General features: G+C 38.0%; 2 protein-coding genes across 3 annotated transcripts; both read right to left on the bottom strand.

Moving 5' to 3' along the window:
- Window positions 1-9590: 9590 nt before the first annotated feature.
- On the bottom strand, window positions 9591-21582 carry TIC21 (translocon at inner membrane of chloroplasts 21). Its single transcript, XM_077373422.1, has 4 exons — window positions 21218-21582; window positions 13272-13529; window positions 11719-11922; window positions 9591-9900 (listed from the first exon to the last, which is right to left on the bottom strand). The coding sequence occupies exons 1-4, from the start codon at window positions 21503-21505 to the stop codon at window positions 9787-9789; spliced, it is 864 nt and encodes a 287-aa protein (XP_077229537.1). The 5' UTR covers window positions 21506-21582; the 3' UTR covers window positions 9591-9786.
- A 2521-nt stretch (window positions 21583-24103) lies between these two features.
- Window positions 24104-62165, bottom strand: LOC143860274 (sodium/proton antiporter 1-like). Of its 2 annotated transcripts, XM_077370842.1 has the most exons (10): window positions 61826-62165; window positions 60455-60631; window positions 60129-60257; window positions 58811-58987; window positions 41187-41293; window positions 34481-34601; window positions 26975-27036; window positions 26561-26863; window positions 24687-24981; window positions 24104-24595 (listed from the first exon to the last, which is right to left on the bottom strand). In XM_077370842.1, exons 1-10 carry the CDS (start codon window positions 62108-62110, stop codon window positions 24323-24325), a joined length of 1929 nt encoding a protein of 642 aa, XP_077226957.1. In that variant the 5' UTR covers window positions 62111-62165; the 3' UTR covers window positions 24104-24322. The 2 variants fall into 2 exon arrangements, with proteins under 2 accessions (XP_077226957.1, XP_077226958.1); XM_077370843.1 differs by lacking the exon at window positions 61826-62165 and having other exon boundaries at window positions 60129-60312; window positions 60455-60594.
- Between the last annotated feature and the right edge of the window lie 812 nt (window positions 62166-62977).

The raw sequence follows: 62977 nt of genomic DNA, 5'->3' as shown, positions 1-62977 counted from the left end.
TTTGAGTCGTGAAATCGCACTCCACTTTATTAATTAGAGGTTTTGACGAAAATACCCTTCAAAGATTATGTATTTGGAGGGTATTTTGGTAAAACAGTTCGGATTTTGACTATCCAATAGATATCTGTTGCAAGCCCATATACAATCCGAAAATTTTCGGATCCCACATTTGATGATTCAAAATAGGCCCATGGATCCTATTGATATGTTTAGATCCTGTTCATTAACGTTTGGATTTGGAGGATCCATTGACACCCCTACTTAAATGCATCAACTGGTTATTTGATTGTGCCACGCGGAGGTGACTAAGATTTGCTTCGGCCCCATTTTGACCTGCATTCACATTTTGAAACTTCACCATAGAAGAAGTAAGTGCAGAAGTGAATGAGCAAGAACTTTACTCATCAGTGGTTTTCCTTTTGTAGTTGCTCCTTCAATTGATGAAGGTCATTGTTTTCCTCTTTGAGTTGCTCCTTCGATTGATGCAGGTCCTGGTTTTCCTTTTTCCACGGCTCGTTCAATGGATGAAGCTTCTGGATTAGGTCATTCATAGACTTCATATTGTCCGACATATCCTTAAAGAGCTTCTCCAAATGTTTATTCTCTAGATATTCGGTCACCTTTCGGATTCTATCCAGGTCATCTTCTCCTTCCTTTGGAAGGCAAATCTCACAGACTGTATCAATGAAATCTTCTCCTGTCATTGGTAGCGCGCGCGCACAGAGAGAGAGAGAGAGAGAGAGAGAGAGAGAGAGAGAGTATGTAGGGTAAAATTGCTAAAAGATGTAAAATGGCATATAACAAATTTTATAATAAATTAGATTGAAAGCCACAAAAAAAAGAACTCTGAATAATGAAAATCCTACAAAAGATTAAGTAGAGAAAATAAACCAACTAATGCATGAATGGATAATTTTGTGTGGAAGACATTTAGATCGAAAATCCGTATAGGGGTATATAAGAGGGAAACCAGTCTCAAAAGATGAAATTAAAAAATCTATAGAGAGTGAGAGGGAGAACCAGTGGGAGATGCTCTTGTCCAAGGAGAAGCGGAAAACGAGAATGGTAGACGCTAGGAAATGGTAGACTGTAAGAAATATAACTGCCCAAGAAAATAGCATGCCCTTTATTCTCTCTCATGTTGTAATAAAGACACGTGTCGTTAGTTTATACGACAAGAAAAAGTAACTGATAATCTTAACCGTTGCTCTCTCTGTAGGGTTAAGATCATAATTTCGAAATGGTTTTTAGTCACTATAATTCACAAGTTGTAGTGCGATATCGCCCAATAAGGACAATTGGGATTATGGTTTTTTAGTCACTATCATCAAAATGGTTTTTTTGATGATAGTGACTTATTTGGTCTTTTTGGTCACTATCATCAAAATGGTTCTTTAGTCACTTACCCTGACATAGATAGGGTGTGCCCAAATAATCAAGCAGTTCTCTCAGGGGGATTTTATCTGTAGGAGGGGAGGGGGATTAGGGCTGCTTATTCGGTTATAACCGAACCGAATTACCCTTATTTTACTGACCGAAATAATTTCGGTTAGTCAAAATCACTAACCGAAACCAAAACCAAAATTTTCCCAGACCAAAACTAACCGAACCGAAATAAACTTTCAGTTAATAGGTTAGTTCGGTTATAACCGAATTACGCAGAAAAGAAGAAAAAAATTTCAGATAAAAAGGTATAGAAAAATTCAGAAGGGCAGAGAAGAAGAAAAAACAAATTCAGCCAAGAAACCCCAGACTACCAAGATTGAATAACGTCAGAGAAGAAGAAAAAAAACAATATAAACCAACATACCCTTCCCTAAGAGAAGGGCAGAGAAGAAGAAAAAAGACAATACAAACCAACATACACTTCCCTCTCCCAAAACACCCCCAATAATCCAGATTTTAGCTTAAAAAAAACCTACCGAACTGCAGAGAAAAAAGTAATATAGGAACAATTACAAAATCCTAATCTATCCGAAGAAAAAAATAGCACAAATAATGAAATAATCAAACCACGAACTACTCGAAATCATTCCCATAACCAAAATATCTATCGAAACCCTAAATGAAAAAAGGGTTTTCGAAACTTAATAACCGAGATAATCAAACCACGAACTACTCGAAAAAAAAAACAGCACTGAGATAATGAAACCATGAACTACTTGGAATCACGCAACATACCGATCTCACGGCCCCGGGAACAACACTCGGAATCTTCAGATCGAACGGATAGCGAGGCCGCCCGCCGGATCCCGATTCCCGAAGATGTTTATAGCCGCGATGTCTTGCTTGGAGAGGTGGAGGTCGAGATCTGCGGAGTCTTGCTTGGAGAGGAGGAGAGGCAGAGGCCGTGGAGTTTTGCTTATAGAGGCGCTAAGGCGGTAGTAGGTAGAGAAGAAGAGAGTAAAGAGATAAAAGTTGAAACCCTAGAAATTTTGGATATGTTTCTAAGTTTCTTTGATTCTTTCTGGCCTCGATTTTGGAGATTAAAAAAAAAAAAACCTCGATAGTCGATCTTAAGTTTGTACTCGGCACAACCTAGCGCCAGTTAAGCACTTATTGAGTGGGGGTTGTCCCAGGTAAAAAAAAAAAGGGGTACATCATTTCCCTATAAAAAACAAACATGATTAATAGCTTAAAATTTAAATCGGTTTGTTCGGTTAACCGTATTATTTCCACTTACTAACTGCAACCGCAACCGAAAACCGAAATAGGGGTGTTTCCAAAACCGAAAATGACAAAAACAGAACCGAACTAACCGAACCAATTCGGTTCGGTTCAGTTATTTGGTTACCACCGAATAATGAACAGCCTTAGGGGGAATATCATTTCCCTGACTCTAATCTAAAATTTTATTTTCCTAATAACATTCCATTAATGAGTTATAATTCATTTTTCTCTTGCCACTTGGAAGAAGTAACTCAAGTAAGACGTCTTTCTTCCTCTCTACAATAATTCATTGGACATACGTCTTTTTCTTGTCACTTTTGCTCTTCTTTGGTACATTTTCTAGTTTTTTTTCTGGTTTATCCTTTTCCATTGATCTCTACTCTTTCATTTCCTTCCTAGGAACCTAGAATGGAAGAGGACAAAATGTCTGGTTGTAGACACCCCATTTTAACCATGCCCTAAACCCTCCATGTTTGAGTAAAATCCCATCAAATCAGTGATCTAGGGTCCCAAATTTAACCCTATGGTAGCTTATGGTCCCAGCTAGCTCCCTGTAAAATTTTGTCAAATTCCGAGCAAAAATACCTAATAAGACGAGCCAAATTAGAATTGTAGTGCGAAAGGGGAGTGAAATATCCTATAAGGCAGCCAGTTTTTACACTAGAGCAGAAAGGGGGGTGCATAATCCCTGTAATGTCGCAAATGAAGAGTTTTATTTGAAAATACCCCTCATTTAGTTAAAATACAACATATACATGAATTGGAGGGTTGTCCAATGTAACTTAAGGGGCGAAAAATTTCTTTTAGTTAATTTTTCATTAAACTTTTTCCAAATTGCCACACTTTTGCAACCAAAACCAAAGCAAAAGTTTTAAAATGAGGTTGTTCTATAAACTAATGGGGGACAAAAAGTAAGGAAAAACTCTATAAATAGAGCATTTGGGCTCTCATTTGAAAAAAAAATTAGAGCTCTTAATCTAATTTTAGAGAGGAGAGAGGGAGCTTTCTAGAGAGAGAAGATTCTAGAGAGAGATAGCGCTTTCTAGAGAGAGAATTTTAGAGAAAGAATGAGATCTAGAGAGAGAAAAAAATGAGATCTAGAGAAAGAAAGGAGATCTAGAGAGAGAAACAAGCTTTCAAAGAGAGATCCAAGAGAAGAGCACAAGGTTAATCGATTATGAGTTTTATTTTGAGTTTTCTTTGAAAATCTAGCATAAAATGAGAAATCTAAATGGAAAATGCTTAAAAATGGTTAAATCTAGCAACCTAGGGCTAAACTTTACCAAAATATGTTTAAAAACATGTCTCATTTGAAGATCTAAAGTAATTCACCTCAAATTTTGAGTTCTAGTTAAATTTTGATGTAAAAATGACAAAACAAAGTGCTGTCCAGCATCGTTTTTTACCATTTTTCGTCAATTTTAGGTTGGAATTCGTGGAAATTTTCATTAGTAGGTATAGTACTCGTTGAGATCTTCGATTTGACGTATAAATGCCCAAAATTGGCCAAGAAACGAAGAAGTTATGGCTGTTTTAAGATTTCAGCTCAAAATTCGATGCAAAATGGTGAATCTATGTGTTTTTGTGAAAATTCCTTAAAGATCTTCAAAACTGAAACTAACATGGTTAGATCAAAGCCTAATCAGCATGTATTATCATACATTTGTGTCAAATTCCCATAGATCTTGTGTTTGAATGAAGTTTTGATGTGAAATGTCATGAAATTGTGTTGAATTACATGTTATCCAGATTTTATTTTTAAATTTTTACTAAAATATAGTTAGATCTAGCAAAAGTGATACACACAGAAGTTGTAGATTTTTCCGAGATCTTCGATTTGACATATTTTAGGCCTCATAATGATAAAAGATGAAAAGGTTATGCTACTTTTAAGATATCAGCTAAAAACACTACATTTTCATATTTGGACTTGATCGGAAATGGTAGTTTTCCTGCCACTTCCGGCAAGATCCAACCAAAATTGTCAACAGAGAAAAGTTTATTGGATCAATTTACTAAAACTTTGTAGTTGAACACTTTTCTTAAAAGATCATCGGTTTTGCAAAACTAAATCAGAACTTTTGAAAAGCAAAACTACATAAATGAAATCTGAAATCAGCCCAAAAATGATCATTTTCCGGACACTTCCGGCAAGATCCAGTCAAAATTGTCAACGGAGAAAAGTTTATTTGATCAATTTTCTAAAACTTTGTAGTTAAACACTTTTCTTGAAAATGTATTTTTGATCATCTGTTTTGCAAAATCAAATCAGAACTTTTGAAAAGCAAAACTGCATAATTGAAATATGAAATTTGCCCGGAGATGGTCATTTTCCGGCCCCTTCCAGCAAAAACCGGCCGAAGTGCATAACTAATCAAATGTCCCCTGATGTGTTCCCTACAACTGTGATGTATATCACGTTTGTTAGTTTTGCAATTTGGATAGTGTAATTTTAAATACAAACGTTTAGCTTCCATGTAGAATGCAAATGCGTGCTTTTGATGCTTGATTCATGCTTAGCTTAGTTGGCAATGAAGGCGTTAGCCCAAGCCAATCGTTAGAGGGATTCACCATGTCAGGATAGTACCCTCTTTATTCTTCCTCCCTCCTCTTTAGGTAGAGAGTTGCTTAGACCTTTAGACATTAGTACCCATTTCATTGCAAGGGCGCTGAAGGCGTAAGGGGATTTGCTTAGTCCGATTAGCACTCCCCTCTTGTGTATAGAAGACATTCTTAGTTTTGTATATTCTCTTAAATAGTTAGCTCCCTCATTGCAAGGGCAATGAAAGAGTTATCTAGAGCCCTTTTAGGGAGACAAGTTATGTCTCATCAGAAAACTTAAGTCAAACCCTTTGGAGATAGGCATTGTCTCATTAGTGAGTCACTTTTAGGAGACTATCTAAGTCTCACAAGCTATACCCTTACTAGTTAAAGACCCAATTGGTCTGTTAGTTGCCCTATCTCCTTTTTATCATTGCAAGGGCAATGATAAGAATACTTGGAGACATCCATAGGAGACACTCAATGTCTCATTAGATGGTCATTCTCATTTAGGGAGACTCACCCAGTCTCATCTTTTTCATTTAGGGAGACTCGCCTAATCTCATCATTTTCTTTCAGGAGACTCGCCCAGTCTCATTCTCTAGTCGATTCTTCTCTTTTATGAGACAGGCTATGTCTCATTGATCATAATGACCATTTTCATTTGAGAGACATGCCTTGTCTCATCTGCACACTGTGCAAGACTTCATTTCTAATTTAGTTTTTCTCCCTTTTTTTAGGGTCTAACTCAGTCTTCTTAGGTTTTCACACCTTCTCGGGATTCCATCCATTCTATCATCTATTTGAGACACCGATTTACTTGTTTAGGACAACCCTTTGGCTAAAAGGGTTCCGTCTTTTCATCTGACACTTCTCCAGGCTATGGATCACATGAGTGTTCTTCTCCTTCTGATTGTCTCATTGTTTCCCCTTTGGCTAGAAGGGAGAATCATTCAAAAACAACAGAAATCCAAAACTTCAAAACATCAAAAACATTTGAAATTACAAAGCATATGAAATTCTTGAGTCATTAGAGGAGTAGTTAGAAAAGTCTGTTCCGAGCTACGTTTGCTTGATCCCTTTCCACAGGATACGTAGGCAGCTTGGGATCCTTATCCTAAGTTCAGTCAAAATCTTTCAAAATAAACATGTTCAAATCATTCAAACAAATCTTTTACACTGGTTTTCGAAAAGATCTTCCCCTAGAGTTAGGAGTCTGTCCTAGATATTTGGGGTGTCTTAGAGTTAGGAGTTTGTCCTGGATATGTTGATGCTTTGTGTGTTTCGTGTGAGTGTCCCGAGAGTTAGGAGGCCTCGGGTCATGGTTGGTTAGACACTTAGTTGAGCCGATGGTTAGATTAGAATGCACTTAGTTAACCCATTGTTTTCCTTAGGACATACAACCTAATTACACATAGGATGTAGGGCCCACCTACATTAGTTAGGGCATATAGAGAGTCATAAAATCTACAATTCACTTGAACTTAAGCAATCGTACAAGAAGCTTTAAAAACTAGTCGAGTCTAGTTGATTGAGTCTATGATAGCGGTCCTAGATGGTTAAGCATTGTAGTTTAGAATAGGTCACCGAACTACGTCGACTCTGATTCTTCCCGAGGCCGGGATACGTAGAGCAGCCGAGATGGATGACCATCCTGGTCCGAGTCAAGTATCACATTAGAGTCTAGGTTTTGTCGTGTCGATTCGTGTGTGAAGTCGAGTAGTGCTGTTTGTTTTGTTGTGTTTTCTTACTTTCATGTACAAGCCTTATACCTTTAGCTGTAGCATGCATGTGTTTGTCCATCAGAACTTAGATACCAATTAGGTATGACACTCATAACCTGGTTATGTTTAGGTGACACTTCTTTCATTTATCTTTTGTGTGTGCTTATTATTTATCTCCGAGACATGCATGATTAGATAGACGTCTTCTTGGAGATATATGTTCCCATTTCACATGATTTTCGCCCAAAACTCTTCAAAATCAATAAATAAATGGTATAAGAGACCAGGTGCTTGCACTTGAACGGATGAGGTGCTCTTCGGACCTTCCAAATTCGTAACCAGGCATGAACATTTTGTATCTTTGGTTATCCATTGCAACAGAGCATAGTATGGGTTCCAGGGCCGACTTCCCTGGATGACGACTCTTCTTTGGTTAAGGTACGTCTCGAATCCGGGCTAGTCCCCAAATCGAAATGTATCTCACTTTACATCGCCACTCATGCTGTGAGAGGCACTTTTTTTAGAGTTCCTTGGTAGAGCTCTCCTTCACGTGGATGATCCAGAGACTTTCGAGGGCTAGTCCCTCACCCCTCTCTCGGATCGGGGTCCACACTAGCCACCCATTGCTGATTTAATGTCTAGCATCGATTCAGCCTTGAGGATGGTTGGTAATGGAAAAGACTACCAAATACTCTCTCAAAATCTCTACGAGGATGCTCGGATGAAGGACGAACTAATCCATAGGCTGAACGCAAAGATTGATGCAGGGAATTCCATAAGGGAGAAGTTGGATGAAGTTCGATTGACAGTAGAAGAGACGAACAAGCTTCTGAAAGTGGGAGGAATTACATTGGGAGGTATTACTATCCTAGATGCAGCACTGGCAGCCTATGTGAAATTCGCATAGGCTTTCCATGCCTCTCAATTAGGAATAGAAGAGGATTTTGCTATGTTTTATGTTGGATGGTAGGATTTTGCTATGATTTACATTTTTTTGGTTTTGGACGTGTTAAATGATTAGGAAGATATCTTGGATGATATTTGGGTTTTCACCCTTTTTTTGTTGTTGTTGCAAATGCCAAGTCCCGTGGTTTTAAAGGAAAGAGTATTTATTAGGGTTGCAACTTCTGTCGTGTTTAAAGGAAAAAAAACCAGGCCCTAGCATAGCCTTGCGTTAACCTTAAATAATGAATGACCTCTCCGTTGAACTGCATCTAGCATTGGGTGAATGATTGTGATTGTGGATGGTCAAGTTAATTTGATCAACATTGGCAAGCCAAACTTAGGATTAATCACTATATATTTGCTTAGCTGATATGTTTAATCATGATACATCATGTGATTAGTACAACCTCATGCAAGGCATACCTTCTCCAACAAGGATCAAATACGATTTGCAGAAAGCAACAAGATCCGAGAAACAAAATCACATAAAAGAGAAAACAAGATTGGCACAGTTCGGTAGTATGCCTTCGCCCACGGGAGAATTAGTTTCGTTATATCGGTTTAGGCTAAGAAACTCTCCTTCTCGGCCAAGAAAACAAGAAGTAAACTTAACTCTTTGTAATTCTAATATGTGGCTTATATATCAATGCCGCTAAATTAACTTAAAATCCTGAATTCATTAACATTATAGATCAAAGCTATGAGTGTGTGATAAGGGGTTTGACTGTAACAATTGTCCAATTGATAGTCTGATAATTAACTAGTGAGTTCTCCTTATAACCAGTATCGTAATCCTAACTGTATAATTAAGGTTACTGATATCAACAAAGAACGATTAGACCATAACATTAGCCTATATATGCCCCTACTAACCATTGATTTAAAAACATTAAACCAATGGTTATCCCTGTACTTCATAACTTAGATTGTTGATTGACATGATATTATGACTAAAATGTCAAGAATTTTTTACTCATAAGAGAGATTAATGGGATAGGAAGGTGCAAACCACTTCTATATATGACTTGGATGACTTTACCACTATATCAATACAAAGTGGTGTTAATCCTACAAAGAGTCCCACTATGGACTGAAATGGTAGCCACCTCTCATTATCACTCCTCAAAGTCCTCCTTGTTTGCGGAAAATAGGAATTGAGGAGACTCAGGTCACAAAGATGACAGTCAAAAGCTACTTATATGTGCTTCTTAGTTGTGCTTGAAACCATCATCTACGTGTGAACTGCTTCTTATCCCGTCCTTGTGTTAAACTGCAAACCAGGGTCTAGTCTAACAATTGTTTTCTCTAATTCATTTAGAAAATGTGGGGCCTATTAATTGGATGGTCCAGATCAATGTTTGTTTTTTATGATTGTGTATTTTTTAGGTAAGTATATATCTATAGGGTGTCCTATTAGTTGGGTGGTCCAGATCAAGCAAGAGTGCAAGTTTGCTATGTGAAAGATTTTTTTTTGTTTGAATGGCAAGCTATGTGAATGATTTATTAAGAGAGTCGTACCCAACCCCCTATATGGATGGCACATGCACAAAAATATAAAAAAAATAATACAACATAGTTTCATATCACACTTCAATGTTATGAATGAGATTTGTGTTCGGAAATGAATCAAATGAAACCACACCCTGCCACACCCTTGAGATCAGACCTTTCACCCCTTAAATAGATGAAACAACGACCACGCTCTACGAGGATACAAACAACTCTTGAATTTATAGAGAAAAACAGTGGTACATTAACTTTGCATGAAATGTGAACAAACCTTACTGATGGAATTCCCACTCTAAACAAAGGATGGATGGATGCCATGAACATTCTATTAGCACCCCAACATAAACCTTCCAAAGAAAAAAGAAAAGATTTTGTTAAACCTGTTGGAATGAGACTCCTATGCAGCTCTAGGAATCGGAACACCTTCTGATGGCGTTAATGTAACCGATCGCAGCAGTTCCAACGAGAAGAGAAGCCCTAGGAAATGGGAGAGGATGGTGTTGGCCGATGCCTGCAAAATAAGTAGAAAAATTGAGGCATGCAATCTTGCAGATGATAACAGATACACGAAAGATGATCCAAAGAATAGATGTGATAATAGGGATATAAAAAGAATACCCACAATCCACTTTCTTTCCCATTTTCATTTATTTTAACATTTTATAACTATCAATCAGGAGACAGATTACAACTAATCAGAAAAAAAAAGTAGACTAGAAGAAGCAGTCGCAGAAGAGAAAACACAGATCATGGATAAGAGCATCAATATAAAATTCTACTCTTGCAAACATAAGTCCTATTCCCTTTTACCGGGTCGTCTGTTGAATCCTACAATTCAATTGTTTTTTTGAAACGGTGCCACCCCAAAGTACACAAGAGAAATCACAATATAGAAAATACAAAAACTTCAAGAAGGTAAGAAATCAAAACCTACAATTCATTTGTATCCTACGATTCATTTACATTTGAAAGCTCTCAGTTGCGACTAGCGACCATGGGCTTTTAAAATTCTTTTTGGCTTATTTATTAGTTTTATCTATGCCTTTAATTCTATCTAACCTTGTGTGGCCGCACATCCATCTAAGCATTCACATCTCCGCTGCACTCATCTTATGCACATGCTGCTTCTTAGTGGCCTAACATTCCGAGCCGTACAGCATGGTTGGCCTCACAGCTGTCTTGTAAAACTTTCCCTTCAACTTGGTAGGGATTTTACGGTCGCAAAGAACTCCTGAGGCAAGCTTCCACTTCAACCAACCTACTCTTATTCTATGGTTAACATCCTCTTCAATCTCTCCTTATGTAGAATTGAACCAAGATAGCGAAAGATATCCCTCTTAGGTACCTCCTGTCCAGTCATATTTACTACATCCTCATCCCGCCTCCTTGCATTACTAAAGTTGCATTCCATATATTCTGTCTCAGTCCTACTCAGTCCAAAACCTTTGGATTCCAAAGTAGTTCTCCATAACTCTAACTTAGCATTTACTCCTGCTTTGGTTTCGTCGATTAAACTTATAACTTGAATAAAACATACTTTGCTAGTAATCCTGCTACATTTTTTTATAAGTTACATAAATTCCTAAGCATGAATACGAGGCATTTCAAGAATGATTTTCATCCAAATAAGCTTCCATTTAAAACAGTCCTAAAAAATACATAAATTATCAGCAAAGTTATGTTCGCTCAGATCACAAAACCATTTAATAACCATGTTGTATTTTCATATCATCATCATTTATGTTCTGCGCACGGTAGACCTCGGCCAAACTTCAATGAATGAGAGGCCGGTCATTAACTGCAATTTTAATACTTGACTGAGAAATACCGGAATCCCAATACTGATATTTAATATTATGCCTAGACATTTGAAACAGTTTTCTATGAACCAACAACCATATTATATTGGTCATAGTCTCTATTTAAATTCAAAGGTACAGGCACCATGCAGGTAATTTTTAAAATTTTAATCAAATTTTAAGTTCTGTGAAATAACAAAATAGCAAGAAATGTGAAGTAACAAAACAATTATAAGAGGAAAAAGGTAAGACAATTATAATTGGAAAAAGGTAAGATGCGGTCATGGATGGATGCATGGCAGTGAATGGCAAACAGGTGACCTGCAAGTACACTATATAGGCCGCCCTCTATACTGGGCTATTAAGGGCTATCGAGGAGCCACATGGCGAATAGTACCCAATCACACTAATACATCATGTTGAAATAAAGTAAATATAGAAATGCAAGGAAACCTGTGTCTTACTAACAGGTCTAAATAATTGATAAACTGATATTTTGAAGGTCGAAAGACATAGGATTAGGACTCTACCTGGACTAGGAATACATCTAAAGCTAAAACAGGAGCATAACCAGGAGAGATCCCTTGGTAGTAAGGAACAGCTGAGGAAGTAAGGGCCTTAGCAACCAAAAGCCCTACAGTAGCTTGCATTCCAAGAATGGCTGCGCCCATTCCTAGAACATTTAGCACAATACCATTTTTTAAGCTCTTTACCACTTCTGCACGAGGAGGAGCCTGGAAAACAACGTCCAACACACAGTGGAACTTAATAATGCCATACCAAATAAATTTCAGAGGACATAATATTTCTAATGAAGTTTCAACAAATGAACATCAATTGTGTGCGCGTATGGAGGTGCATGCAATGATGTGTAAAAACCCTACATTGCAAAGACGTAGAGATTCTTACCACCGTCTGATTGGCCCCAACTGATGCGTGGGGTTTCCACTTATCACTAGTTTATCAAAGTTTCTTCTTTCGATTTTCAAACCAATTCCTTTATACATGTACACAAGAAACTGATTTCCACAAGGACATTGATTCACAAAAAACAAATTGACTAGTACAGATGAAGTGCTTTAGTTTCTAGATCGATTTATAACTTCAAATTTGGGCCTAAAAAAATGAACATTTTATCCACAATGCTGCTTCTATTATAGAAAATTACTATCCCCACTTTAAAACCTTCTCTAGCTCACACAAGAGCTGCCGATTATCAAGTCAAACTCTGAATCACTCCAGCGTCTTTGTGATTTTTTTCAATTTTAGAATATAGACGTTATGAACTTAAAATGTTACAATAAAAGTAATAGAATAAATTGATCAAGATGATTATACATCTATAAGGAATTGATATCTGCACACTTTATTTACACTTTTCTAATCAGTAAGAGTGTGTTTAATAAACTGAAGAGTGCAATTATAAAAATATGTGTGGATATCATCTGATGTGGCTGCTCTCTCATGTAACAACCGGCCCACGAAATGCCTTCTGCGATGGTCCCTAGCAAATCCCATACACACGTTGTATGTATGTACATATGTATGTATGGAATTTGCTAGGCAATTTCGTGGAAATCCATTTTGCAGCTGACTTTTGCAGGAGCGAACAGCCACCTCAGATGAATTAAATGAATAAGACAAAATCAGCTAAAAGTGAGCCTGTGTGGCTATTCGCTCCTGCAAAAGTCAGCTGCAAAATGGCTTTCTGCGAAATTACCTAGCAAATCCCTATATGTGTGTGTGCGTGAGCGCGTGTGTACGTTTTATTATTGCGAGATTGCAGTGACAATATGTCAATATTTGTCATTTCGTATCTATGGACATAAATTCTGAATTATATATATATGTGTGTGTGTGTGTGTGTGTGTGTGTGTTGTTCTATTATTGCTAGATTTATAGTGACAATATCTCAATATTAAATATTTGTCATTTCTTATAGATGGAGACACATAAATTCTGAATTATGTGTGTGTGTTCTATTTTTGCGAGATTATAGTGACAATATCTCAATATTTGTCATTTATTACAGATAAAGACACACACACATATATCTGTATATGTGTAACATTGTGTCTGTTACCTTTGCTGGCTCATTGGCAGTTCTTCGAAGTTTATCTGATAGACGGATGTAGCCAAAGGACCAAAAAACTGACACAAATGCTGCTGCAATACCCGCGGCAGTAGCATAGAATGTAACTGGCGCTGTGATCTTCCCAGTAACAACTGTAGAGAATGATAAAATTACAGCAGCCACCACGGTACAAACTAGCTGACCCCAAAATCCTAAAGTACCCAACCGTTTGAAATATCTTGCAGTGTTCTCTAGTCTCTTGGAAACCTGCACATTGAAGCAACAATCTACTTAAAAGCAATTTTACAGATTTGTTATGCCATAAAGAAATAAAAGAATCTAATTGGCCAACAAACAACAACATTGATAGTTAAATCAAAGGAACAAGTACCATTTTCAAAAAAAAAAAAAAATCCAAGGAACAAGTAGGTCGTAGTAAAAAACATCCTTATAGAAGAGGATATAATGGAATCAAATTTGAGAAACATTATAATACACTAGGATTGTTTTGACATATTTTATGAAACATGAAACAATTACAATCCACTTAGCATTAATTATATTGAGAGAAAAGATATAAGACCTAATAGAATACAGAAGCCATAGAAAAGATATCCATAACATGGAACCAGATATTCTAACAACTTTAAGAATTATGGGTGAGGGAAAATAGGAATACTAATTCAAAGGTTAATAATCAAAGTAAGAATGTCTGGATATAGGATCATAATCGCCAAACACAATTCGTCAAATAGCTGTATGCTGGCATGGAACAAGAATTATACATGGTTCACTCTTTCCATGAACTCTTTTTGTTTTTCTTGTTTATTACAAGAAAACAGGTATAGAATACTCAGAAACTATTTTTTTTAATGGTAGAAAGAATATTAAAACCCTAGAGAATGATGGTGCGTAGCGGAATTGAGAAGTAAACACAAAGAACAAACATGCAAAACCATCAGGATGTCAAACTCTAGGTCTCAAAAGAGAAGAAACCCAAGTTCTCGTCTACCTAATTCTTCAATTCCACTATCAAATGTTCTTTCAAAAGTTCTGCTACATATCTTTTTTATACTATAAACAAAACCCTACTAAGTACTGGATTTCACACTACCTAGACTTCTATTCTAGGCTACTCACTATTGGAAACAAAAGTAGACTTCTATTCTAGGTTACTTGTTATTAGTAACAAAAATAGACTTCTATTCCAGTTTTCTTTCTTTTTTAAATGGCAAGACTTCTATTCTAGGTTACTTGCAATCAGTAACAAAATAGACTTTTATAACGATCAATCAGGAGACAGATTACAACTAATCAGAAAAAAAGTAGAATAGAAGAAGCAGTCGCAGAAGAGAAAACACAGATCATGGATAAGAGAATCAATATAAAATTCTACTCTTGCAAACATAAGTCCTATTCCCTTTTACCGGGTCGTCTGTTGAATCCTACAATTCAATTATTTTTTTGAAACGGTGCCACCCCAAAGTACACAAGAGAAATCACAATACAGAAAATACAAAAACTTCAAGAAGGTAAGAAATCAAAACCTACAATTCATTTGTATCCTACGATTCATTTACATTTGAAAGCTCTCAGTTGTGACTAGCGACCATGGGCTTTTAAAATTCTTTTTGGCTTATTTATTAGTTTTATCTATGTTTTAAAGTAAAAAGGGCTTTCAATAAAGGCCCCTTAAAGGATTAAACCTTTATTTAATTTATTCTGCTTTTTACTAGAAGCTTTTCTTTTTGAAATAGGTTAGACCCAATTTGGTGCCCTTGTTGTTATGATTTCTCAAATAAGAGAGACAAACCTATTTTTTCTAGTTTTGGGGGATACAGCATGTGGTAATCACATTTTTTATTGCTTCCAAGTTCTATTGAACTTTTTATGTTTCCCCGAAGAAAAAAAATTAGTTTCAGACTGATGATATATTACTATATTACTATTTCATAGTTTTTTTTTTTTAGATTTTATTTGGGGACATATTACTATGTTGAAAAAAAGATCCATCTTGATGACATTATTCCTCTATAGTTGACTCAAATCAAGAGTAGTGATAGAAAGTTATCTTAATGGTTGTTGATGTGTTAGATGGACCGTGGAAGATTGCTCGACACTCAAGTGTGAAGAAGATGGTACTCGTCCAAATCTACCTTTTTTTTTAAAACGGCTACCTGTCCAGATCTGCTAATAAGGATTTTGTTTCTTACACAGTAAAGTCTAATGGTAGCCAAGGTACGCGAACAATGGTAACTGACTTGAGGTGTGTTTGTGATTATAGTCGTTATCGTCTAATTCGCCATTCAAAAGAAAATTTGTTATCATCTAATTTGATTAAAAAAAGTGTTTTTTCAATTTAGGATCATGGTCCTGTTGCATCAATGTCATCAATTGGAGATGCACAACCAAGTAAACAAGAAGAAATACAAATTAAAATTCAGAAAAGTGTTCCTGCGCTGCAGCGCAGGGAGCTTCCCTGCGCTTTAGTGGCTTATAAAGCCTCCCATTGGTTCGTATAGCGGGTCCACCTTTGCGGGTCCACAAAAAGTGACGAATGGGAGGCTTTATAAGACACTAAAGCGCAGGAACACTTTCCTCATTAAAATTTTCCAAAGTAAATTAGTTCAAGGCTTAGAAAACCTTAATTGCACACATTTCATGGTACTAAAGCTGCTTCTAGAAGAGAAATGCCAATGACACTAAAGTTGTTTCTGGAAGAGAACTGCATTTTCAGAATCTTCATAGTTGAGAGTTACAACCTCAAGATATTGGTTCAACCAAATGTAAATAGAAAAAGACATCAACTGATTTCCCTCTCCCAAAAGAGAAATATTCTCTCAGAGAAAAAAAAAACAGGCGATTATATAAGTTATGCATATTAATGGAAGCTATGCATATCAATGGTGTCTTAAAAGGGAGATCGTTGACACAGTCACATCTAATCCAAAGATTCACCACCGACTAAACATCGAAAAGTTACTTCGATCATTACATGGTTTACTTATCTAATCACTGTGAATTCCATAATCTTAACTAAAGAACATAGAAAAGATATTAGATACAAGATAAAATAACTGAAACATCAAGGATCAATACATTCAGCAGCATGAAGCGTTAAACTTATACTCAACTCAACTCAACTCAACTCAACAAAGCCTTTGTCCCAAACTAGTTGGGGTCGGCTAAATGAATCCTTTAGAAAAAATTCATGAAGAATGTGAAAGGAATCTATCCGGCTCTAATCCTAGCTCTAGTTGGTTCTTCTACGTGGATCATTTTCTTCCATTCTATCCTATCCAAGTTCTCTGTTATGTTCCTAGCTATCAAGTCTTTCCTCACTGTTTCTACCCAAGTTGTTTTCGGTCTGCCCCTACCTCTTTTTACTCCATCAATTTGGCACAAGTCACCTCTTCTCACCGGAGCATCCATAGGCCTACGTTGGATATGTCCAAACCATCTTAAGCGGTGCTCTCTCATCTTCTCCTCAATTGGTGCCATCCCCACCTTTTTACGAATGTCTTCATTTTTAATTCTATCTAACCTTGTGTGGCCGCACATCCATCTAAGCATCCGCATCTCCGCTGCACTCATCTTATGCACATGCTGCTTCTTAGTGGCCCAACATTCTGGGCCATACAGCATGGCTGGCCTCACAGCTGTCTTATAAAACTTTCCCTTCAACTTTATAGGGATTTTACGGTCGCAAAGAACTCCTAAGGCAAGCTTTCACTTCAACCAACCTGCTCTTATTCTATGGTTAACATCCTCTTCAATCTCTCCTTCCTTATGTAGAATTGAACCAAGATAGCGAAATATATCCCTCTTAGGTACCTCATGTCCAGTCATATTTATTACATCCTCATCCCGCCTCCTCCTTGCATTACTAAAGTTGCATCCATATATTTTGTCTTAGTCCTACTCAGTCTAAAACCTTTGGATTCCAAAGTAGTTCTCCATAACTCTAACTTAGCATTTACTCCTTGTTTGGTTTCGTCGATTAAACTTATAACTTGAATAAAACATACTTTGCTAGTAATCCTGGCTTAAACAAACTTGTTTACGCCAGCAGCTTGTTTAAGAATACTAATCTACGTAAGAATTGGCTTTCTAATTTCAGGTTTTGACCGTTCTTAGGTAGACCACCATGTTATCCACGTCCATCTGATCAGTCCATCATTGCTTCGCCAACATTCTCCCCAGGTTGGAAAAGACTTGTCCTCTAGTCTAAGTCATTCTCCTCCAAATCTAATCGTTTATCATCAAATACATCATGACAACAATCAACGAACTTAAGAACTCCTTTGCTCATAGAGGTCCAAACAATATTTTTGGAAAGAGAAAAATTCAGCAGCAACCCAGGTAATAAGTCATCGAGAATGATATATGTAAACTCATCCACCAGTCAACGTACAATTTCCTTCAACGGATTGTGAATCCAACTATCAATCAGCAAAGGACACATATCTCTGTCGATGGTGGTATGCAGTACATTACCTAGAATAGTCCTTAAAGATAAAAAAGGAACATCTTACTACAAGTGTCTCGCTCTTGTCTCAATAGGACTCATCTTCATCTTCAAGTTTTCCTTCACCGTTATCATTGATATAGCAATAGGCATCAAAGAACGGCATGGTCTCGTCATATGACTCTCAACATCGTAATCATCATAATCATAAAAAATCGGCAGTCACTTCAAACAGCACTTCTTCCTTATTACAATCATCGTAAATATTAAAAAGTGGTGAATCAATAAATTTGTCGGGTCTGATCTTACCTTTAAACTCTGGTAAATCCACCTTTAAATCAATGCCCCGCCTCCAATCTGGATAATGTGTCTGATGATTGCATCTCACCCCATCATCTGTCTCATTTTGTGGAGACCTGCTATGGAAAGGATTAATAATTGATATAATCATCAGAATTGAGACTGGATTCATCGTGAACCTGTGATTTAAAAGGCTCGAGAAATTTCTTTAGTTGTTGAACTTGTCAGCTCAAATCCACGAGTTCAACATCAAACTTTCGAGAAGGAGTATCCGTAGGAACGACGACCCTCCCATGTCTTTGACCTTCAATAAATCAACCATTCTGTTTCTATCGATCATGAAATCCCATGAAATTGAGAGCTCTGAAACAAATGATGCAACGCTCGTAGCGGAATTGAGACGTAAACACAAGAACAAACTGACAAAACCGTCGAGGTGTCAAACCCTGGTCACAAAGGGGAAGAAACCAAGTTTTCTTCTACGTAATTCTTCTATTCCAACATCAAAAGTTCATTCAAAAGTGCTGTCTCACAGTAGGGTCCTCGATGTATTATCTTTGGGATGAAGTGATGGACTTTGGTGGCTTATCATGGATTAGAGAGCATTTTAAGGGTCACATAGAGAAGACAGGCATCATCCATTGGAGAATTTGGCAAATCATGGGAAGGAAATTACTGGGATTCAGTAGTGGAAAGTTCCAACTTCCAAAGCTTGGAGATGAGGAGAACAAGGTGAGTACTGAGTACTGAGTATGGCCACAATGTACCTCACTATTGGTGTGATGCTTTGGTGAACAAGGTGAATACAGTGCTTCCATGTTGTTACAAGCTAAGCTTCTAAAAATAATTTTCATGAGGAAGAAGGGCTTATAAATCCACAATGTGGCGAAGGAGCTTTGGCACAGAATGTATTCAGAGAAAGACAGATTGTTGCAAGGGAATAAACCATTCCTGTCTTAAACTTGATGAAGAACCCTCATTAAGAAACATAAAAACAACACATTTGTAATTTGTATATTGCTCAAAATAAAGCATTGACTGCGGTCAGTATCCTTCTGACCAACTCATTTCCTAATTGTGTTGTTTGAATACAGATCCAATTGTTCTTCTTGACTTTGCTTGTTGGATTCTTATTGTGTTAAACTTAAAAGACAGAATCAGGTGCAAACAAACCTCCATGTAATATTCCATGGCAGAAAATTCATTGTAAACAGCATGAAATATAACACATCCCTATTGAAGTATAAATGATTAAATAACAGCAACTCTAACAGCTTAAGCAGTAAAGCTTTTGGAGTAATTGGTTGTTTCACATGGTATCATTTATACTTCAACACTCCTTGATATTAAAAATCCACGTGAGAGGCCAACCCAAAAGAGTGGCCACACGTGAGGAGTGTTGAAGTATAAATGATTAAATAACACCAACTATAACAGCTTAAGCTTTTGGAGTAATTGTTTGTTTCCCCCTCCCAAGTAAAACATGTTTTAATGGCAGTAAGCTGAAAGGTGCACGTTAGTGGTGTGTATGGGGTTAGTTAGAATGTAGTTATTATGTTGTTGAGAAAAGCCGCTGGGCAAATCCGATCCAATCGTGTACAAATTAACATAGCAGTAAAATAAACACAAGCCACAAGATGAACACTGATATTTTACGTGGTTCGGTCAACCCTACATCCACGGGCGAGAAACATGATCTTCCACTTTGAGAAAAGTCAATATACAAGGATTACAATGGATTAAGCCCTACCATGAGAAAAAAAAAACAATGGATTAAGCCCAAACTCATAAACTAAGGGTGCACAACTTGGGCCAATTTTTTGAATTCGGGTTGAGCTTTTACCTTAAAATCGGGTCAGGGTTGGGTTGATTCCAATTCATTTTTTAGCAAAAGCTCAACCCGACCTTACCCAAGTTGCACCCCTACCACAAACCTGCAGCCCTTTCCTTGCTTATCTCACCCAAGATCATACACAAAGAGTAACCCGAGAAAAAACCCAAGTGAAAACCCAAGAAGATACCCAAAGAGGAACTCGAGAAGAAAACCCGAAGAAGAAACCCCATTTCTCTTTCTCCTTCTCTCTTTTTCTTTCTCTTATCTTCTCCCTTCTTTCTCTCTTTTTCTCACCCCTTGGAGTAGCCGGCACACTCCCAAGCCTCTTGTGTAGCCACCCACTTTCACATGAGAACGGGTTTTCGCAAAACCAAAAGAGAAGTTTCTATTTCTCTTCTTGCCTTCCCATCCAAGCAACCTCGATGGTGGGAAATAAGCCAACTTTCCCAACAATGTGGTTATGGATTATGTGTTTTAGGGTTGTGGGTGTTAGTTATTAATCATGTGTCTTGTAAGTGGGTAAATAGGGTTGTGATGTGGCACTACCTTTATATTTAAGTAGTTGTATTACAACGAAAATGAGGGAAATTTACAACCAAGAAAAAAAATCCTGTTTAGGAGAGTCATGGTTCCTCTCGGGAAAAACTAAAGAGAAGTTTCTATTTCTCTTCTTGCCTTCCCACCCAAGCAACCTCGATGGTGGGTGATAATTTTAGGAGATTTCACTAAACTTGGATGGATTACAATAGGGATTTTTTTTTATAAAACACTTAGGGAAAGAGATTACCCTAATCTAATTCGCTTGCCTAATCTAACCCTGCCACTCAATATAGTCCAATCAAATCAAATCTCAAATCTCAAAAGATTTGATATTTGATCTGATTTTATTCTCTAATAGTGGGAAATAAGGCAATTTTTCCAATAATGGGGTTATGGGTTATGTGTTTTAGGGTTGTGGGTGTTATTAATTATGTGTCTTGTAAGTGGGTAAATGAGCTTGAGATGTGGCACTGCCTCTATAGTTGCATTTAAGTAGTTGTATTACAATGAAAATGAGGGAAATTTACAACCAAGAAAGAAATCTTGTTTAGGAGAGTCATGGTTCCTCTCGAATTGAACCTCTAGGAGGTCCAGTTGCCTCGAATCAACCCTTCCCTTCACTTTCTCTATCATTTTTCTTTGTTTATTTGTGTTACGGCCGATTAAGAAAGTAACATAAGCCAATAATTCAACATCCATACATAACATAAGCCATTCCTTCCTCAACCAGAAAATCATAATGGTTGTTATAATGATAAACACCAAGAGTATTTTCAGAAAAAAAAAAAACAAAAGTAAAGGGAGTGGAAATACCAATTGGAGCTTGGCTTTTTCACCATCTTCGTTGGGGGTAGGATACGCAGTGGGAAATGAGGCCTGGGCGATGGTGTTTTTCCTCAAGGCATGAGAAAGAGGAAGGGAGGGGAGATAGATGGAATTAGAAATAGGTTGGAGGGTAATGGAGGAAATAGGGAGAGGAAGAAGAGGGGTTTTGAGGGTTGTGTTTGGTGGAAGAAAACGAGGGAGAGAATAGAGAGGAGGATGAGGTGGCAGCACCAACGTAACCCCGTTGGAGCGGATTGAGGGAAGTAGCATCTGCATTCTCAAACTCTGTCCCAAGACTGGTTTTGGGCCTTTTGGCAGTGGAGTTTCATTTTATAGGGTATATGTAAGCTGGTAAAGTCTAGTAGTGCTGTGCAAGAAGTACTTCGCTCACATAACCTAGTTAGTAGTTACGTTGTGGCCCACCGAATGGACGGTTTGGATTATCCTACAGTACCTTTTGAAAAATTCATCCTCTCCCCCAACTTTACATTTTCAACTATAATCCTCTCTTTTACCCCCATGAGGTTTCAATTTGTATAAGGTAGACCCCTAAGTTGAAGGTTCGTCTACAGATCGAAGAGTTAGGATTGTCCTATAAAGCTGATTTTTTAGGCACACCCTATCTATGTCATCCAAACAATGTGGGCCCACTGTTGTTTTGGTAGTGTTTGGATTCAGGTATGTGGTTTCAAGGGAGTTATAAGGTCTTTATTAGCATTCGTAGTGTTTCAAAAGAGGGGTCTCCTTTGTATAAATTGAAACCTCATAGTAGGAGTGCAACTCGGGTCGGGTTGGGTTGGGTTGGGTCCAACTCAAACCCAACCCGACCCGAGTTCCAACCCGACAAAGGTCATCTTTCAAACCTTCCAGTCTTGGAGGATCTCACATGTGTGGAGGGAGTCGAATTCCACTGCTGATTTCCTTTCAAAATTTGAGTGTCCCGTTCAAGGGGATGATATCCCTCCTCCCCTGTCCCCTCAAAAGCTTATTCTAGCATCCGACAAATCAGGAACTTTATACCCAAGAATTTTTTATTTTTTTTCTTTTTTTTGGAATGATAACTTTGTACCCAAGATTGTAATATTCTTCTCTTCATAAGCACTGTGTCACTCTATATATTTTGTTAACTCCCCAGCTTAATCATTAAAAAAAAAAGGCAAAAAGGAAAAGGCACTCTTTGGCCCCACAAGGGGATATGTGTACGAGATCGAGACCGTTGATCTTGTAGATAATCATTAGATAACTCAAATGGTCAAGTCCCATTCGAGATGGATGCTCCTTGCTTATGATAAATGGCTATAAAAAATCAACGATTTGGATTTTCTTGAAGGAATCATAAACTAGGGTTTGATGGATTAAGGGCTAGGATCTTTCAATCTAGGTTAAAGAACCACTTGAGCTAGCTTTGTTCCAAGCTGCAAATCATTCATCTGTTGTGACCCAACGTACATAAGCCTTGCCCCAAAAGTCATCTTCCTAAGATGATCCTAACTCTTCGAACCGTAGAGATTTTTATGGGGTGTTGTCACAGTACATTGGAGGGTTAGGATCATCCGATGGCAATTAGTTTTAGGGCACATCCTATTTACGTTGAGGCTCAACAGATGAACGGTTTGGATCTTCCCAAAAAGTGGCCCCAGAGAATTTTCTAAAGAATATGTGTTATATGATATATGTAGTGCCATATAATAGGTGAGCCCAAGTGTGAATAGGTGAGCCTATATTTTGGAAAATACAATGAAGCCCACCTTGTTCGATGATCCAAACCATTCAGTTGTTGGGCCCCAATGTTTCGAGATTGTCCTAAAAATCTCCATTGGATGATCCTAACCCTCTAATTTGTATATAAACTATACCATATAGAAATCTCTGAAGATCGAAGAGTTAGGATCATCCAACGGAGACGATTTTTTTTGGGAAAAGCCTATTTAAATTGGGACCCGTCAAATGTACGGGTTGGATATTGGAATAATGTGCGTCACTGTTGTGCAAATGTCTTGTATTTTGGCATTATACACGAGCTGATGTCCGCGACGTAAAAATAAATAAATACGTTTGGGATTTGATGGGCAATTTCGTGTTTAAGCCATTTTAAGGCCCTCACTTTTTGCAAGGAGAGAAATAGCCCAGCTGAGATGAATTACAATAACAAGACAAAATCTGCTAAAAAGAGAGCCTGTGTGGCTATACCGTTGCCACTCGGGTAAAAAGTAAGACCAAATCTGCTAAAGAGTGAGCCTGATACAAAAATAAGGAAATAGCATTGCCTCTGTTAAGATCATGCATTTGCAAACAATCTCTTGGGGATTTTGTAAGTAATCTTTTTATTAAAGCAACTCCTCATTTTCCACCTTTGCATTTCAAAAATAACATGTAACACTTTCTCACAATTATTTGTGTGCAAATGTGTAGCTTTAAACCTGCAAAGGTGGAAAATGTGAAGGTGCTTACACTAACTCTTCCTATATGTAAATCATAAATTTTAAAGATTTAAGTAACTGTACATTTCTTTAAGGAAATATCCTTTAAGACCCAACATTGTTTTGGCTAAAATAAAACAATAATGGAATAAGACATAAACCCATGGAATAGTCCATCAGATCAACGGTCCCAATCACCAAGCACATATGCTACATGTCTATTGGATCATGGAAATATTTCACCAAGGCAACATGGACCTAAATAACAATATCTGTTCAAGATTTAGGATACATGTATCCCCTTCCTAATAGTATAAAAGTAGGCCATCATCACATTCCTTGTTATTCTTTTCTTGATAAAAAACAAGAATTCTGAAAAACATCTTGTAGTAAAGATGTCTATACTTCCAAAACAGGGTCTTGACAGTTGACACTAGGAATTCTGAGAAACATAGGGAAGAAGAAGAATCATTTTATTCAACTCTTGGAATCTCAGGAAGTGAGATATCTTTACCATTACATTCATAGGAGACCCTCTTTCTCAGTCAAGATGTTCCCTCTCTCTTATCTTTCATGAGAGGAACGCGACTTTCCATTATATATTTGATATGTTACAGATTACATCAGATAATTTTGAAATTTGGGAAAAAAGAAAGAAAGATAATAAAAGCAGTTACAATGCTTGGGTTGAGATAGAATCAATCAAGTAAGAAACTTCCAAGGCCTTATCGACACGGCCTCGAGCCTCAGCAACATGGAGAGATGGGGAGTCCTCCAAAGCCTCATCCTTGTCTATGGCAACCTTGGCAACCGAGCGTTGTGGCCCCTCTAACTGCTGTGCTTCTATAACCTGAGCCACAGAAGTGGGGGGCGAGAAGTGGAAATTTTGTATCGCTAAATATGCAACGATGCCGGCAGTATAGCCTGCAAGAGCGAACCCGCTCACCTGCAAAATGCGAACTTTGCTTTCAAGAAAAAAAATGTAAAATTGGCATAGGTTGGCCGTAACAGTACTAATGACAAGCTTCACAGTTTACCTTACGTAAGTACCAAAAAAAATCCACCTTTTCCATTCCCATAAATGCAACTCCAGCAGCAGAGCCAATAATAAGCATAGAACCCCCAGTGCCAGCACAATATGCAACCAGCTGCCAAAACTGGGAATCCAGTGGGAATGAGGTGAGATCATACATCCCCATTGTTGCTGCAACCAATGGAACATTGTCTATAATTGCTGACACAACACCTATTGCACTTGCAATTAGCGCGGAATTTTGGATGTGGGCATCGAGGTAATTTGCTAGTTCTCTCAAAATCCCAGCAGACTCGAGGCTACAAAGCATGAAACTCAAAAAATTAGGGGTGATACAAATTATTATCCCTATTTCAAAGAAATAAATCTTTAGTTTTTATTCAATTTGTCTCAACAATGATAGATGCTATCATACTTACAATTATTTTTTATCTATACTTGAAAAGATTGTATCAATGCAATCAACTGGATGCATATTAGTGTGAATGTGCCTACTAAGTAGCAATCCTGTATCGAGACAGGAAATTAACTACTACACAAAATATGATGAGTGCATGTTCTTTTGACATGCAATTCACATTTTTGTACGCTGGATGAGAAGGGACCACGGATGATGGTAGAGTATTTTTAGAGAATCACGAATTCAAGATTGAAGTTACCCCATCCCCCTCAAGGTATTTTATAATTCGTTATTTATGATTAAATACTTTTAAGTACTCACATTTCTTTTATACTTCACTTTAGGTCAATATTATGTGCTCGACTCGGGTTATCCATGTATGTCAGCATCAACAAAGGCGAGCGCTATCATTTACCAAAATTTAGGGGTAGAGGTCGACAACCTACTTGGGCAAGAGAGGAGTTCAACCATAGGCATTCATGCCCATGCAACGGTGATCGAATGCTATTTTGGAACACGTAAATTCTGCTTTCCAATCCTGAAGTTACATGGCTCCATTCAAGATTTGGAATCAATGCCAATCAAAGCCAGACAGTGATTGCAGCATGTATGCTTAACAATTTCATAAGGGAACATGCTATAGATAAGTAGTTCACTATGTTTGGGAGTGAAGACTTTACAGTGGATACCAAGGTTGAGAACAACGCAATACATGCAATGCTTTCAACCAGTACAAATCAATCTAGGAAGATGTTACTTGCTATAGACTTCAATGCGAATGATCTGGCTAGATCCGAAGGAATATCTGGGGTTTAGATGATTATAGATATTTTTTTGGATGCTATTGAGTATACTTTTACTTTAATTTTTATTATTAATACTTGATTAGTTGATGATATTAAGGTATTACTCTTGATTATCTACTACTTCATTGATGGATTGATGATACTAACACTTAGTGTGACCTCATTTCGTATGTCACTCTTATAAGGCATGTATTATGATTGATTGATAATACTGACATGCAATACTCTTGATTCTCTAATACCTGCAGTCAATAATAAATTTTATCACCCAAGCATGATTTTGCTCCAAGAACATAAAAAATATTTTTTCTCGTGTCAGTTACCAAACATGATTATGATTCTAAATAATCAGAATCAGAATTAAAAATAGATTCAAGAATCAAAATCAAAACCAAGAAACAGAATCTGAATCGTAGCCAAACGCACCCTTATATGCCTGCTTACGAACAGTAGTGTCTCTAAAATGTATTCTTATATTGCAGAAGATCTAACAGAAAGTTCTGTTTTTTTTTTTTTTATCAGTAAAACACTGCAGAAAGTTCTGTTATTTACAAAAATAAATTAATCATGCATAATTTATTTACGAAAATAAATTAATCATGCACAACTTATTGTAGGGTATTAGAAGATAAATTGAAGCATCTAATGCACAAATTAGGTAGAGTTTCATACCTACTGACAGACAAGAGGATTCCAAGGAAGAAAAGGACCCCTTGTGTATCAATCCGAGATAAAGCTTGTGGGACTTTCAACTTTTGCCTCCCAGACTCTCCATAATGAATTGCATCAGTCAAGATCCAAAGAACTCCAAGTCCAAGCAGCATACCCATAAAGGGAGGCAGACCGGTAACTGCCTTAAATACTGGAACAAATACTAAGGCCCCAATACCAACTGCAAAAACCAGCTGCCCTCGAGGAGCCATTTGCTCTGATGCCAAAACATTGGAAGATTCATGTCCCACCCCATCAACTTCACTGCAAATTTTAAAAAAAAGGAATAAAGAATAACAATGTTGCCCGAAAATGTACGGTTCTAGTACAAGCGCAAGATTTACAAGCAGTTATTTATATGCCCAAGAAGAATACCTAGCAAGGGACATAAGAGCCAGTGGGACCACCAAAGAGAAGGCAGAAGGAATAAACAAGCCCTGCAAGCTAAGAACATGTAAATCTGAAAGCCCTGGTTTTCCACAAATAGAAACTTAAGAAATTTTCATTTAATGCATAAATGGAACACATATTTTGGAGATAAACCCAACTTTAAGAGAATGTACAGAAAATTCACACCAACCACTCAATAAGGTTAGCTAGACTCTGGGATTCATTACCAAAATAATACCATGCTAAAAATGGAGCATTGAATAGTTCACAACGGCCAATAACGCCAATTAGAAGAATGTGCCGGCCCAGGTTCCTAGATAAATTATGGGTTATATATATATATATATATATATATATATATATACATACACGCATATGTTTATATCTACATGTGTATATACATGTATATATACATGTGTGTGTGTGTGTAAATGAGAAAACAGTTCCTGCGCTCGAGCTCAGATAGCTATCTGGGCTCGAGTGGAGGAAACAAGGGTGGGCCCACTTTTTTTGGGTGATCCTAAGTATTCATTTGAAAGGCCCCATCATGGATGGGGTGTGTACCAAAACTCAGCTCCATTAGATCATCTTAGCATGTCCATTTGTGGGTGAGAAAATGGACAGATACTGTTAGTCCACAAAATTGCCCATTTTTTCACCCTACAAATGGAAGTGTTAGGTTGATCCAATGGAGCTGATTTTTGGTACACACCCCATCCATGATGGGGCCTTTCAAATGAATGCTTAGGATCACTCAAAAAAATGTGGGCCCACGATGTTTCCTGCACTCGAGCGCAGATAAGCTTATCTGCACTCGAGCACACGAACTGTTTTCTCAGTTACCAACCAACCATCCCTCGATTACCCAACAAAAATGATTACGACAAGTGATCTGCGAAATGCCTTTTGCGATGGAAGCTAGCAAATCCCTTTAATTAATCAGCTAGAATCATATTCTATAAATAGTTTTATTTTATTTTTAAATATTATTTATTTTAACATACGGTATTAAGCTCTCTTTTTTTGACATAGATGCCCTTCCAATCACTCAAAACACACAATGTTTTTACCCTAAACATCGGGTCACAATCTTATGAAAACTTCTACTGTTTCTAACATGAGAAACATTATGACTAAAAACTTAGGCATGAAAGCTTGATTTTAGAATCACTTGCATGCCATTTTTATCAACAAAAGTTTGGTGCAGCATTAAGGGACTTTTGAAAATTATTTCCCAAGAGATTAAAATTTTTGGCCATTTCACAACTTCGATGACTAATTGGAAAAACACTTTGGAAATTAGGAAAGTTTATAGGCAAAAGTCCCATCATACAACGTAGGGGAAATACTTTTCACTTCAAGTTATAAGCTCCTAGGCAGTCATTAGGCAACAAGGTGATTGCCTAGGTAATCAACTAAAACAGTGATTAACCACTTGGAACTAGAATGGCATAAGCAACTAAATCCCAGACAATATACTTGGGTCTGGTTTGCCCATCTCCAAAGAAAATCGTCTTTGACTGCATGGAATCAAGCACCTATTAAGAAACTGTAGGGCCCATTCTCGAGCAAGCAGTGGCCCAAATTGAATGGTTGTCACAGGCGCATACACCAAATAATTTCCCTTTGTAAAAAGAGTTCAACTATGTGGACAGTACTGTGGGGATCAATCCTAATTACCAACATGTGGGTCCACACGGGGACTTGTATGCGCAAGTGCAATCGAGACCATTGATCTTGTAGACCATCATGAGGCAACCTACATGGTCCTGAACACGTTTCGAACGTACACACCCATCCATAAAATTAAGGCCTACAAAAGTCAACATTTCAGCTTTTCTTAACAAAATCCTAAGCGATAATTGATGGATCAAGGGGTTAGAAGCATCGAATCAAGGTAGGCTCAATGATAATGGACAGACTTGCACTAGCCAATCAGATCAACAAACCCAATCACGTCCACATGGCAAATGTGGGACCCAGAAAGTGGCTATTAACAGCCACCATCTTTTTAGCATTTTTCTCATGCAGTATAGCAGGGTTTGGGAGGACAATCATGGGCTTGTATGCAGGCCTAAGCTTTAATCATTTTGGATGAGCTCACGGGTCATCATCCCTAAAATGAGCTTAATTTGACTGTAAAAGCCCAAATCATTCTTTCCTAATATGCTTTTGTTGGACAAGGAAATGTTGATGTTTATGACTAATGAAAGGAAACGAAAACCATATGCATCAGATGACAAAAGAAATTTGAAAGGGAGCATCAGATGTCAAAAGAACTTTGAAAGAGAAATGATATCTACGCTCCCATGTTTGATAATAGCATTGCTCTCTTCAATTTACACTTTTCTAACTAGCTTTTCAAGCCTATTATGATTCTCAAAGAACTATCCACATCCAATTATAGAAGTGTTTAACAAAGAGAATGCCATTATCAAAACGTAAGTGTGGATATCCTTTTCCTTTTGAAAAAAAAATTCATCGGTATCCTTCTAAATTAGTAACTATTGCAGGGGGAGGACAACAACCAACCCATTCATTTGGTAGCGCCCATTATGTTTGGGCTATAGCACAAGATGGCAGTGCTTGGATGTTCCTGACTGTCTGACTACTGACCTGCAGAGTAAAACAAGATTTTTTTGTTTCTCTACTATCACACCATTGTTACGGAGCATTTTTTTTGGGCAAGTATCACGTACCTATAGAATGAAGGAAGTAAGTACACCTCCCAGGATTTTCAAGCCTCATATTTATCACATGGCATCCACAAGTAGTTTTCCTAACCCATACTCCATCAGTGAATGGTGTTCTTACACGGAAGCAACCGGCACATCACAGGACAGAATTATCTATATTGTTTCACTCTGAGGCGCCAAAGCATCTACAGACTGAGGAATTCCATGCAATTGTTATTAATAGGCTTTCGTCCACCACTCTTGATCAGACATTCCCTACTAAGGTACTCACACACACAGATCCATTATTTTAGTTTCTTAGATCATGGGGGTGTATTTGTCATCTGCATGTGCCTTCTTCTCCGCAAAAAATACACCCCCTCCCAAGGTCGTCACTTGCATTTTTGTGGTTCTAGTGATAACCACGAGGGTTAAGGGTAAGGTTTTAAATTTCGGTTTCGGCCGAAATTTCAGGGGTAACCGAAACCCAAATTTTTTCTGAAATCCCAAAATTTCAGCTGAAATTTGGTAAAGACACATGAAATGTCGTTTTTATGGGGCCGAAATTTCGGCTGAAATTCGGTAAAGGAATAAAAAATTAATATTTTTTTTTCCAAATTTCACCGAAATTGCTGAAATTGCCGAAAGAAATTTAGTAAGTTTTGGCCGTTTCGGTGTCGGTCTCGACCGAAATCCAAAATTTCAGATTTCGGTCAAAATTTAAAACCATGGTTACGAGTGTCACTATCATCTCGCAAAATTCTAATCTCACATCACATTTAAGTCACACTATATTGATCCACTAAGCATTGGATGCGAGATTGGGTAGATATCTTGTGATGTGGCATTTGTGTTATATCTACCCCAAGCTCTCCTACTACCCCCAATTGCATTATAGAACCATACGAGAAGAAAGATGATCGTCAAAGGCAAAAATATCACCAACAAGCCCTAACAAACCATGTCCTCATACCAGTAGATTAGCTAGTGACATTTATGATGCAACATCTATGGAAGAAGTAATGGGGGCACTTTATCGCAATGACAAGTGGAACATAGTTCTCAAACCTGCAGGCGAGATTGTCGTAGGTTGCAACAAAAAACTATGGTACGGTATTGACTAAGGGATGAACCGCATAGAGTGACTTGACTATAATGAGATATTGTCCAATAGGTTTTTCCTTGCTCTAGACACTAAACCAAATGGAAATGAAGAATCCTTTTTTTTATTGAAATGTTATATGGAACAGTCATAAGGATTTGTCACTCCAAATAGGGCAAACTCAGTAAGGCAATCTATAGATTGAAACAGGATCACAGGCAGTGATTCAACAAATCACATCAGACTCTTAAGTACAAATGTACAATGGCTATAAAAAAAATAAGTTTAATAACTCCCTGTTCGTTACGCGCTCTCACTTGGGAATGCTACCATTACTAGCAAATGTGGATGATATTATTATAATAAGTGACCGATTAGAGATTTGGGAACTCAAAATGGCATAAAAGGAACCATTGACGTGAAAGATCTGGCAGAGCGGTGATATTTTCTTAGAGTCGAGGTAGAGATATCCAACGAAGGGATGTATGTGTCTCAAAATATATTTGCCGTGGATATACTTAACAGGTTCAAATAATTAATTGTAAACCTAATAGCACACCTGCAGTATATTACAAAAAGATCAGTAGTAAAGAGGGGGAAAAGATCAGAGATCCTCGTAGTTATCAGAGTACGGTTGGGGTCTCAATTGTCCCACTTTCACTAGGCCCAACATAACTTTCAAAGTAAATCAGGTTTGTCATTACCTTCACGACCTAGAGAAGAGGAGCCGCGAAACCTTAAAATGCATCAGAGGTGGATCACGACTTTGAAGGGGACATCAGGACAAAAATATGGCTTCTACCATGGCTGAACTCACATGACGAGGGCATTTCCTCCAAGAGCTACATTTGATATCAGATTCACATCTCCTTTACTACGATAATCAAAGTGACATCAGATTATCTCAAATCCATTTTTTCATTCCAGAACAAAGCATATAAAGATAAATTATCATTTCATCCGCAATAAGGTTGAGGATGGTGAAGTTTGTCCAATCCACGTTACTAATAAAGAATAAGTTGGTGTATTTAGTATTTACAAAGGGTTGAACACCACCACTATTTGGTTGACAAGTTGAATATATTCCATGTACACTTTAGCTTGAGGGGGAGTGTTCGGTTGAAATATGTATCTGGGGCATTTTCTAATTTGATCGTTGTCTGTATAAATACCATTGTATAGCTCCCAGTCGAATTAATGAAACAAGGATTAGAGTTCAAACTCCACGACGATCTTCTCTTCTCTATCTTTCTTGGTCTTCATATTCGAAGAATTTTTTTTCATTTGAATATTCATACTCATACTAGTTCAAAAAAATTAGAAGAACATCAAGAGTTGGATGTGTGTGTGTGTGTTAGAGAGAGAGAGAGAGAGAGAGAGAATTAATCAGCAAAGAGATGGTGTCTCCGCAAGCTTTGGAGGGATGATATATCTAGGGAAATGATAAATGCGTCCCTTTTCATCACTTGGGACACCGAACTGCATTGTACTTTGCAATCAGGTCACTTCATTCCTTCAAATGTGAAGTACATCAGCCCCTTTGCAGTCATAGATACACTCTAGCTGGGTGTCCCAAGTAATGAAAAGGGGCGCATTTATCATTTCCCTAAATCTAACATATGGTCATTTTCCCTCATATAATAGGAAAACCACCATTTTACCCACCCAAAAAAGTCTTTACCACCTCTATCACATGCATCAACCTAGGTCTCTGTGGTTGCTTTGTAAACCCGCTAAAATGGGGATCTGTGGGGATTCCCCGATTTAAGCAAGGAGGGGATGGGAGCGGGGATTGAAAAAATTCCCCGAAGTGGGGCGGGGATGTGGATTGCCCTCGCCCCGGCCCGCCCCGTAATCCCCATATAAAATTGAATTTTTCACTAATAAATTTGGGTAGCCGCACTTATCATAGAACAAATTTTGTTTGGTATTCCTAAATTTTCCCTAACATCTTTATCAAATGCATTTTTTAGTAGAATTTCCCACTAAAAAAATCCATTAAACGCGTTTCCCAGTAGTGTGCGGGGCGAGGATGGGGAATAGAATTTCCCCGCGGGGCAGGGGATCCCCCGTCATCCCTGAAGCGGGGACGGAGTGGGGATGGGGAATTTTCCCTAAGGCGGGGACGGCGTGGGGAATGCAACATCTGGCCCCGCCCCGCCCTACCCCGTTGCCACCCCTATTGCCTTGAGCCTGGGTGACGGCCTAGGTACAATAAAGTCAGGTGGAGCTAACCTAGGCAATAAAGTGCTCGCTAGGCACCAAAGTGACAATGTTGTCAAACATTATAAACTCGACTCAACTCAACTAAGCCTTTGTCCCAAACTAGTTGGGGTCGGTTAATGAATCAATTAGAAAATTTTCATGAAGAAGGTGAAAGGATCTGCCCAGCTCAAATTGACTAAGTCCAATCCTAACACGAGTTGGGTCTACATGGATCATTTTCTTCCATTCTCTCCTATCCAAGGTCATGTTCTCTGTTATGTCCGTAGCCCTCAAGTCTTTCCTCACTGTTTCTACCAAGTTGTTTTCTGTCTGCTCCTACCTCTTTTTACTCCATCAACTTGGCACAAGTCACTTCTTCTCACTGTAGGATCCAAAGGCCAACGTTGGATATGCCCAAACCATCTTAAGCGGTGCTCTCTCATCTTCTCCTCAATTGGTGCGACACCCCACCTTCTTACGGATGTCTTCATTTTTAATTCGATCTAACCTTGTGTGGCCACACATCCATCTAAGCATTCGCATCTCCTCTACATTCATCTTATGCACATGCTGCTTCTTGGTGGCCTAACATTTTGAGCCGTACAGCATGGTTGACCTCACAGCTGTCTTATAAAACTTTCCCTTCAACTTTACGGTCGCACAGAACTCCTGAAGCATGCTTCAACTTCAACCAACCTGCTCTTATTTTGTGGTTAACATCCTCTTAAATCTCTCCTTCCTTATGTAGGATTGAACCAAGATAGCGAAAGATATCCCTCTTGGGTACCTCCTGTTCAGTCATATTTACTACATCCTCACCCCGCCTCCTTACCTTACTAAAGTTGCACTCCAAATACTCTGTCTTAGTCCTGCTCAGTCTAAAACCTTTGGATTCTAAAGTAGTTCTCCATAACTCTAACTTAGCATTAACTCCTGCTTTGGTTTCATCAATTAATACAATGTCATCTGCAAATAACATACACCACGGCACCTCGTCCTGGATACCCTCCGTAAGTTCATCCATAACTAGAGTAAAAAGATATGGGCTTAGAGCTGATCCTTGGTGCAATCCTATTGTAATTGGAAACTCACTAGACGTGCCATCCGTTGTTCTGACACTAATTATTGCTCCATTGTACTCACTTGTCAAACATTATCAACTAAAAAATAACTTCTAATTCTATTGAGCGGCACAAAAAACCGAAAAACAAGAGGGCACATGATAACATTGCGTTTGTAGTCGAATAACATAAATACTGACATTTCAAGGAGGGAAAAAGTAAAAACATGGCATATCTACTTCTCCAAAGTGTATTAAATTATTCATATAAAAATAATGAAACAAATCACTCGATGGCAATAAAAAAATTCAATTTACCTCCATGCACTAAATCAGTAACAAACAAAAGCATGAGCAAAATGATAATGATTAAATAATTGTAGACTTATACACTAACAAGTCTAATACGATATGAAGATTGACAATTTAGTACGGTAAAGAAGAAATGCCTTCATTGTTTGCAATGTGGAGATCTGTCCATGTATCCACAACATAGTCGTGGTAACATCACCGATGGGCGTCCATGCACCACCAGCATTTGCAGCTATCACAACAACAGCTCCTAAAAACCTGTAAAATTATATTATATTTTATAAGCATTGCGAGGAAATCACATAAGTAACCTTGTAAAAATATTGGCAAATAGTTTTTAGGAGATGAATGACATCATGCAATCCCTAAATTATAAACTCAGGAGTGATGTTCCAAAATTTTGAATTGCTTATCATTCAAAAAAAAAAAATTGAATTGCTCAAAACCACCAGTATGGAATTCAATATCTGGTAAAAATTACATAACACAAATGAAGGTATTCCCCAAAAGTGGAAGAACCTCATTAGTGGCTCTTCACAAATAGTTTGACCTATACTACATTGAAGTGCTGATTGGAGGCCCCAGGATAATATTTAATTCATCATTATTGTAACAACTGGAAATTTTTGGGGTTTTATTTAAAAATATTTTCACCCCAAAAGTTTATGATACGGTGTATTAAATTAACCTAGTTAATATGTTTCATAAAAAGGGTTTCAAGGGGTATTTTTGGCACTTTATAAAAAGTCAGTGGAGGCTTTAATTTTCGATTTTTGGTGGGACCCTACAATTTAACTGTATAAACCATATCCCTTCTTAACCGACCCTCTTGTTTATGTTTTGTAAAACAAAAAAATTGATATTTCCACCCAAAATTTAAATTAAAGTGGATGTGTCAAGAATGCCCAAGCAAGATTTTTACACTAGGCATAAGTGAAGGGGGGGGGGGCATTCTTGGCATATAAAGTTAAGTTGAGAAATAACTTTTATGATTGGAGGTTTCAAAAAGTTTGCCGTAATTCAATCCCTTAAAAATAGCAAATCAAATCTTAGCCAAATTCTTACGCCTCTAATATTGGGAAAATATTACTAATTTCCAAATATCATGGGACGTCCCTCCTTTTTCGCCTAATTAATTGCCGCCCACTCCAAATTGGAGGGGGAACGGCAATTAAATTCACCATTTGGGCGTCCCATGTGGCCCCTAGTTATATACATATTTAGATAACTATGTTTCTTTTGCAAAGATTTACAAAAAAAAAAGGACTAAAAGATTTAATCTCATAAAGGAAAGCCAATAAGAGGAATTAAAGGAAGATTGTAAAAGTGGAGAATTACAAATCTCTACAAACTATTTTGGGCGTGTATACTTTCCCAAGTGGGGACGTGTGCACTTATGCCATCCCATACTTCGTTAAAATATTTTATGTGCCACCTTCAATCTTGCAATCAAAGATTTTCTTTTGTTAACCTTTTAATTTTCCTTGGTGGATCAATTGGAAGCATGGTAAGTAAAAATAGAAAACTTATGTAAATAGGGATTTCTTGGGTAGGAAATCCAATTTCATAAATTAAGAAGTCTTCCTCTTTTTCTCTCCCTCTTATGAACTTGTATTGCATCCTTTCTATTCCCAACAAATTTTTGGAGAAGAGAGAGAGAGAGAGAGAGAGAGGTGTTCGGCCATTAAAAGAAAAAGGAGAAGAGAGGTTCAAATTGATTCTTTGACTACAAGTAAGTGCTCAGTAAACTAATCATTTCTTGTCTTCGAATAGGCTTATGTAACAAAAATAAAATGAAATAATGGGATTTCTAAAACCTTCTTACAAAGCCCATATCTTATCTCCTTGAGTTATAATGTCTTTTTCGGAACAAGACTATATACAGATAAATGGCAAATGAATTAATGTTCAAAAGAAATTAAGAAAACTTTTTGAGCACACATATTAGATAAGAGCCAAAGATTTTAATTCCAAGATTTGTACCTTGCCAATGTCAAATAAATCTGTAAAATTTTTGGTAATCGACATTGGTATGTCAAACGAAATGTTATTAATAGTTTTCTTTTATATCTACGCTTTCAACTGAAATTTTAATACCTTATGTACATCAAGTGCTTTTGTATTACGAGTTAGCATAGTATCTATATAAACGTGCATATAATGTGGGATTTTATTTTTCATTTCATTTCGTCAGTAATATATATTAATTTTGAAAATTTTCTTCGTGACAGTATTATTGTGTAGAAAATAGGTACATAGAAACTTTAAAATTTTCATGTCAATATCATGCGATGAACTTTATCATCTTCTCTAAAAAACTGGAGGTTATCTAGTGCAAAATTTTTAGTACCTTAGACAGTACTATTATACGTATAAATTATTGGAAATTTTGTTTTATATATATATATATATATATATATATATATATATATATATATATATATATAAACAGGGACATGTCCTCTAATAAGATTTTTTTTTAATCAGTACTTTCATATTAAGTTAAGGAAATTTCTTATATTTTAGTTCGATCAGTGTTTTTTAATATCGAGTTATTTTGATATCTATGATCGTTATATAAGTAGTAAAGGGCTGGAAATCGATGGCTAATTTAACACCTTAAATATAAGTAATCACTTATTCAAATAAATCGAGAATATTGGAGTAAAGAGAACTAGGTGCCCAACTTAGGATGAGACTTAGCGATTTAATGAAAAGCTTAGTTGTGTGTGCGGTTCCATGATCTCGGGATTTATGCTTCTCCGATTCTGGTTAGAAGCGGCTTCGAATTTCCCAAGTTCTGACGACAAGGCAAGTTTTGGTTACTCACTTAATAATGTTTTTAATGTTGATGTGGTTTTATTATTCTGTTTTCCATAATAATGAAATGAATAATTTAGCATGTGTAATAAGAGTGGATTGTTCTAGGCATGTTATTCCGATTTCAATTATTTAATGCTTGGAATTGGATAATGATTGGAAAATTGAGATATGGATTGTAAAAGAAAGGCTTTATTGGAAAATAATTGTACACATATTTAGGATTGGGAATAATGGGAGGGAGGACTAAGGAGAACCCTTAGATCGAACCTTGGGCGGAAAGCCAAAAGCCAACCAGTCCGAGAGTGGGCGATGCATTGGGAGGAACCCTTGTGGTGAACCGATCGAAATCCTAAAGTGGATCACATTCCATTAGGGAACGGAGGGTCCTTGATGGTCAATGATCACCGGCCAGGCTAGAAAGCCACCGCAGTACATGAGGAGAAAATCAATGGGAACTGCCGCATGATCATTGGGGAAAAGGAGAGATCATTTAAAGTTTCACACGTGCATTGCATTTTACAATTATTTGTTTTAGTTATAAGTTGATAATAAGACTGCTACAGTTCATGTTTTATTATTGTTCCATTGTTGTAGAAAATATTATGGTGAAATGCATGTCGCTTAATTTCATTATTCAGAGAGTTTCCTTTACTTGCTTCTAACCCTCATATCCTACAGGAATGGTAGGTGAAGAGGAGGGAACTTTTGCTAATGAAGACATTTGATGAGACCAATGCGGGCATTTGGGGTGCTAGAGTCATAGAGTGCGGATTGGCATCATGGTCACTTCCGTGGTTTAGATTTAATTGGATTTAGGAGTTAATATTTTGGTTATTCAGACTTTGGGTTTAATTATGTTAGTGGGTCTCAAATTTGGAGACATTTTTTTTATTGTTAGTTGTTCACGAGAATAATGATGATGGGAAGGTTTTAATTTATTTAGTCTTAATTAATCGCTTCCGCTATTTGTTATCTGTTCTAAAAAATAAAATAAAAATTTCAGTGGTTTTGGTAGCGACCTCAGGCAATGGAAGCCGAGTCGTTACAATTATAGCATCTAATTGTAGCATATGTCAATGAGTTCCCAAACAAAGCTTTTCTTCATCACAAACAATACAGCATGTGGTAAAAAAACTGGACTCTATGACACAAAATAGGTGGGACTGTGGGAGTATTATAATCTAGCTAGAACTTTTAACTAGTAAGACATCTCTTGCATCTTACATTTTCTCAATCTCTATCCATCAATCACTAACAGCATTAACTCATCTGAAAAAGTAGTCATAGACACCCTTCGAAACAGTATGCATCATTGTAGGAAACGCCGGTGAAGTTTTCCCATTCAGCTACCTCCCTCCCCCCTCTCTGAAACCAGTGACTCACAAAAACCATAATAACTAACACTGAGAGAGACTTCAAGGCTCATCACCTTTAAATGAATTTAGAACAAGATCACAAAAAATGAAGGAATGCAGCACATAGAGAATGACCATGATTGTGGGAGATGAATGACCATGATTTGTTGGCTTCGAGCGGCATATCAAGGAATAAAATACCTAGATCGAGCCTTATTGAACACCATGATTGTAAAAGGTGACTCTTTGGATGTGATTCGTTGGCTTAGAGGGACGGTTGTGCCTCCTTGGAGATTTGCGCCCCTTTTTGACGGGATCCATGATCGAATGGAAGGATCCTCAATCACTTTTAGACATGTAAGGAGATCAATTAATAGTGAATCCAACAGATTAGCATGGGAAGGGGTTGGAAGATTGGATCTAGAGATGTTTGATTTTATGCCCCCTTGACAGATTTTTTTATTTTCTCATTGTATTTTCTTTTTACCTTTTTTTGTATTGTTCTCTCTCCGTGTACTCTTTTTTGGGGTGGACCATCTCGGTCTTCCCTATCTTAAATCAATTTTTACCATTCAAAAAAAGAGAAATGAATGACCAAGATTGCATCTGAAGTTGTAACGACCCGGAACATATACCGAGTCGCTACGGAAAAAAGAAACCTGCAAATACCATCAATTTTTTTTAAACAAATAAGAGAAAGATTCAAACTAAGTTCCATTCCTACTAGTAACTGCATCCACAATTATTATTCCAACTTAAATTCAACCCACATAAAAGTTCCAAACATCTCAAATTTTTCCATAGACTGAACCGAAGCGAAATAAAACTAGATGAAGAATCCACGGGTGCTTCCTAGACAATGAATTTCGTTCAACACAATAGAGGCTACATGGACGTAAAAGTTCACCTTAATACAGTATAAAGCTATAGAAGAATCACATCCGATTCATGAATTATGTATTGACTTCTTTTCAGATTGCTGGAGGAAAAGGAGAATGGCTCTGAGCTCAAGTATATTATTCAGGTTTTCATACAGCAAAAATACAATAATGGGAAATCCATCAAAAGAACAAAATATTCATATCAGCAAGAGCCAAAACTAGCACGAATCGGCTGAAATGTATCACGTATAGACCAATATGCCTGCAATTATTATTTATTATCTTTTTTTTCTCAAGTGTTGAAAACCAAGAGATCTCTAATCTCTCAAAATAGGATCAAACATGATGTGCAACAAGCGTCAATATGAGACACAAGAAACAAAAACCTGAATAATATACTCGAGCTGCAAAGACCAAAACCGCAAGTATATTAGTGGTATACTAAACCGGTATGTGTTACATAATTATCTCTATATAAATTGCATGTGAAATGTGGTATGAACTGAATTATTATTCATGTGCGACAGTGCATGCTACTAGGTGTTTGATGTTGTTAAACCATTATGGGTGGTTTTTTGCTTATGTGGTATTTTTTGGTATATATCTGTGCTTATTTTAGTACTTGAATTTTCATCTTAAATACCAATCATTTGCATATGATTCTATGATTTTATATAATTACCACCAAAATTTCCATCTGAAACCAACATGTTTCCGGTTTTGTCATGACCAAACGTCGAGTCAGGCTACAATGGTGGTGGTTTCTTTCGAATTAGGCCCTTCTTTAGATCGGTCATCGTTTAAAAACTTAAATATGATGGATAATTCACATAGATGAATGTCCATGGGAAAATATTTTTGTGTCAAGTCTTCGTCCTCTTTAAGAAGTGCTAGAAGAGTTTCCATACTGATATCTGGCGGATGATTTCTTCAATATTGAGTGATGTCCTCTAATAGTTGAGAGATTTTACCCTCCTCTTTGTGAGATTCGGGTGGAAATTCAATCGTAATTCTCTCTCCATCATGAAGTCCAAAGTTATTCCCCACTTTGACTAAAATCCTAAAATTAAACTGCCTAGAACAAAGTTAACAATGAATTGCAATCTCAGAAGTGCAAGTCAGAAGATCAACTCTTAATCATAGCTAAGCCCCATCGAACCCTCCTATATTCCTAATTTTAGCTCTAGAGCCCTTAACCAGAATAGAAGTCTTAAATTGGAAGCTGAAATCTACTAATCTCCAGCACCTCACTAGTCAAAACCATTCCAAATTGGAATCTTCCACAGAGTTTACCGGCCATACGGTAAACATGAAGAGGGAAACTCTCAAAATCCATCTGAAGCCCTCTTAAAAATCACAATAAATTACAGAAATAAAGAAGAGTTGACTGTCCCTGATTTTGTGTAGTTTTGACCACAAAGAAGAGCAAGAACTAGTGATCCAAGAAAAGGATCTTGCCGTAAATAGAAAAAAAAAATATGAGCATCTAAGGTCATAGTACCTGATAGATCTATTTGATTTTCGCATTTTCCTTTTTCTTATGACATTAATGCACGATATGCGACCCAACACAATACATGATAGATAAACAAGGGCATATCATTAAATCCAGCCATTGATGGTTTGAATTACATTATACAAAATACAGAAGTAGGCACATTTAATCGAAAAGATACTCATTAAGTTTCAAAAAGATAATCAGATACTATGGACATGTAAATTTAGGAAATATTTTAAAAAGTGTGCAGGACCGTGGAAGAATGAGGAGAGCATTAGAAATTTACTTCCTGTATTCTGAGGGAGGTACAAGTTTCCGCAGTAAGGAGACCATAACAATAGTAGATGTTAGGTTGTCAAGGATAGAACTAAGGAAAAAGGTCACGATACCAATCTGCAAATGTCATCAAGATGTTGGTCAAACCATGACTATTCTTTGTATTTCTTCCTTTTCTAATAAACTCAATCTTTCTCAAAGGAAAAAAAAAGCACAAATATTCATGCATTTTTTTATTTACATAAGAATGGTATACAAATTAAAAACAAGACATTAGCATCAAATAGATCTCTTAAACCTATGCTAAGTAACTTGTACTTCAATAAAATTGATCTAAAAACAAGTAAAAAAGTAGATTCCATATAATACAGGTCCATTCAGAAAAAAAACTGCTAGAGGATCTCCCATTGGCCCCAAAAATTTTAGCCATAGCATGAATGGACTCATTTAGCAGGTAGATAGGACTGGAAGATATCGATAATAAGCCTGCCTACATGATGCCGTATATTCTGAAGAATGGTAAATGGATGATGGAACCATAACATGTTGATTGTAAACACAAATAGATCACTTTCATCTAATACTTCTGCTTGACAAGTTAGATATGCCACATATTAAAAATATCGTTATCTTCTTACATAAAGGTAAAGGACATAAGGGGTTGTTAAATCATTTTCAGTTCATCAAAGATGAAATATTGTTATTAAGCTATGACTGCTCCGATTCTTCAGCAAATGTCTGTTGAGTAACTGAGTCTAAAGTAACCCAATGACTACCTAGTGACCATTTGTTTGTTACAGACAAATGTGTCGTTAGAAGTCCCCACTCTTGCCATTAGGAAGAGAAGTGGATCATAAAAGTTGAGCAAAAATTCAAATGGTTTAGATGATGAAGGACCTACTTTGGAAAATTAAAAATGAGTTTTACAAAAGCCAAACAGGATGTCTTTTCTCCTAGCTTGGTCATTCACTATTGTAAATGGGTAAAGATAACATGAAGAATATCATAAAAGAAAGTATTAGTCTCCAAATTTCCACTTTCAGCCAAATAAAAACACTTCATATTTTATTCAAAAAAAAACCCCTTCATATTCTAGCATAAAAATGTTTTATATTTAATTGAGGATTCCCCTTTATTTCATGTCATTATTCCTCTGCCTGGTTGTAGTCATGCACAAAATTGAGTAAATACAAAGAAACTTCTTGTAGAATGACAAAGAAAAAGATAAAAAATATCAACTGGTTAATTGGGATGAGGTGTGCAAGCCAGTTAAAGAATGTGGTCTAGGTATTAGGACGTTGAGGGTGATGAACAAAGCCCGGTTTAGGAAAGAGCTGTGGAAATTTGGAGAAAATTGGAAGCACCTTTGAAGAACCATGATGGACGCAAAATACGGATCCAATATGGGCGTTCTTTGTGGTTGTTCAGTGGCATCGATCCTTCCCTCTCTCAAAGAAATATCAATGACTTTTTTCTAGAAGTCTTAGGAGGAAATCAAGCTAAGTAGACGTTTTATTGAGGGACTGCGTCCCAGATGGGAACCACCCCCTCCTGGAAAGTTGAAACTGAACTTTGATAGCTCGAGTCATAGTAACCCTGGCCCAGCTAGCATTGGAGGTCTTCTAAGGACTTCCAAAAGAGAGATTCTTTGGGCCTTTTTGGCCCTATCAGAGTAAGAGATTCTAACAAAACAGAAGTTCAGGCACTTCTCTATGGCATTAGGTTGTGGTCTAGGTATTAGGACGTTGAGGGTGATGAACAAAGCCTGGTTTAGGAAACAGCTGTGGAAATTTGGAGAAGATTGGAAGCACCTTTGAAGAACCATGATGGACGCAAAATACGGATCCAATATGGGCGTTCTTTGTGGTTGTTCAGTGGCATCGATCCTTCCCTCTCTCAAAGGAATATCAATGACTTTTTTCTAGAAGTCTTGGGAGGAAATGAAGCTAAGTAGACGTTTTATTGAGGGACTGCGTCCCAGATGGGAACCACCCCCTCCTGGAAGGTTGAAACTGAACTCCGATAGCTCGAGTCATAGTAACCCTGGCCCAGTTAGCATTGGAGGTCTTCTAAGGACTACCAAAAGAGAGATTCTTTGGGCCTTTTTGGCCCCATCAGAGTAAAAGATTCTAACAAAACCAAAGTTCAGCCACTGCGGGATCGAGAAGGGAGCGGTGTCCGTCGATAGCGAAGCTTCGCGAATGGCAATTTTTCTTCCTACGAGAAGGACGGAAAATATTAAACACGACTAGTTTGGGCAAATCGAGAGAAATTTCAGAGATAATTCAATTTTCCTTTAAAATAGGACGCTCTTTTTCCTTTCATGCTTTCTTTAAAGAATCGCAAAAGGTGAAACGAGAGTTTGGTGGCATTGACTAGGGATTCGGATTGATAAGGGATTGGGCCTGTAGCTCAATGGTTGAGGCTTTGTATCTCAACCTTGAGGTCGCAATCTCAGCTGGTTGAGGGCGATTCTCTGCGAGACAATTTCATACACCCACATAGATTGTGGATGCCACTGACGAGAATCAGAAGGCCCTAGAGGGGCACAACTTATAGCTCATACATGTTTGGCGACCAGCCAATTTTAGATGCATATTCTCTCGCCCACTCTGGGTCACCAAGGACTCCACTCTTAGATTAGATATGCCCTTTATTTGAGGATGCCTCATTTACCAATTGTTTTTTTCTTTTGCTGGCTTCTAACTTTTCATTTTTCTACAGCAAATTTTCTTCCTTTCTGCTTTCTCTTGATGTATGTGACCATCTTGCCGTTGGGCCTCACACTTTTCTTTAATAACATTTCACAACTCAACAAAATGTAGGTTAAATAGTATTTGAAAAGTCCGAGGTAATTTACACTTTTCATACTTATCCATGTTTAGAGATGAACCAAGAGACAGGTGTCAAAATTCAATTAAGAGCACGGGTTAAAAACTCCCTGACTGAACCATCGACTCGCCCTAATTGACTCAGTTTTATCTTGGCTGAGTTCTTGTTTGAGTGCAAGTTTTGCCCTACCAAGTCAATCAAAACCTCCTTTGACTGGTCCAAGTTAATGAAAAAATAACTGTATCAATCATTGAGTCCTCTGGATCGACTCATTTTTACCTTGGCCAACTAAATTTCTAAACACTAAGTTGATAGGTTGCAACTACTTGAACTCAGGTTAGTATATCGATAGTATTTTATGATATTTTATTTGTAATTCACTTTTATAGGTAAAGTCTCACTAACGATCTAAAATTTCCATATAAATGGTGGAAAAGTTGTGGCACATTATAGCGTCCAGATTTGATAGGTATCACCATATGTGGTGATAGAGATCAACGCCCATTGCGCGTTTATTCTAGGTGGGGCCGCCCTTAGGGTCCTTTTTGTTATTATTAGTATTAGTTAGGGATATTTTAGTCATTTCATGTTAGAGTCCTATTTTAGTTGGTTTCTATACTTTAGTTGGTTTCTATTTATTTTGGGTTGTAATTGGCTATTTAAAGCCTTGAGCAAACATTATTGGGAACTTTTGATGAATATTGATTGATATTGAGAACTCTTCCTCCCCTCTTGTGTTTGTCTCTTTCTCTTCTCCTATTCTTCTCTCTATTCTCCCCTAATTCTTCTTCTTTCTTCTTCTTCCTACATCAAATTGGTATCACAGCTAAAGATCCAAGAGTCGAAACTGTCGAAATCTACCAAGTGACAGAGCCGTTGATTTTGCCGACCAACAACCCATCTTACAGTTTGATTGTAACAAAAAAAAAAAACACACTGCAAAAAAAATTTACACCCTCAGTCCACCTCGGTTCCCTCTTTGCTTCAACCCTAACAGCCATTGCACCACCAATCAGTCCCCAAACACCCAGTTCTCTTCAACCTCTTGAAACCCTAACCTTCACCTCTTTAGCCCTACTTGGTCCTACTTTTCCTACAAAAACCAGCCCCAAACTGCTAATTCCCACCTTGCTGTCTGGAAATTCACTAAAACAGCCTCTTGAATCCACTTTTTTCTTAAATTTCAGCCATAACCAGCAGCCCAAATTCCTTCCTGAGGAAGAATTCGAGGTTTCCTGTTGGTGCACGAAACCCTCGGCATTATTGGATCTCACCGGATTTTGTGGCTTGCCTTTCGCAGTTACTGTTGTCGTGTGAAGCCAGAAATACAGAAACAGAAAGTATCCTTCTATAACAACAGTAGATAAGGCATCTGACGTCACTTGCACAGGAGGAGTAACTTGTTAGAGAAGCTAAAATAAAGAAAGGAAAGTTTCTACTCTCACTGTACAGCACTTAAATAGTTATTCTTATTTTAACTTGTGCAACAAGTTTCACAAAAAAAGCTAAGGGTTGAATTATCAAAGTGGTTCATGTGACCACTTTCCTTTTCACAAGGCTTATTCCCCCACCCACTCTTTTTGCCTTTAGACACCCAAAAAAGACAAAAAAAAAATCAGAAAATTCAGAATAAAAGAAAAAAAAAATCAGAGTTTCTCTCTCTACTTTCTCTCTCTCTCTCTCTCAACTTTCTCTCCTCTCTCCGTTAGATTTTCTCTCTCTTGTTTTCGGGTTATTTCCGCTCGAAATTGGCCCGCGACTTCAACACGAAAGTTGAAGTACTTGATTAGTAGAGCACACCCGTATCAGTTTCAGCAGCAGACAGTGATATTCAGCACAGTTTCCAGAGCAATCTCAGCCGTCGATCACGTTCTACGGTCCGATCAGCACCTTTCCGTCATCCGATCGACGATCCACAACAGACGAGTTGTCAAGAAGACCATCAGGACTTCTTAGGCTATTCGTAGGCTTCCGAGGTACGCATCTTCTTTACTGAAATCAAGATTTAATATTCCTATAAGTAGATAGTCATTAAATTTGAACTTAGGGCCCATATTCACCTTGTTTTCATCAAACCCTTATTTCCTCTACATTAGATCCCCTTTTACCGTGATTTTTCGAACTCTATTTTTACACCAACCTTAAGTAGTTTCCTTTATTACATACTTGTTTCCTTGCATTACATTAGCATAGTTTAGTTGCATTACTTTTAGTTATTTGCGTTGTATATCAGCCAAAACCCTATCCTTTCCTTACCCGTAGTTCATGAGCATACAAACACGTTCACAAACCAAAATGGAAGAAAGAGTCACCGCCTTGGAAAATGTCGTGAACACTCTAAGGGGAACAGTACAACAAATGGCAGGACACATAGAACAACTAGAAGAGCGCCTTACACAGTTGGGTGACAGGTCTACCACTCACGTGGATGGACCTGGGCTCCAGGCAGGCCAATCTGGCAATGCTCGTGGACATCCTGACAGTCCAGGAGGTCTTCTCCCCACCCCTGCAAGACTTCGTCCCATTGCTAGAGAAACCCCTGCCAGGGAAAGTCATATGCAGCGCAATGATAGGAGAAATCACCATGTTGGCCATCCCTACCATGAGGGATTTGTTAACGAGGGACAATTTCAGGAAGACGACCCAAAGAATTATGTCCAGTCACCTACCCAGGCTAAGTATCTCGATAGGCGTTTTGCTACTCGACCTCCGAGACAGAGTCCAGATCGTCACCATACTGATCATATGGATATAACTAAAAAGGTCAAACTGGAGGTTCCTAGTTTTGATGGAAAGTTGGATTCCAATGTTTTCCTCGATTGGTTAGCAGACTTGGAAGCCTACTTTGCGTGGTATAAAATGGATGATTTTCATCGTGTGCAGTTTTGTCACGTTAAGTTAGTGGGATCTGCCAAACGGCATTGGCAAACTGTTCATAAGAACTTAGTGCGTTTCGGACAGCCATACGAATTTACCTGGGATGAGATGAAAACCAGGTTAACATATAAGTACGTGCCCCCCTTTTATAAACCTCAACTGCTGGACGAATTGCTAAATTTGAGGCAGTCGACCTTTACAGACACTCAATACTTGTCTAAGTTTGAAGAGCTTTCGCTGAGATGCGATGTAACTAACGAGCTTTCCATGATTATCCAGAAGTTCATAAATGGGTTGCGACCCGAGATTAAGCGAGAAGTCGAACTCCATTCTCTTGAGACCATGGAGGAAGCCTATCAAAAGGCTCTCGCATTTGAAAAATATCTCAAGTACCCCAACCCTAGAGGTGGAACATTCCAAATGAGAGAGACCCAAACGAGTAGATCATGGTACTCACAGCAGACTGGTAGAGTCGCCCAGTCCGGTCCGTCTGCTTCAAGAAACACCACCACTGTTTCTAGAGGAAGCAATAACTTGGGTCCAGCAGTTAGCACTAATCGAGATAAAGGACCGGTAAATCCTACTTCTCGTCAAGGACCTGTAACTTCAAATTCCCGACAAGTACCCCAAGGTCCTGAGTGTTTTAACTGTCACCAGAAAGGTCACATTGCCTCCCGTTGTCCACATGGCACCCTTACTATAGAGGAGCATGGTGAACCCTTCGAGCACCAAGACGACGAGCAAGAAGTAGAGCCTCTTGATCCTGTCGACTCGGCAGATGAAGCTGACTTCGATGGCACACGTGTTAGTGTAGTGCGTTGCATTTTGTCTACGCCTGCAACAAACGATGATTGTCAGCGCACTAACATTTTTCATACTTATCTCACCTGCGGAGGCACAGTGTGTAAAATCTTCATCGACGGAGGTAGTTCCATGAATGTTGTCTCCCAAGCGGGTGTCTCTAAAATGAAACTCAAACCCGAAGCTCACCCGCAACCATACAAGGTCGCTTGGGTTGATAAGACATCCTTACCTGTTTCACAGAGGTGTCTCGTCCCCATCAAAATGGGAGATTATTCCGACAAGATATGGTGTGATGTCTTACCCATGGATGTTGCCCACATCTTACTCGGCCGCCCCTGGCTTTATGATATGGATGTCCTTCATCATGGGCGAGAAAATTCATATGTCTTTAAGCACCATGGTAGAACAATTAGGCTAAAATCTGCGCTACCTGTCGATAAAGTTAAGAGTTCTAAGCCTACTCCACCATCAAAGCTCGCTCAACAAAAGAGTCTGCATCTTCTGAACCGTAAAGAATTTGAAGGAGCAAGTCAAGAGACAGGACACATGTTAGCTTTAGTGGATGAAGGAGCTCTTCAGCTCTCTTCTGAGCAACCAGTTGACCTACCACCCGAGGTCACCCAGATATTACAGGAATTTAACGATGTGATTCCTGATGAGCTTCCTGCAGAATTAAGATCATGAGAGATGTTCAGCATGAGATTGACCTGCTTCCCGATTCTCAATTGCCCAACCTTCCACACTATCGCATGAATCCCCTAGAGCGAACAGAGTTACGTCGACAAGTAGAGGAATTACTAGAGCGTGGTGTAATCCGAGACAACCTTAGTCCCTGTGCTGTACCCGCATTGCTTACACCCAAGAAAGACGGATCATGGAGAATGTGCGTTGATAGTCGCGCTATAAATAAGATCACAATTAAGTATAGATTTCCCATTCCCCGTCTTGAGGATATGTTAGATCTATTAGCTGGATCGCGTTGGTACAGTAAGATCGACTTACGTAGTGGTTACCATCAAATTCGAATTCGTCCAGGAGACGAATGGAAAACCGCCTTTAAGACACTAGACGGATTATTCGAATGGTTAGTCATGCCCTTTGGATTATCTAATGCTCCGAGCACATTTATGAGGGTAATGACACAGATATTACGTCCGTTCTTAGGCAAATTCGTGGTGGTCTATTTTGACGATATTTTAATCTTTAGTCGATCAAAAGGATTACATTTGAATCACCTTAGGCAAGTTCTTGAGATTCTTCGAGAAGCTAAATTTTATGCAAATCTCAAGAAGTGCTCATTTATGCAAACCCATGTGATATTCCTAGGCTTTATCGTCTCGGAAAAGGGTGTATCTGCAGACCCTGAAAAAGTGCGAGCAATTAATGATTGGCCAGTTCCTACTACACTTTCGGACGTTCGAAGTTTTCATGGATTGGTCACATTTTATCGCAGATTTGTTAAGGGTTTTAGTACCCTTATGGCTCCAATAACGGACTGCATGAAGAAAGGTGAGTTCCATTGGACCTCTTCTGCTACACGAGCTTTTCAAAATATCAAGCAGAAGATGATGGAAGCTCCTGTCCTAGTTCATCCTGACTTTTCTAAAGTCTTTGAGGTAACATGTGATGCGTCAGGAGTAGGGCTAGGAGGTGTTTTAAGTCAAGAAGGACATCATGTCGCCTACTTTAGCAAGAAATTTAATGAGGCTAAACAGCGTTATTCGACATATGATAAAGAGTTATACGTTGTTATACGGGCATTGTCCTATTGGAGGTATTATCTTTTACCCCGGGAGTTTGTATTATATTCTGACCACGAAGCATTGAAATACCTTCATTCACAAAAGAAATTAAGCCAACGTCACGCTAAGTGGATAGAATTTCTTCAAGAGTATACTTTTGTACTCAATCATCGGGCAGGAATTGAAAATAAAGTAGCTGATGCCTTAATTCGTAAGGTTTTGGTCTTACAGTCCATTAGTGTCACAATCATAGGTTTTGATAGACCGAAGGACGAATATCCTACGTGTCCTGATTTTGGCATCATCTTTCAAGATGTCCATGATGGTAACCATAGAGAACATGTTGATTTCTTGATAAACAATGGTTATCTCTTTCGAGGTTCTAGGCTATGCATTCCTCGCACATCCCTTCGCGATTTCTTAGTTTGGGAAATGCATGCTGGAGGCCTAGCAGGACACTTTGGCCGTGATAAGACGATCGCGTTAGTCGAGGATAGATTTTATTGGCCATCTTTAAAGAAAGACGTAGCGTGAATCGTGTCATAGTGTCGCACATGTCAATTAGGTAAGGCTAAGAAACAAAATACTGGATTGTATACACCTTTACCTATTCCCCACTCCTCATGGCAAGATATTAGCATGGACTTTGTCCTTGGTCTGCCTCGGACGGCTCGAGGACATGATTCTATCATGGTTGTGGCGGATCGTTTCTCACGGATGGCACACTTCATTCCGTGTCGCAAAACAGCTGATGCCGTGCAAGTAGCTAAGCTGTTCTTTAAGGAAGTTGTCAAACTTCATGGGCTTCCTGTTTCCATTGTGCAGATCGTGATGTCAAGTTTGTTAGCTATTTTTGGCGGACACTTTGGAACCTTTTTGGCACCCAATTGAAATTTTCCTCAGCCTTTCACCCACAAACAGAGGTAGTTAATCGTAGTTTAGGTGATTTGTTGCGATGTTTGGTTGGAGATCGTCCTAGTACATGGGATTTGTTATTACCCACTGCTGAGTTTGCGTACAATAATTCCATCAATAGGACTACTGGAAAGAGCCCATTTGAGAGTGTTCATGGCGTCAACCCTCGTCAACCTGTTGATCTTATACCTTTACCACCTAATGCCCGTCCCTCTCAGTCAGCCGATTCTTTTGCCCAGCACATCCATGACCTTCATGCTGATATACGTCGTAGGATTGCTACTAGTAATGTTGCCTATAAGCTCGCAACTGATGTACATCGTAGGAACCTTGAATTTAATGAAGGCGACTATGTAATGGTTCGTGTTCGTCCTGAACGTTACCCTCGCAATTCTTTTAAAAAGTTGCATGCTAGAGCCATCGGCCCTTTTCGCATTCTTCGTAAATATGGCCCAAAAACTTATTTAATTGAATTACCTGCTAATATGAATATTAGTCCTGTTTCAATGTTGAAGATCTAATCCCATATCGAGGGTGCCTTTGAGCCTCCTTCTATGCCTACAGATGTTTCTACAGGTCGGACTGCCAGTGCCAGTGGTTCCACCAGTGCCCCCACTTCCTTCATATCAGATCGAGGCTATAATTGATGATTAGATCGTTTCCTCCCGCGCCATGGTGGTTTTCAGCGCTATCTTGTTCAGTAGCGTGATCGTCCTCCTTCCAACGCTACTTGGCTTACAGAAGACGAACTTCGCCGTCTCGATCCTGCAATCCTGGAGCAGTACCATTCTCTTCACTCTCCGGAGGAGAGTTCTTTTCAGCAGAGGGGAAATGATAGAGATCAACGCACATTGCGTGTTTATTCTAGGCGGGGCCGCCCTTAGGGTCCTTTTTGTTATTATTAGTATTAGTTAGGGATATTTTAGTCATTTCATGTTAGAGTCCTATTTTAGTTGGTTTCTATATTTTAGTTGGTTTCTATTTATTTTGGGTTGTAATTGGCTATTTAAAGCCTTGAGCAAACATTATTGGGAACTTTTGATGAATATTGATTGATATTGAGAACTCTTCCTCCCCTCTTGTGTTTGTCTCTTTCTCTTCTCCTATTCTTCTCTCTATTCTCCCCTAATTCTTCTTCTTTCTTCTTCTTCCTACATCATGTGGCCTTAGCCATACTTGTACAACATGGCTAGGAGAGGATGCAAGAGTACCTTCAACCTCTTTAATACAAATAGAAGAAAGAAAGGTCTCCCATGAAGCTCGCAACAATAACTTCCGAGATTACAATCTAAGCAAGGAAAAGGAAACATCATCAACACGGATTATATTTTCTGAGAAGAACCAACAAAAAACTGCTTGATTGAGGTGTCCAACTTGATAGTAAGTCTAATCCATGGATGCGAGGAGAAGATTCCATATAGTAGTCCATTCAGAAAGAACAGATCATATGACCATGGTGGAATAAGACAGAGAACAAGATGAGATCATTTATCAGAAGTGGTGAAGAGCATACATGCCGATTAAACAGAGTGGGAAAAAAGATGCATGAATTTTTATTTTTTTTGAATGGCAAAAAAAAGGGGAAAAAAGAAAAAGAAAAAAGAAGTACGATGAGAGAAAAAAAGAAATGCAAGCTAATAAGGGCGATGATGATGATGATGCTAGTGGCTGTGAGAATGGCACTTGTGGAGATGTCAACCTAACGAAGATAGCTGATAGAACCAGTACTACTCGCAGACCAAATATTGGGAGATTCATGAAAATGATATACCAACAAATTACGATTAGTACGCTTGTCATTACGGACATCGCCCTCTAACCCATTTGAGTTTCTCCAGCTGTGACACAAACAATTTTGCATCATGATTCTTAGTAGGCATCCATAGATGAATAGGGAGAGTGATGAGTATTTCGATGGCAGTGAGGAGGAGGAGGTTGTTTGTCATACTATGCTTGAAATCTGACCATATAGATCCATAACTCTAAAAATAAAAAGCTACTGAAATCTATAGGCTTGCGTAAATATAGGTGAAATTCAATGGAGATCAATTCACTTAAAAATCATTTATTAAAGAGTCAGGCTGCCTTCATCTACCATCCATGTTTGAGTTTGTTATTGTGCATGGACTGATTTTTTTTTATTGATAAATGGCAACAATAAAATAAAAGAGAGAGAAAAGGGTTACAAAATTCCAACGGGGTAGAGGTTCCCCTATAGAAAGAGTTTCTAAAAACTCTGGACTCAGCCAGCTATCTGCAAAATCATCAACACTCTAGGAATATGAAAAGAAAAATGAGAGAAGAGAAAAATGAAAGAAAAGAAAACGAAAAAAGAAAAATGTTGCCCTAATATGATCACATATCTCATTGATGAAATTGCCCAGCCTCCACTGTCCCACACTTAAAACCCTTTGCCCAAGAGATAGTGTTGGCCTAGCCGCCTTCGACAAGGAGACGCCCACTCAATTCCTTCACAAAAATCCATGAGTAACTGATGGGGGCATCAACAATGGGCGTGGATTCAAGGTTTACAACCGTAGACGTGGACAAGAATGATGGCGGGGACTCTAGCATGGGTCACAGACATTGTCGTCTTTTTTTTATTATTTACTTTCTATTTTCATCATTTTATTTGTAGCCTACTTTTTAGGCACCAAATCTCATTTGTTTGACGTGCTTTTGGTATTATTAGAAAGGTTTTTCAATTACCTATCTAATGAGTTCAAGATCACATGATTTGGATGTGTTTTGAGCAAGTTATGAGTGTTTTTAGGAAGTGGTATAAGTCTATTACGGGATTACTATTTTTTGTAAATTTTTAACTTTATTTAGTTTGCTTTGGATTAGATGAATGGTTGAGATTAGTTTCTTAGGTCTTAGGTTATCTTCTAAGGTTTCTTTTCTTATAAATACATCTTATGAAAGCAATGTAAGAGACTTTTGAATATTGAATAGAATTGAGAATTTTTTTTGAGAGCTATTGTAGCTTGGACTTTTTCTTCTCTTCTCCTCTTGGTGGCTTGGAGCCATTCTTCTCTCATCTCCGCTCATTTATTCTCTTCTATTATCTTCTATTTCTTCAATCAAATCAACACATACAGGGTTAGTAAATCAGATTTTCTATTTTCTTTGTTCTTGAACCCTAAAACTAGAAAAACCCAAAATCCATAGATCTCCCTTGTTCTCCAAGATCTTGTTATGAGATTTTGAGGATTGTTTTTATGATTAAACCTCAACCTAAACACCCAAGAACTCTAACTTTAAACCTCTTTTGAGCCTTATTGCAATTTTCACCATTTTCAAGTCCTAAAACTAGCTTTAGTAAACCCTAGCCTAAACCTACCTCAAATCAGAGCATAAACCCTAGATTAACCTTTGTTTTACCTTCTAAACCTTAACCTAAGATTTGGACAGCGGTATTAAACCAAAATCCCAGATCTGCCAAATTACCAAAATAACCTTACAGCCCAAAACTGGATCATTTTGAGCCTTTTACTGCTGCTGGACATTTTTTTTGTTTTTTTATTGGATATTATTATTTTCATGCTTGTGTTACATCTACTTCATTAGTACTTACATTAGCTTTTAGTTATTTTAATTGGTTGCACGTGTAAAACATAGTTTAGGCCTAATTTTGTCATTAACAATTCACCTGAAAGAGCTTTACCTATTGGTTGATTTGTATAAGGTTTATTTCATGCTAATTATGTTGCTTCTAATTATTGAATGCATTCTAAGCCTCGATATAGCTGCTGCCCGTTAATTAAACCTTCATTAAATCAGCCCTATGTTAGTCCCTTTAGAAGTTTTGAGTCTTCCGAGTTAACCTTGAGCCTTTCCTAAAACTATTATCCCATTAGGAGTGTAGGATTTTCCCTAAATTAGGTATTGTCCTGCATCAGTAACTCCTGCACCTCAGCCTCGTTTGAATAAGCAGTACCAATTGAATCGGAATAAGAGTAGATGATCTACCCATTCTGATTCTTAAGGACCATTCATAGTTCCATAGCACTCATGTTGGAAAGTTATAACTACATAAATATTTCTCGGCATTCACACTTGCATTAATCAAAATTGTTAGAAATGGAATTAAGATTAGCGAGAGAAGAAGATGAGGAGTCTCCACTAAGGAGCTCTCTAATGTAAATGATGTATATATATGCCCAACTAGGGCAACATGTTTACAAAGACTATACTACCCTCTACAAGATATGTAATACCTATACTACCTTTACATATTATTCAACACCACCCCACCCCCACCCCCCCAAAAAAAAAAAGCTGGAGTGTATATACTATGGAACTCCAGCTTGCAACAAAGAAAACTACAACAACCAACTAAAAATAAACATAAAACACTCCCCTCAAGCTGGTGTGGTGAATACATACGTAATAATAAAAAGCAACGGCCACAAGAGTACAACAACGAGATCAACGGCCATAAAAAAAGAGCAGCTCCCCTTGAATCAACATGACGACGAGAGCAATCTCAACATGGGCTCCTCCTGAATCAGAGCACGGCTAACATCGAGATCAACAATCGAACAAAAGCGTCGCAGCAAAGAAACAGCAACAAGCCTCGAACAAAAGATAAGTATGCCAAAGGCGCGCGCAGCGAACAACGACAGAGAATCACGAGCAGAGGCATCAGCTGAGCAGCACAATGGCAAGAGAAGAATAACAATCACCGGAAAGGTGATCGAAACCAACCAACGATGGGGTACAGTGTCGGCTGGAGAGACAAGGTCAACGGCATCACGTCACCTGGAGATAACAAACCAACGATGTGGATACCAAGGTCGACGAGGGATACCGTCGCCTGGAGATAACTTACCAATGATGGAGACACCATCGTCTATAGACAAGGTCGACGGGGGCACTGTCGCCCGAAGATAACCAACTAATGATGGGGACACCATCGTCTGGAGACAAGGTCGACAAGGGACACCATCGCCTGAAGATAACCAACAATGGGGACACCATCGTCTCGAGACAAGGTCGGTAGCAGACATTGTCGCCTGAAGATAACCAACCAACAATGGGGACACCATCGTCTGGAGACAAGGTCGACGGCAGCACGTCGCATGAAGAGAATGACCGAAAGCCACACTAACGACCAGGCATATAGCCGAACAATGAAAAAGTGGATTGTAATGCAAACCACGATGAACGCGTAAAACTACACAAAGGAACTACACACGTGTAGAAGGGCAAGACAATTCGAAGAAGCAACTAACAATGCAAAGGACAAACAATGCGAAGAAGAACTCACAATGCAAAGAAGAAACCAAACAAGGACAACATCAACTAGAGATGACAAGATAGAAGAGGAAAGAGGCAACCAACAACCAACCAACAACACTAAGGACGAAGAACGTAAAGGAATCACCAGCAACATTCCCCCTCGGGCGAGACTACATGAGCCCGGAGACAACAACAAGACAAGAAAAGACAACAAAGAAGATAATACCAAGACAACACCAAGGAAAAGACTACATCAAGATCTACATGACAACACTCCCCCTCAAGTTGAAGGCCTTGCAAAGAAAAGAAGACTTCCAAGGCACCAAATCTCTCTTAAACATTTCTTGGGGTGCACCTTGGAGATCAAGAGAAAGGCCATAGAAGTCAAAAAAATATAGAAAAGAGAAAATAAGGGTTTAGGGAGGAGTTTTGGGAATGGAAAAGGGTTTTGGGGAGTAGATAAAAACCCAAAAAATATAGAAAAGAGAAAATAAAGGGAGTAATAGATTGGGAACAGACCCAAAATGGGTTTACGGCAAGGAGAATGGGCTTCTTTTTTTGTTTCTGAAAAATAAGAATGGGGACATGTGCAAGTCAGACACACGGAGAGAGATGCATGAGATTGGAGAGAGATTGGAGGGATTTTCCTTTCTTCTTCTTTTTTTGTTACTGAAAAACAAGAATGCGCAAAGAGAATACCGAGAGTGAGAGAGATTTGCGATTACGGAGAGAGATTTGCAATTACGAAAAAGAATGCGAGAGACAAAGAGTTGTACAAAAGCGCAACACATTGTTGGAGAGATTTTAGGTATTGCACGAAAATGAGAGAGAGATAGAGGCTTGCGTGGATGATAGAGAGAGATTTGAGGGAGATTTGAGGAGCGATTTTAGGGAAATGGCGTGGGGGTAGAGAGACTCGAAAAAGAGAAAAAACGAAATCTCAAAAATGGGTTGCGCACAAAATTGTGAGAGATGCGTGGATGGAAGAGAAAATGAGAGAAAAGAGGAAATAAAAATCTGGGGAGAAAGATTTTTGGGTTTTTTAGAGAGATTTTCGTGAATGGAGTACGCAAAAACATATTTGCGCGCGGGAGAGAGAGGGTAGCGAGAATGAGAGATTTGGAGGGAAATGACATGATGTCTCTTCTTCTTTCCTTCTTTGTTGAGGATCAGACCTACTGCTCTGATACTATGTTAGAAATGGAATTAGGGCTAGAGAGAGAAGAAGAATAGAGAAGATGAGGAGTCTCCACTAAGGAGCTCTCTCATGCAAATGATGTATATATATATATAGGTAGACCTGGCGAATGGGTGGACCCGGACCCCACCCGCACAGGCCGGGTGGACCCGCGGGTCACCCGTTTTATTTTTAAAGAATCTAACGAATGAATGGTTTTTGTCGTGAAATATGGATGTTTTTGGTATTTTTTTATAAAGTAAGGGTACTTCGGTCATTTCCTATGATAACAAGGAGGAACAGACGAGCGCATTTTGGTTTTGGTTATTTCTAGGATTCTCCATCTCTCTCCTCGTTATCTGTTCCTCATTTACTTCTTCTTCGTCGTTATTTGTTCCTCCTTATCTCCGTCTCTCTCCCATTGTTTCATCCTTATCGGGTTTTCCATACTCCCGGCAAATGGAAAACAGCCTAAAAAGGTTAACTTAAAAAAAATTCTGCTTTTTTACAGGCACCCGCGGGTCCACCCGGCCCGGCCCCAACCCGGCCCAGTTTTGACGGCCGGGTGGACCCCCGGGTCACTTTCAAACGATCACTAATCATTGACCCGGACCCGTAATTTACGGGTCACTTTTTGCCAGGTCTATATATAGGCCCAACTAGGGCAACATGTGTACAAAGACTATACTCCCCTCTACACTACATGTAATACCTAGACTACCCTTACATATTATTCAACAAAAATATATCCCACAATATTGGAAAATAACTTACCATGTGTATCCCTAGAAGGGAAAACATTGTTGAGAGATGTTTAGTTTTACTGTCTATTATTTGCCATAGGCCCATAGCATTCACGATGCAAGGGTTTTTCTTCATTTCTGAATTGCTTAAAAAGTCTATCTCAGTGTGAAATAAAAAATCATTTAGAATTCCATAGCACTCTTAGCCAAAATATATCCCACAATGTTAGAAAACAGTCAATAGTGGCTAGATCTTAATACAGGGGTATGGGGGCACATGGCACATGTGAGCTGATGTTCTCCAAGACAGTGTTGATGGATATGGGAGTTAGGGTTAGACTTCTCACAACAGAAAAAAAAACATATTAAAAATGACTGTCATTTGATCAGGGAGAAAGTGTCAACAAAGGAAGTCTGTCATTTGATCAGGGAGAAAGTGTCAACAAAGGAAGTTTGTGTTCCCTGTGTTCAATCAGCGAAGCAGCTTGGTGGCATGCTCACAAGGTAATTGGTACAGGTCGCCTTTCGTGGGCTTTTTCCAATCTAGGCATGACAGATAAATAAATAAATATATATATGCCTCAAATTATGGGGGAAGTCTTTGGAGTTATTTACAGTTTTCACTGCATTTATGTTATAAGATTTGTTACTCCTTTCTGAAAATTGGTTAATGAAATTTAAGAGGGTAATGATCTGATTGCTCCCTCTAAATTTGTCATTGTTCCTCATTGTTCTTTGTGTTTAACAAAATTTTAAGCAGTAAAAATGCATGAAAATGACATCATATAAATCTATAAACATATCAAATTAAATTGTCTAAATTATTTAGATTTCCAAACTAAAAATAATTATTCAAAAAAAAATCTATACTAAAATAGCACAATTTTTATTCCACAAAAAATCAATTCCAAGAACAATAATCTTCACTATTTGCAACATCTAAAACCACCTACTGCAGCACAAGAAATGTAGAAACAGATATAACTCTGTGTGTTGGACACTTGGACCTACATGAGTTTGAGCACTCGATCCAAGTCTCCAAAAATAAGGAAGCAATCTAAATCTCATATAACCCAAAGAATCCAAAATAATACTTCAACATTATAGAAGGCAAATTATAGAAATATAACCACACGTTTGGTTCAGGATAATAGGAGATAGCAATCCCCAGAACTATGAGAAGCAAGTGGCTTTTCTATATTGAGAGAGCCTCCAAGATCAAATGTAACTGATAGACCAACTAGCCAGCATGTAGAACATCCCGTCAATAGATTTATAGTAAGTAGAATACAGTACTCACCACCCAGAGGAGGGTCCGTGGCTTCCGAGTTGTAATGTTGTCAGTAACCAGCTTAAATCCTTGATGAGCATCAACTATCTCTACTATGGTCATTGCGCCAAGCAAGAAAAAGACTATTTCACTGACCTCGGCAGACGCGTGAGTTAACTCATTTACAGCTATATCAGTGGAAGGAGCCTGGACCATAACATATGATAGATCGTAACATGCAACAAGTGAAAAATAAAATGTTATACAATAATACATGTGATGGAAGGGGGGGAAATAGAGAACTAGCAGCTCAAGAAATATAGGTTTAATGAAAACAATTGATGCTAATAAAGACACTATGAGGCTGTAATTGTGCTGTAAGAGGAAAAAGGTATCCAGCATCCTTTATTATGTACAGAACTTTATAACAGGCTGAAGGAGATGATCAGATATGCAAATATAGTAAATAAAGAAAAATGAAAATGAATGTCATGATGATCACCATTAGCAAAGAAAATAAAATAAAAAATTGAGGATAACAGATTGATTCACAAAATAGTACAGAAATATTCACATGAGGGCCCCAACGAAACTATTTCTACGAACACCATCTATGGTCAGAGTATCATCAATTGGCCTCTAAGAACATGTACAAATATATCCCATCCCCTTGAAGGAACAGAAATCCCATTGATGATTAGCACCAAATGCCACATCCCTCTGCTATTCTTTCCTCCCCCAATTGACTGCATTTTAAGAATTCCGTCCACTATGACAGCGCCGTCAATCTTGGTGAAAGAAATGCAATCCAGTTAGGAGGGCATTAGTAGCAGCCTCATCGAAATCGGAAACTTCAATGCACCTGAGAACTCCCCTAGTTTCACTCCATTACCGTCTCAAAACAAGCCACCTATCCTGGCCATGGATTTAAATTTCGGTTTCGGTCCCTACCAAAACGGAAATTCTTTTTCAATTTTTGGTCATTTCGGCCCAAATTTTTACAATTTCGGTCAAAATGACCAAACTTTGGCCGAAATCCTGAATTTTTCAGATTTCGTCCCCATAGGATTTCGGGCGAAATTTAAAACCATGATCCTGGCTGGCAAGAGGTACCCCAACGAACAGCCAAAAAAATTAGTCTGATGGCATCGATAGGAGTGGGAGCCCAAGATGCAGACCTCCTTTTCACCATACTACTAGCTAGGGTCTCTTTCCATTTCCTATAAATGCAAATAGTGGTAAACCCCTAAAATCTTTCTTTCCCAAGAGACATGTCACAGTCACAATATAACAAGTTAGCTTTAGGAGAAAACAAAGCACAATCACACAAAGTTTAGATGAATCTTACTCCAATGCTTCGAATAACCCATAATGAAACGGCCATCAATAGTCCAACTCCACTTTTGTTGAATGCTAGAGATTCCTCAAATATAATGCCTGCATACCCTAATGTAAAAACCAATGCCATAGCAACATCCTGTACCATAAGATACTTCCGATCAAATCACCTCAAGATCGTTCCACAATATCATCTGCGTATAGATGCAGGTAAAGAAAGGGTTTTCTCAAACACATCTAATCTATGAATAGTATCATTAGTTCTGCTAAAACGTTAAAAAAATATTGGACAACCTACAATATTCTGAAAAGTCAAGCCATATAGAGAGGATGAACCTGATTTGCAGCTACCCAAGAGTGATTAATAGCCGCAGCCCCTGCCGTAGCTGATGCAAGAATTGCAAGTGCCTTCAACAAGTCAGTCTTTGGCTGGTAACTAGCTTCAAAATCTTGTGAGCTCGTTTCGTCAACTGAACACAAGGGATCACAAGTTCCAGATCCCGGCATCAGTTCCTAATGAAATGACAACAGTTAAAAGTCAATACACAGTATCCAGGTTACATAAAAGAAGGTTCAAATTTATAACATCACAATAACTTCAATAGGAAATATACTGGTTAAAAGGACGATGTTTGCCTTGAAAAGATAACATGCCAACAACACCAAACAGTTATAACAAAATAACAACAAATTAACTTATTGCCGACTCCAACGAGTCGTCAAAACTTAACTTTGGAGCCAATTGCCAATAGCAGGGGAATCAAGAAGCCAAGAGGGTATACTTGTAGATTGGATTACATTCAGCCCTTAGGCGAACATTTGAAAAATTAATAGAGGATATTGAGGCTCTAACAGGGGCACATTAGTATGAACAAGTTCCCTTCACTCGTACACATTCATTTCTGCAAGCAATGAAGACTTGCACCAAATTTTGAGAAATACATAACTAGATTTGTAGTTTACTGCCTTCATTTTCTCCTAAACACAAGATTGCAGTTCCATCCATTTAATTGTAGCTAGTTTCATTCGATCAAACAATAAGAACATCAAACAATAAGAAGAAGAACAGAAAGAAAAAAGAATGTGATGTTAAAGCCATTGTTAGAACAGATAGGATGCAAGATTATGTCCTACAACGACTTCCCTGTATATGAAATTTGGTATGTACTAAATTATCATACATTAAACGTTCATTGTTTTTAAACCATTACAGATGATTGTCTTGCTTATGTGATAGTTTCTAAGTATGTAATTATACTTAGGGCGATGATAAATTTGCACCCCAAGTAGGATGTTTCGCACCCATTTTAACGCAAAATGTGGCATACTTTAACGCTTTTTGACGTATAAAAGGGGAGCGAATCATCCTACAGGGGGGGTGCGAACTTATCATTTCCCTTATACTTATTCTAGCATTTCCTGAAGTTTCATCTTAAAATTGTATCAATTACAAACGTTTTCACATGTTTCCGTGATTTTACATGATTTCCACTGAGATTTCCATCCCTGACAAGAATTTTAAAAAAAAAACAGAAAAATGTGAAGTTAAATCCATTGTTAGAACAGATAAGATGCAAGATTATGCCCTAAAACGAATTCCTATCTATGAATCACAATATGCATGAATGGATAAATATGCAAAATTACTTGAATTGAAGTTCTAAATCACAGAAACCCTCAATTTCGAAAAGCAAATGAATGGAGAACCTCATCATCGTCGTCTTTGTTTTCTATAGAAGAAGAAGAAGAAGAAGGAGCCTTGGGTTTTTCTTGCGCTCTAGCGAGATTGATACTGCCACGCCCTCTTGGATTATTGATGCTCAAAAGCTGATGGGATTTGGGTAGAGGAAGTTTCTTCAGTAGAATATATGGGGAATAAGACGATGTGTTTCTTATGGATGTATATACAGAAAAATTCCCCATTTCTATTTCAACGGGAACCAAACAATGGAAACTAGGGCGATAAGAAGGTATAGAGTATAAAATCGCCATTTTTTTTCTTTTCAACGGAAAACAAACTGTGGAAAGGCGGAAGAGAAGAAGATATATAGAGTTTTTAGAGATTTTATATGGTGTAAGCACGTCTGAGCCAGTTTATATCGTGGCCCATCAAATGGACGGTTTGGATCATCCTATGGTAAAGGGCGTACGATACTTGTTAAAAAATACTTGACTATATGGACTTACTTGTGTGCCAAAATTCATTTCCATAGGATAATCCCAACCTAGTGATCTATGGAGGTTTCCAAAATATGTCATTCCTCTATAGATTGTAGGGATGGGATCATCATATGGGAATGATCAAATGGACGGTTTCGATCATCCTATGGCATAAGCCGTAAAGTATATTTCGAAAAAAAAAAAATTCTTCACTACTTTTTTTCTTATAGGTAAGCTGGGTTTTGGCGGGGACCCCTACTGTCTTATTAAAAAAATACTTCATTACATGGGCTTACACCGTTTATATTCTACTTCTGTAGTATTGCAAGAATTTTGTGACAAAGCTTGCAAACCAAAAATTATTTCTTACACTCCCTACTTTATACAGGACAAAATACAATTGAAACCAGCCCTATTAAAAATATATATATATATATATTGTATGACTTATAGCATAGGATGATCCAAACCGTTCATTTGATGGGCCACAACGTACATAGGTTGTTCCCAAAAAACACATTTCCATATGATGATCCTAGCCCTGCAGTCTATAGAGGAGCAGCATATTTAGGAAACATCTATTGATCGGAGGATTCGGTGATCCAATGGAAATAGAGTTTGGCAAACAACCTACTTACATTGTGGCCCATCAAATGGACGGTTTGGATCATCCTGCGATGTAAGCCATACAATACTTTT

Source organism: Tasmannia lanceolata, unplaced genomic scaffold (assembly GCF_043159265.1).
Source record: "Tasmannia lanceolata isolate RefF3 unplaced genomic scaffold, GAP_Taslan_0.1 ptg000037l, whole genome shotgun sequence".
NCBI lineage: Eukaryota > Viridiplantae > Streptophyta > Magnoliopsida > Canellales > Winteraceae > Tasmannia > Tasmannia lanceolata.
The sequence above is the reverse complement of the archived record's forward strand: the minus strand, read 5'-3'. Positions and strand labels throughout refer to the sequence as shown.

Coding starts and splice junctions, on each gene's coding strand:
- TIC21 (XM_077373422.1), bottom strand. CDS start 21,505: ATGCAGATGCTACTTCCCTCAATCCGCTCCAACGGGGTTACGTTGGTG. Junction 13,530..21,217: donor AAAAAGCCAAGCTCCAATTG/GTATTTCCACTC, acceptor TTCAATGTGCAG/GTTTCCAAGAGACTAGAGAA. Junction 11,923..13,271: donor CTGCCAATGAGCCAGCAAAG/GTAACAGACACA, acceptor GTTGTTTTCCAG/GCTCCTCCTCGTGCAGAAGT.
- LOC143860274 (XM_077370842.1), bottom strand. CDS start 62,110: ATGGCGATTTTATACTCTATACCTTCTTATCGCCCTAGTTTCCATTGT. Junction 34,602..41,186: donor CCTCCCTCAGAATACAGGAA/GTAAATTTCTAA, acceptor ATAATTTTACAG/GTTTTTAGGAGCTGTTGTTG. Junction 24,982..26,560: donor ATCCTCTTGTCTGTCAGTAG/GTATGAAACTCT, acceptor CATGCTTTGTAG/CCTCGAGTCTGCTGGGATTT.